The sequence below is a fragment of the Perissodus microlepis genome, chromosome 10 (assembly GCF_051167445.1).
Source record: "Perissodus microlepis isolate ML-2025 ecotype Zambia chromosome 10, ASM5116744v1, whole genome shotgun sequence".
NCBI lineage: Eukaryota > Metazoa > Chordata > Actinopteri > Cichliformes > Cichlidae > Perissodus > Perissodus microlepis.
This window is the reverse complement of record NC_140470.1, coordinates 18,969,768-19,033,917: the sequence shown is the minus strand read 5'-3', so window position 1 is coordinate 19,033,917 and position 64,150 is coordinate 18,969,768. Positions and strand designations below refer to the sequence as shown.

Below are 64,150 nucleotides of genomic sequence, written 5' to 3'. Positions count from 1 at the left end.
TGTATGCAAGGATGGTCATAAGGCATCAGCCAGCACAGCGCCCTATGATATCTCTGAGTGAAAAAAAGACTGAATGAGAAGTGGAAGCTGTGGACTGCTTTCCACAGACACTAACACCTGCCAATTTGTGCTAGTTAACATACAAATAAAATAGCATGATTTCATTCACCAAAATTAGAAAAAGAAACTATGGATGGGGTGTTACTTAAATTATTTACAGAATCCATATATAAATCACATAAGCCACATTATAGTCCACAGATTGCATTTAAAACGGTCTAAAAAGTGACAACCTGTCAGATTCAATTGAGTGATTAGATCTAACAAAATTGAAGCGCAGCAGACCTCTGTTCTTACAAAGTTGTGTCAGAGGTAAGAGTGGTTTGAGAACAGTTCTGCATTGTTGAATTTTGAGTGCCAACATGGGGTTCTGTGCCATGTAGATAGATGAAGGGGGCAAACATCCAGACCACAAATATTGCCGAACTTTAAGCCCTAATATAGAGCAAATGAAAGAGATTTCACACGATTAGCATGCACTAATTCTGATGAGATGCTTCTACTTGCCTAATAAATGACATTCTTACATTGATTGTTATCAGATAATTAGTGAAACATCTTTGGGGAAAAAACGACAATTCTCTGACACAAGGGATTGTAGTCTGTGTAAAGCAGTCAATAAGAATAAGCATTCATTCATAAGAGCTGAAAATATAAGGTAAACTGGTCTTAATCACAGTCAGATGTTTTCTTTTTTAAGCCTGGATTTTGATACTGAAATTGGAATGTTGATTTATTATCTTGTTTTATCAAAAAAAAAAAAAAAAGATTACCACTTATTAGCAGAATTGTTGCAGATATTTTTTCTCCTCTTTTCTCCTTCTTCTTTTTTCTTCTGAAAAATCCAGTTATTGACCCAGCTCATATCCTTTAAGATTAATGGACCAGTATAAAGAACACGTGTGTGGCTTGTGAGTAAAAACTGGAGAACTGTTAACTGTTAAAGTACGTTTGTTCCTTTTATTTCAGATGTAGAATGTGTAAAAACTATGTAACATGACTTAGTGATTCAAAGATGTGATGCTCAAAAATGACCCTCCAGCATTTACTGACGCTGAACGAAAGAAAAACAATATGTGAAATTAAAATGCAAAGAAACGCTGAAATTGCACTGATTGCACTGAAACTTTATTTTGTGTATTCTTTCAAGCTACACAGAGTGAACAGCCACTGCTAATCACAGTGTTCTACTTTAAATAAAAATACAGTTTAAAAGTTAAAACCAGGCTTACGCCAATATCCTACTGTGTAAAGGTCACAGGCCAGGTGCCTGTGTTTTATTCTCTCTTTCTTTTCCTCTCTGAACCCTGCCACACCCAAGTGTTACAAAGGTCTCCCAATAAACCAAAAGAGTTCCAACACAGCTGCTGGCTAAACAAAGTAACCGAATGGAAGCCAAACCTGATCTTCAGCCATCGTTTGCTTTAGTGACACATGCTTTGTGATATCTATCTATCTATCTATCTATCTATCTATCTATCTATCTATCTATCTATCTATCTATCTATCTATCTATCTACATATGTATATACATATATACACATGTATATACATATATACACATGTATATACATATGTATATATGTATATATATATATACATGTGTATATACACATGTATATATGTGTATATATATACGATATATATACGATGCTTGTTGCCTCCTGGGAACACGAGGCGGGTCTGGGCCCGCGCTGGAGAGACGGCGCAGTGGCAGGATGGCTGCTGTGTTGCCTGGGATTACTCCTCATCCCCTACCCAACCCTGTTGCTGGTCACGTGCTCTATAATGTTGTACTGTGGACATTTATGTGCTTTCTGTGCAGAGGAGTTTTTTTTTGTTTCCTGTTCTCATGCTGTCCTCCTATAGCCCAGCATGAGTAGAGGTCTCTTTTTTTCCTCTTGTACTTTCCCATTGTAGTGTACATTTCAGTGGTTTTTCTGTAATGCAACCGTTCTCTGACTTGTATCCCCATGTGATGTCTGTGTTGTGTGTGTAAGGTCGGGGGGCGGGTTCATTCCACTGCAGGGCAACCTGCCACTGCATGTGGCAAATAAAATTTGAACTTGAACTTGAACTTGAGCGGGGCACAGAAAGGGATGGGCAAGAATACCAGAGGCGCAAAACACCAGCTACTGGCAGACCAAGCAGTCAGCCGAGACTGCAGGACCAGACTGACCAACCTGTGCACTGCCTGGATTGATTACAAGAAGGCCTATGACTCAATGCCCCACACCTGGATCCTGGAATGCCTAGAACTATATAAGATCAACAGGACCCTGAGAGCCTTCATCAGAAACTCAATGGGGATGTGGCGGACAACACTGGAGGCCAACCTCAAGCCCATAGCACAAGTCACCATAAAGTGCGGGATCTACCAAGGAGATGCTCTGTCCCCACTGCTGTTCTGCATAGGCCTTAACCCCCTCAGTGAGATAGTTGACAAGACTGGCTACGGATACCGACTACGGAATGGAGCAGTTGTCAGCCACATCCTGTACATGGATGACATCAAGCTGTATGCCAAGAGTGAACGAGACATCGATTCACTGATCCACACCACCAGGATATACAGCAATGACATCGGAATGTCATTCAGGCTGGAGAAGTGTAGTCGGATGGTAACAAAGAGAGGGAAGGTAGTCAGAACGGAGGGGATCAAACTACCAGAAGGCAACATTGCAGACATAGAGGACAGTTACAAGTACCTGGGGATCCCACAGGCGAATGGGAACCATGAAGTGGCCGCTAGGAAAGCTGCAACCACCAAGTACCTGCAGAGGGTCAGGCAAGTCCTGAGGAGTCAGCTGAACGGTAAGAACAAGATCCGGGCTATCAACACCTACGCCCTGCCCGTGATCAAGTACCCTGCTGGGGTAATAGGCTGGCCAAAGGAGGAGATAGAAGCCACTGACATCAAGACAAGAAAGCTCCTTACCATGCATGGAGGGTTTCACCCCAAGTCCAGCACCCTGAGGCTGTATGCTAAGCGGAAAGAAGGGGGCCAGGGACTGGTGAGTGTCAGCACCACAGTCCAGGATGAGACAAGGAACATCCATGAATACATCACGAAGATGGCCCCAACTGACAGCGTGCTCAGTGAATACCTCAGGCAGCAGAAACCCAAGAAAGTGGGGGAAGGCGAGGAACCATCATGGAAGGACAGGGCCCTGCACGGTATGTACCACTGGCAGATAGAGAAGGTGGCTGATATTCAGAAATCCTACCAGTGGCTGGACAAAGCTGGACTGAAAGACAGCACAGAGGCACTAATCATGGCAACACAGGAACAAGTACTAAGCACAAGATCCATTGAGGCTGGGGTCTATCACACCAGGCAAGACCCCAGGTGCAGGCTGTGTAAAGATGCTCCAGAGACAATGCAGCACATAACAGCAGGGTGTAAGATGCTAGCAGGCAAGGCATACATGGAACGCCATAACCAAGTGGCCGGCATAGTGTACAGAAACATCTGTGCCGAGTATAACCTGGAAGTCCCGGGGTCAAAATGGGAGATGCCCCCAAGGGTGATGGAGAATGACCGAGCTAAGACAGACAGACAAAATGGTGGTGGCTAACCAACCGGACATAGTGGTGCTAGACAAACATGAGAAGACGGCCGTAGTGATCGATGTAGCGGTTCCGAATGACAGCAACATCAGGAAGAAGGAACACGAGAAGCTCGAGAAATACCAAGGACTCAGAGAAGAGCTCGAGAAGATGTGGAGGGTGAAGGTGATGGTGGTCCCAGTGGTAATCAGAGCACTAGGTGCAGTGACTCCCAAGCTAGGCGAGTGGCTCCAGCAGATCCCGGGAACAACATCGGAGATCTCTGTCCAGAAGAGCGCAGTCCTAGGAACAGCTAAGATACTGCGCAGGACCCTCAAGCTCCCAGGCCTCTGGTAGAGGACCCGAGCTTGAAGGATTGACCGCCCACAGGGGCGAGTGGGGAATTTTTTTTTTTATATATATATACACATATGTATATATATATATTTTTTTTTAAATAAAGGAGTCAAGGTTGTTGCTTTAGCTAAGAAGAATTTTATTAAAACTATTATTATTAGCAGTAGTATTACTATTATTTTGTTAATTTTCAACACATTTGAATTTACAATGGCAATATAGAGCAGCAAATTAAGCATAGACACATATTTGAACAATTTCACTCACTTAAGAAATGAAGAAATGATAAACTTATTTTTAAAACACACACACACACACAGACACACACACACACACGCACACACACACACACACGCACACACACACACACACACACACACACACACACACACACACACACACACACACACACGAACTGCACAAACCAACCAAGCAAATACACAAAGAAAACCAACCAGTATCTGTGAAATACAAACACATATGTACTTTGCAAACTGCTGTGGTGTTACAAACATAAATATACTTTAAAGAGGATCTTGGTTACATACTTTTTAAAAGGGTCTAGACATGGGATCTTTGGAGCATCACGCACACATAAATATACACTAAAGAGGTCCTTGGTTATTTGCTTAACAAAAAATGGACCAAACATGGGTTATAATCTATTCAAAAACTTTAAAAAATCATTGAGAAAAATTTGTGACTAACGCTCATTGTCAACTTCCAGAAAATAAAAAAATAAAAGAAAGGAGCATAGTGTAGAACATATTTGAATATTTGAACATTTTGAAATAAATTTTAAACACATGAATATACAGACATTTGAAATAAAGTTATCCTCACATGAAAAACTCTTTTCTATGTGCACACACAGTGAAACTGTGAAAAGGAAGACAAAGTTTCACCTGGGGCAGTATTGGATCTATCTGTAGTTTCAGTCTCAGCAGAAACTCTCTTAAGCAAATATTACAGGTCATGCAAAACACACGCACACACGAACACACTGAACAATCACACCAACCAAATGCATGTAAAATGAGAGCTGACTCTTCCTGGTCATTGTCAGTGAAATGACAGATCACATTTTAACAGCAGGTTTCAGTGAAACACAACACCATGCAACCAGCCAAGAGCTAATAAGAGGACGACACACAGGTGTTTTCAAATTCACATAATGCCAAGAATTTAGTAGAAATATTTTCCCAGTTAAAAATCTTAAAAGAATAAAGTTATTTGTTTAAGCTCCCAGGTTCAAGCACTGAAAAATCTAAGTCTATTTTTTTAAGCAAAACAAAAGGATGTGAATAAACATATCAGCTAAAAGCAAAGCAAAAGATTAATATTTCTACAGCATCTTCATCTCGGAGTCTTTCAGTCGGATTCACGCTGTGGTTTCCGGTAAAAAAAAGTAACACGCATACAGACAAAAACTCACGCACAAAAATCATTTTTCTTTCATCCTTCAGCATTAATTCAGACGTAGTCTTTCTTGTCATATCCTCCACCTGCACTAATGCTGCGTGGGGCCGAGTACCCCATCCTGGGTGGCAGATATTTCTTTTCTTTCGGTGGGCAGCTAGTGCACAACATTGCCCCTCCGATCAGGAACACTCCGGCTGCAGCCCAGCCTATGTAGAGCGACGCCCCTATCTCCCTCCTTTGAGCGCTGATCACAAGAGGGTTGTAAAAATCAGTGATGATAACTTGGGCAGTCCAAGAAACAGGGATGAGAACCAAGAGGCCACTGAGGATGAAGAAGACTCCAGCAATGATCATCACTTTGGCTTTGCTTCCTTCCTCTTCAATGCAGTTGGTGCACTTGGCGCCGACTATGGAGATCATGATACCCAGAACTCCGAGTATAATGGCAATAACCATCATTGCTCTGGACGCCTGCAGTTCCGGAGACAAGGCCAGCAGCGAGTCGTAGACCTTGCACTGCATTTGACCTGTGCTCTGGACAACACAGCTCATCCACAAACCCTCCTGGATGATCTGAGCAGTGACAATGTTAGCTCCGACAAATGCACTCACCTTCCACATTGGTAGGGCACATGTTAATATGGCTATAAGAAAACCAATGACTCCAAAGGCAATGCCCACGATCTCCATACCCATCGACATGTTCGCTCTCGTGTGTGGTGACAGAACAAAATACAAAAAGCGAGTCCACAGTGTCCAACAAACTGAGTCCCTCAGGTGAGTCTTTGGTGAAAAGGATTCTGCTTTACTGTCAGGTGCTTGTTGAAGTGTGAGCAGCTGTATGAGGGTGTGGCGTAGCTTTAGGATGCTGCTACAGAAACAAGATATCTTTATACCTCGAGAGAACAAGGAGGAGTCCTCTGGTGTTGATGTCAGCGAGAGGCTGTCTTCACATACACACAGAACAAATACACACATGTGAACATACAGTGGAGGAGGGGAGCTTGAGGCAGAGCAAGAGAGCAGTGATGCGATGGAGGCAAGGTGTGGCTGTGGTTTGTGGGGGATGGGCAAAGGTAGTTCTCTCTTAAATTCCAAGAACTATGTAAAACATTTCACCTGTTTTCTCCCAGGAACTGATTTCACCATCACGTGGGTGGACTGTGGAGAGCAGGGAAATTATTTTACTGCTATTGTTAATAATCATCAACATTACCATTGCATTAATAATATAATCTACAGTATTGATATTGCATTCAGATGTTTAAACAGTGTGTGTCTTTCAGAAAGACTAAGTGGCAGGCTGACAGGAAGTTGCAGGTTTGCAGAGTGTACCTTTTGCAGAACTGAAACCGAAAACAGAGTCTAAGTGCAGGTTGACAGGAGACATCTGCTATGAAGATAGAAGACAATGTTCTTTTAAAACTGTGTTAAAAGTCATTGTGGTTTTGATGTGACCTATGTATGAAGTGTATCTGTAACGCATGAGGGGGCGTCAGTATAAAAAATCGGTTTATGCTTTGATTAAGTCGGAGATCAGCCCTGTCTGCGAACGGAGCTGGTCTTCCCACGCGTGTATTTCATTAAAATCAATTGTTTGACCAAGTTCTGGACCAATGGTTGTTTGTACTCTCCTTCCTCAATATTTGAACCTTAACAGGACTCACACATCCCTTCATACACATCTTATACACAAACACATCACACTTCATACATCAAGTTACTTTTGCAAAATGCTCAGTCTTTTGTACAAACCACTGTCGTTGTTGCACTTTTCTATAGCACTGTCTTATGTCTGTATCGTTCTGTTCTGTCTGGTGTTACACTGCCTTTGTTTTTGTTTTTTTATGTGTTGTTGCAGTTTTTGCACACTTGTATTTAATCTACTCCTGTGTTGATTGTCTTTTATATGTTATATGTAGCACCATGGTCGTGGAGGAACATTGTCTCGTTTCACTGTGTATTGTACGGCTGCACATGGTTGGAATGACAATAAAGCCACTTGACTTGACTTGATGTGGGTGATTAAACTGTGACTGTACAAAGTAAAAATGAAGAAGACACCAAAATGAGGCACTTGACCTTCTAATTCACTGCATATGAATGAATGAAAAAAAAAGAGCATAAAAAAGTTACTGGCTAACTGTAAATGCTACTTTGCATTAAGTGGTTAACATTACGGGGCAAAAAAAAAAAAAAATCCTTTGACCTCAGGCTACTTCAAAAGCTTTGTTGTGAATCAGAAACGTAACCATGGTGAAAAATAACCCTCAGGTAATTATTTTGTTACTCCCTGGTTTCATTCATTCAGACTTTTAACGACAGTCAGGATTTAGTGTCTGGAAAACAATCCCAGAGCTCTTCTGAGAACCGGAATAACTGCATCAAGAACAAATATGAAGAGAGAGAAAACATAACAGTGCTGTTGTCTGACACCCTAAGCATACAGAGAGAGCGTGACCTTCTCAGTATCGGTTAGACTCTGACCAATCATTTCCCTGAAACACACACGTCCACCCAAGAAAAAGCGAGCTACAAAAGCTCCCTATCACTTTGTAATTCAGCAAACAATTTATAGAATGAATTCTGAAAAAGTATTATTTAAAAAACAAAAAAAAGATAATGAAATGAACCCCCCTATGATTGAAATTTTAGCTGACCCCAAACTTTTGAGTGGAACTGTGTTCTGTAATGTGATCTATATGGGTTTTAATGCATGTTAGGAAAGTAGACTCATTATATTTTTTTAAGAATTTTAAAATTTTTGGTAATGATTTTCTAATAACCTGTAAAAAAGAGAGATTTTATTACATATGTAAAAACACAGTTCACATAATAATTTATCCTGGTTATGGAAACTAAAACTTTTCTTTCAAATGCACAGCTCACGATAATAAACTCAGTGACTTAACGTTTCTGCTGTACACACAACTGCATGTCAACAATATGCTGTCATAAACCAAAATAGGGCTCAAACATATAAAAACAAGACTGAAAAAAATAAGGGAGCCTGTTTGCAGTTTCATCATGAACATTGGGATCAGATGTTTATGTATTACATCATCTTTTCATGAATGACAACTGCTATTATAACAGCTAACACCTGTGTTACCAAAAACAAACACATGAGCATAAGCAGAACTGCAGCTGTTTTTTCCCCAGTAATTTAAGATAAAGATCTCCACCAAACAAATAGAAGAATACATGCTGATGGTGTTTCTATTACTGCATTACACCTTAGATGAACCACATTTACTCTCCTCACAAGTTTGCAGATTCAGATTAACGTCTGTATTTTCTTTAATACTTATTTAATGGGAATAGATTTCTTTATCTATGGCCTTTATGTCTCATTACCAAGGAGTTTCAGTAGTTCCAATAAAAGCCTTTCCTGGTTGTTGAAAGTTTACTCAATGCGCTGAGCGGAGTCAGTCATGTGCTGTAATGGCGCAGCACAGGGTGGCTGCTCACATGCTAAAGGTCAGGATAATTTGACTATTCAAACCAGGAAAAAGTTGGTATCTGTGAAGGCACTGAATCAGACAATAAACAGAAGGGACATTTTCCCAAATGACATCAGATTTCATGCGTGAGTTTCAGAAGAGACTCTGATGAATGTGTAATGAACTTGGTACATTTATTTATGTGACCTGTTGTGCTTTACTTAAAAAATGTTGTTAAAATGTTGTCCAGTGGATATTACTCTTAGTTTCTTCTTCTTTCTACAGAATTTAGAAACCTGTTTACATGCACTCTTGTAGAACATTAAACAGTCAATCAATGTTAAACCAGTAGTTACTTGTAATTACTTTATTAACCTAAAGTATTTTAATCAAGTCAGATTCCAAAATAAAATATTTGTATTTATGGAGTCAAATGCATTATAAAAGTTGTATCAAAAATCAAATAACATTAAGATTTTTTGTCAAACACACAAAGGTGAATACATAGAAATGAAGGACATTAAGTAAAGTACAATACATGAAAGTTTGTCAGATTTAAAAACGGTAGGAATACAGAAACATCAAATGATAAAATACGGAAGAATGAACAAATAAAATTACTTACGTATCATTCTAATAAATCATACATTTGCCACCCTTTTGACCTTCGTTTGAAGCCGAGGGTGAGCTCCACTTTGCTCAGCTGCATGCTGTTTCACATCTGTGACTCAGCGTGTCTGTTTTGTAAGAACGTCCAAAAAATCATCACATGAAACTTATTCCGGTTACGGTGTCTGTCTGCTTTGAATCTATGACAGTTTGTATATACAAAGTCATCAGTACATTGATCATTAGAATAACGACCGTCCACAACAGACACTAATGCTATGAATGTTATATTATGAATAAATATATATAATATGTTTTTCTCTGCAAATGTTTCTTCACTGTGCTGTGACAAAGAATCACATCGTTTGCCATAACTGATCATGATCATGATCACAATTTCAATCTGCTCAGTTAGACTAAATATAGAGAATATGTAAACATTGTCCTAAAGAAACTGCAAATTCAGTGTCAAGACTATATAGACATTCTTGTCATCCTAAATATCGATAGATTTCCGTACACCATAACATTTGTATCTGTTTAACTACATTTTTACAAAAAATAGCATGCAATCCCCTCCAATCCTCTTTAGTTTTTGTCCTTTTCCACTCACACATAGTCCCTTCTAGTATAGGAGCTTTGAGCTGCCGACATCGGAGCGGCTGAGTATGCTGCACGACTCTGGGGCTGTATGTTATACTTCAGTGGTTTGTCTTCCTTTGGAGGGCAACTGCAGCAGAGGATAGCTCCCCCAGTCACCAGCAGGGCTGAGGCAGCCCATCCCACATACAGTGATGCCCCGATCTCCATCTTCTGCCCAGCAGGGACGATTGGACTGTAGAACTCGACGACAATGGTGTTTGCTGACCAGGAAACAGGCACTAGTTGAGCCAGACCTGCTATGATGAACGCCACTCCAGAAGAGATCATCACCTTGGCTTTAACCCCATCCTCCTCGATGCAGTTGGTGCACTTGGCTCCCACCATGGCAATGAGGAGAGCAATCAACCCCACTAGGATGGCAACAACTGTGAGTGCCCTGGCAGCCTGGAGGTCCTGAGGTAAAGCCAGCATCGAGTCGTAGATTTTACATTGCATCTGGCCCGTGCTCTGGACCACACAACTCATCCACAGACCCTCCCAGTACACCTGAGCAGTGACGATGTTGGCGCCAATAAAGGCCGAGACCCTCCACATTGGAAGGGCACAGCTGGTCACAGTGAGAGCCCACCCCAACACTGCCAGGGTGATGCCAGCCAGCTCAAGTCCAAAAGATACCATGGTGCAACCACGCAGTCCTTTTTTATATTTTCTCTCCCTTTGTTTCAAGACAAGATAAAGTTTTTTCTCCCTTCTTATTTTCTCAAGTTCCTTTTCCTTGTGTTTGCTTCAGTGACTATCTCAAGCCTTTGTTATTTGGTCCTTTAATTTCCTCTTTTCTGCACCTCTCTCCAAAAGGTACGCCCTTTTCTGAAGCTGTAGCCACTGTAGCTCCTGCTGAATCCGCTCAGTGTACTTAGTCCAGGGACTTTCTGCACCATGTATTTGTCCTTCTTGAGCAGCCGTTGACCCTTATCTGTGTACCTTTTTATTATAAACTGGTGTGACCCACCTAGGGGATGACATCACTCGCCAAACTAAGCCAATCAGGTGAGTCCTGTGCATCGGCCTCATTTATCGCCTGGGTGTGTTGGCACTCGTTTGTGTGCTTTTTCAAATGAAGAGTGTTTTCATGGTTTAACCTTTTGCCCCTGGTAGCTCTAGGTGTGCCTGTTTTATTGCTGTTAATAGATAATGAGTGGCCAGGACAGACCTTGTTATGCAGTTGATAAGTGACCACACAGGACCGCATGCTTTCTAAAAGATTTGTATGTAAGCGTTAGCATACATAAAGCGTGTGTGTACACAGAGTGGGAGAGACAGAGGAATAAAAAGAATCTGCACAGATTATTATATTTGACTTGATGTTATTTTTTTTTCCATTTCCAGTTTTCTGTGTCACATTTTTATAGCCGCAGCTGACACACATTATTACAGTTTTAACACCAGTAACGCATACCACAGTAGTTCCCGCAGGGTTAGAAATTCATAACTAGTTTCGCAGTAAAACTGAGTTAATGTCAAACTAGAAGCAGAAAGAATGCACTACATAGCTGTGTTACTATGCCTTGTGTAAACCTAATAGGTTGCTGTAAATTCAACTACTGAATGCTAGTCAGTTTCTACCAACAACTTAATACTAGTACTATACATAGAAAAAAATTGTCCGGCTGTAATTATATTCACAGTAATTAAAGTTACAGAAACATTTTTTTAAAGGACACTATTTATACAGTGCCAAATCACAACAGTTGCCTCAAGGCACTTTATTGTGTATGGGAGCCAATGAAGGGAAGCCAATATAGGAGAAATATGCTCTCTCTTCTAGTCCCTGTCAGTACTCTTGCTGCAGCATTTTGGATTAACTGAAGGCTTACAGTAGTTATTGTAAATTTAATTGATGGTTATTTACTGTAATCTAATTTGCAGTAATTTTTTTTACTGCATTTGTATGTACAGTATTTGCAGCATGTATTCATCTATAGTATTTTATTTTTCTATTTTATTTTACTGTATTTTAAATTATTGCACTGTTAATGTGGTTATTTTGTAATGTTGCAGGATTAACATAGTTTGTCAAAACTGTCAAGACAGTTGAGCACTGTCAATCACATCTAACCCCCATCCCCTCAAAAAATTAGTCGTGAATGCCTAAAATGAATTTTAATTGTTGAAAGCACAAATTACAAGTGTGTATATACTTTAACCATTATGGTTAAAATTAAAAGGCAACAAAAATGCCAAACCAGAAGCGGCAAAAACGCAATGTGTTAAATTCATGAGGTGCACTTGAATTGATGTTGTATTTGAAGAGAGGAAAAAAAGCAGTGGTACAAAATAAGCTAAAAATCCATCTGGCCCATCTGACATGCAACTGGTATGTTTGATGCTGCAGTGTTTGGTCTGATTTTAATCGGGTGGTTGCTAGATAACATGACGTGTAATCCAAGTTTTGTGGCTATAGGTTTGAATATTGTGCATAAGGTGTGGTTGGGGCTGAAAATATATCTGTGTGCCAGTTTTGCTTGCTGACCTGATTTTGTAAAAAGAGGTCATGAGCAAACATAGGCTTATATCTATAGGTTATCTGTCTACAGTTATCTCATCATTAACTAAGCTAAAGTGAAAAATTGATGATGTATAAAAAAAGTTTGCTGTAGTTTTACAAATCATTCTGAGGGGAACATGAGTATCTGGACCACATTCATCATAATCCATCCAATAACTAGCAAATCAAAGTCACCATACAGCAGATAAAGTTCTAACATAAACCATCTTTACTGTATTTCAGGTACAGTTAATTTACTGAGTCCTAAGTAAACTTGTTATTCACTGGGCTTGGACACACAAGTCATCTTCAGATAGAAGTGATTTGTTAAAGCAGATAGACACTGCAGCACAGAAAAATCTTTAACTTACATCAGCTCTGATCAGAGAGCTAATAATTAGCAGAATTATGAGGAACTCTTTTTCTTAATGTGTTACCTTCAACAAGTTTTTCACAGTAACATCACACGTAACACAAGTAACAGTGGCTTCATGCAGAAAAATAATTTTAGGTATACAGTTCACATGTAAGCACAGTGTCTCTCTTTTTATTCAGGTTAGCATACTACACTGTGCTGTGCTTTTAAGCGGACTGAGGCAGACAGACTGAGGTAAATGACTTCTGAGTCGTGCTTAACGTGAAATAAGGATTTCTCTAATCTTTGATGACCCAGAAAAACTACATAATGAGGAAGAAGACTTCTTTACAACAAGACCTAATGGACTCTTAATAAAAGTCACTGACCTGTGTCTCGATACCTTTGTCAAACTCATTGCTGATATCCCCATTGCAACTATAATAATCTGCGGCGGAGTGGCGCAGTCAAAGTCCGGGCTTAAATCAGATTGAGGTGCTTTGACATGACCTTTAACGTCATTCATGCTTGAAAACCCTTCACTGCGGCTAAATTAAAACAATTACGCACAGAAGAGTGAGAAAAAATTCCTGCACGGCGATGCAAAAAATTCCCTTTCAGTCAGCACAGATGCTCAATTGTAGTTCTTACTCCCAAGGGTGGCACAGCTAATTATTTATTTTAGAAGGAAAATTCTGTTTTCACACAGGGAAACGAAGGTTTAGATAGCTTTCACCCCTTAATAAATGACATCACCATTTAAAAACTGTATTTTGTATGTACACAGGCTATCTTTGCCTAATGTTAAAATGTGTTTGACGATTCGAAACATTTAAGTGTGACAAAAATGTACTTGTTTCAAAACATGAAAATAAGGAATTATACAAAAGTACAGAGCAGTAAAGTATTGTGAAGAGACCTACTGTGTTCTTAGTATCAGTCACTGAGTCTGTATTTCTATGAAAGTGTCTCAATACTTTTGTCTACCTGATCACACTTTGTCTTGCATACGTGTACACTTTATCAAACTGTAATATTTGTCAAACACTCCCGGTCAAAAAAAAAGGTAACCCAGAAACCACGATAAGATAAAGCCTAATAAAAGGCAATTATTAAGATAATGTTGTATTTGGGAAGGAAACAATACAGTGAACCAACAACTCAAATCTGATTGTCAATTGTATGTCTTTATTTGCGTGTTTAAACAAGAAATATATGATAGTGCAGTTATTATTCTTGCTTCCTTCCTTTCTTTGCTTTTGCTCCAAATCTATCCTTTGTGTACACAAGCCACTAGGCAAATTTTTGGCATCACTGTAGCTGCTAATAATGCATGATAGTAGTCGGACCTGACATTAAGCAAACTTGCCTGAACAATCCACCAAACTAGAGACCATCTGCAGCTTCTGGAGCATCAGCTGGCTTTAAAATTAATTTGTGCAGGTTAATGAATGCATCTTACTCACTTTTGCTGCTTTCTCACTGATACCATTATAATCAATATACTCAAACATTTGTGGTGGCTACTGCTATAGTCTCTACAACTTGCACTTGCCGTGGCAATTTTGGACAGATAACAGCTGAAGGATAAAAGAGAAATTGATATATTTCAATAATATATTTCATGTTATCATTTTTATACTTAGCTTCATTATCTGGTAATGTTTTAGCGTTAGCTAAAATACACAACCATCAACAGTGAAGAGCCAAAAGAAGCAAATGATTAGGAACACTTGACAATGATTGCTGGCATTCGATAAAGGAAGGAGTGAAAAAAAAGGTTCATTATTGATCATAGGACCAGTGTCTCATTTGCTTTATGGTGAGACCTTGTTTTATTTTGAGTATCATATCTGACCTTGAACTGTAAGATAATATCAGCTTTATTATTAGTACGATATTATTAGTAACTTGCAAGAAACTGAGTAAAACACTCAGTTTTCAAGAAACTTAAAGAATTCCAGGCGCTTTTCTTTCCAAGTTTCTTAGACACACGGTACGCCGATTCATCCAAAATTTTGGGGTGATCTGGTGACTTTGCCATAATTATGTTGTTTCATCAGTCAGTGAAAATGCTAGCTCAGTAAACCTTGATTGATCACTAGAGATGTGTTAGTTGGAAAGATACAAAATTTCTACCCCACTAAATGTGATCCATGATAGTCACTTATGTGATATGTCAGGTGGTATTGATTTCAGGCAACAGTAATGCAATGGTATAAAGCAAAACTGTTTAACTAGGAATGTTCTTCCTCAGGGGTGGTTTGCCATTTAGGTATAAGCAGCTTATGTCATGGTCCTGCAGCCCTGGGCAGTATGTGACTTACTCTGAATATTCTTGCATCACAAGTTTTCTTTGGGTTCGGCAGACACAAAGTAAGTTGCATAAAAGGAGAGTTGATGTTGTCATGATCCTCGGTCGGTGATCCAATGTTTTGTGTTTTATTAATTAATGCTTTCATTATTATTTCTAGTCTCTTGGTTTCTGTGCATTCCCTGTGGTTCCGCGTTTAGTTACTCTTGTCTCCATTTCTCAGAGTCTAGTCTCGTCTCTCTTTTCATGCCCCCAGTCTCGGTGTTAAACTCACGTGTCTTGTCTTCATCTACTTCCTGTTGAATTTTGATAGTCCTTGTCCCGTGTTCGGTATACTGAGTTTTGCTTCCCCTTTGTCTCATTATGTGTGCTTATTCCCAGCTGTGCTCTCCTCCAGTGTCTCATTCCCTTGTCATCATTCTGTGTACTTAAGCCTTGTATCTTCCCCTGTTTGTTGCTGGTTCGTCTGTTTCATCCTCTACATTTTCTGTCTTCCAGGTTCCATTGTCCTTGTCTCTAATTTTTATGTTTCATGTTCAGGCTCTTGTCTCAGGTTCTTCGTTTGTTCATCTTTGTTTCTAGTTTTTTCGAATTTAAGTTTTTGTTCTTTTTTCTCCCGTTGCCTTTTGCTTTTTTGCAGCCCAAAAGAAAGGCTTGATTTTTGTTAAACATTCACCAGCATCTCTGTGTCTGCATGTGGGTCTACCTTATCTCCTCTTAACGCCGTCTGCCTCGACAGACATTACAGCATACTTCTAATTTAATCACACATTCAAACCATTTGGTGAATAATGATCAGTCAGTGACCATCTGGTAACCCCTTGTGGCTACTAAAATAATAATAATAATACTAGTAGAGTATATATTTTTTGGTGTAAAAGGAGGTGTACATACATTTTTTCTTTGACATTTAGCTTCATTTACTCTAATTCATTGAGAACTATCTTGCGAGTGCACTAAGCAGTATCGCTAAAGCCGGTTACTGCACATTAGAATTAGTTATAAAAATGAATTTGTTTTTTGAACAGAAGTATTTAGAAGCATCTAAATGTCTTCCTGGAGGTTGGTAAAGATATTAGTTAATATATGAAGCTTTAAATACACATGGAGTAGTTTTAGATAATAAATCCATGGTTATGCCTTACAAAGGATTACACGACCTACCGCGGCCTCAAATACCTTGTTCCTTGTAAGTATAATTAATGAAAGTTTCTCATCCAGAGTCAGTTGTATCTGTGATTCAGTTATGAGGATGGCCTTTTTCTTAAAAAAAAAAACTAAGCAAAAGAAAAATCACATATAAAACCAAACAGCAGATTTATCACCTTAAAATTATAAATCTAATTTTGGTGTGACAGTAATGTTTTTACATCCTTCTCTGCTAACTTGTTTCTGTTGAATGAATTGTACCCCAGCTTGTGCCTTTGTGGGAAATAGAGAGATCATATCAATACTGTACCTGCGTTGTGTTACTAATTAAACTCAGTACACTACAACTTCAAGTGCTATGTACTCAACAGGATAAGAGATGCAAAACAAAAACTAGAAGCATGAATGCTGACTCAAGTGTTTTGATTGGCCAGTTATGCAACCCAGTTCCTGGAACTGCCTGTTGAGAATTATTCACCAAGAAGCAACAGGAAGACTATGACTACTGGAAAGTTTAGATATTATTTTGCCATAAAATGGTCTCAGAGAGCTGGTCCTCATAGGAAAATAATTTGAATATGTTATTGAGAATGGTCTATGATTATTAATAGTGATATTTTTTAATATCATTTTCACTGAAGCAGATTTACATTGTGTGGATAATTTCAATGGATTGTTTTGTCAGTTGATGAATTAGTTTCAGTTTACAGAGGGATTACCCATTTTGTGTTTTCCACCTCTGTGTGTGTGTTTGAGATCCTTCATCATATCTAAAGGGGGTGTAAACAGGGATTTCAAGCTTAAACAGCAACCGTATCATTTGGTTAACTACCAGAGGAAATCCAGATAGTATATCTGTATGAGTATCAAACCACTGCCAACACAAGGAGCATAGTAACCCGAATACAGAAAACATGAGAGGCACTTTTTCCTCTTTCACCTACAGTAACACTTAAACTGTTAGTCAGTTTTCAAATAATAGATAAAAACTTTATATTTAACATATTTAACTGAGTATTTATCTCTTTCCAGATTACAGATTGAACTGTCTGCAGCGCTACTTCATATAAGACATTAAAAAGCTTTTTTCATATTAAGATATTAATCACAAGCTCTCACTGAGATACAGTACTCTGCAAAAGTCTAATGCCATTTCTTCATCCACTTGTTTTGCTTCCAGATTTCTTCAAATGCTTTAAAATGGTCTTGATCAAAAGTTCTCTGGACTTTCCCAAGGTCTTTCTCAAGTTTTTCTTTGGACAGTGTTTGCTTTTTCACTCATTTTCAACAACAAAAACATTTCAGTAATGTTTTTTTGTTTTTGTTTGTAAAGCCACTTTATATCTACAAATGAATCATTCAGGGATAAAAACAGGCCCCTAACTCAAATAAGAACCAAATTTACATCTAAAAGATTGAAAATTTGGCTTATGTTAGCATGTGGAAATTAGAAAATTGGACAAGTGGTTAACAAAAAAAAAGTTACAGTATCTGAAAGTCATTTCTTCAATCATGAAAGCAGAAAAGTGTCAGATTGTGATCCATCAAGCAGTACTACTTGGAAAGCGTCTGATTGATAGCAGCTTCATTTTTAAGCACAACAGCGATTCCAAACACACTATTAGCCATTTTGGCCTCTCCAGAGCTTGAATGGGAAGAAAAGTTTGCCAACATTGAGAGCTTTGAATGTCCTTCATGAAGCCTGGGAAATTATTCTTGAAGACTAAAGAAATTAAAAGGAACTTTTCCCAAGAGAGTTCAGGCTGTGCTGAAGAATGAAGGTGGACATACTAAATATTGACTTTTAAGCTAGTTAGAACTGTACAAACATGGTTTTTGCTTCATTTACTTTATTTTTACAGTTTGTATGTTTAGGAGATTTAAAACATTTCTTTTTTCAAATATACTGATTTTTCAAGTTTCCAGCAAACTGGCAATCCCATTTCATTTCAAGCAGTTCAGTGCATAGAGAGATGGTGATTTCCACAGGCAGCCTTTGTTGTCTGTTCTTCTGTTCTAGAAGCAGAACGTTGGTTACAAAGCCATAAATGCTTTAAAGGAGGGTGGAGCCTTGCATTTAATGGGTGCTTAGAGAGTTATGGTCACATAAGAAATGGAAATAAAGGATGTTTGAGCACAGGTGATAGCACACTTTCACAATTTTCCAGACACATATCTCTTAATACATGTACTGCATCGAAAAAAAGGTTAAAGTTGATATTATTTTCTGTAAATGCAAAGTTTAAAATTAATAGGCTGCTTCTACTAACTGCAACCTCAGATTCTGGTTATGCAGAAAAAGAGTTCACATCACCAACTGCATACATGCATGCGCACATGCCATACATGCACAAGCACAAAAATAGACACTGCTGTCACCTATTGGGCACAACGAGGAATGACAGATAAAAGGGGAGACATAGCAGACAAAACAGAGTTTATCATTCTCCTTTGATTTCGATCCTTTGATTTGCTGCAATAGCTGCAAAATCCAGACATGCCAAATATGTTGTACATCACCTCACTGACTACTCTTTGATGCCTTCAACCACTCACCCTAAATGAGCTTCATACACAACACAAGCTCTTTTCTTGTAACCTTCAGCAAACAAAAAGCTCTTGTATGTTCACATTTACAATTGGCCTTCAGTCTGAGCTTCAGAACACTCACAGAGCTTCTCTCACCTCCAACCTCAGCCTGCAGTTTGCACGCCTTCTTAATATTTTTCCCACTTCATAAATCACATATTTATTTGAAAAATAAAGTTTGGACGCTGTGTAAAATTTAAATAAAAACAGACTGAAATGATTTGTAAATCTCATAAACCCCCAATAGAACATAAAAAACACATCAGTTGTTTAAGGAAATGCACTATTTTAGGAAAAATATTTGCTGATTTTGAAGCAACATATCTCACTTTGTAGCATTGCCTCTTCTTTTAACAGCAGTGTGTAAACATCTGGAAATAAGGTAAGCACCTGCTGAACTTTTTGGGAGAGCACAGTGTTCCCATCTCTGTCTGATGTAGGACTAACAGTTCATTCTTCATTCTGGGTCTTCTTTTCATTTCGTAATGCTCCACATATTTTTAACTGGTAAAAAGTCTGGACTGTAGGCAGGTCAGTTCAAAACTCTTCTACTATGAAGCCATTTTGCTGTAATAGATGCAATATGTGTTTTAGAATTGTCTTTGTTAAATATGCAAGGCCTTTTCTGAAAAAGATGCCACCTGAAAGCTACTATATCCAAAGCACTGCCATACCTTCAGAGATGCTGGCTTTTACACTGAGAGCTGTTGACAAGCTGGATGACCCTCTTTTCCTTTTGACAAGTTTTCCATGTTCTATAGAGAATAAAATAGGAGTTTGGGAGATTTTGTCTGTCCAAACATGTTCAGAAATAAGATTGTATATTATTTTTTCTTTCTCCAGGAACAGTTTGAGAAAACAGAAGTGACAGGACAACAGGTGTGTCTTGTGAAGTGTTTATGGAAGCATAGGTTGATTAGATATCACACATCACACACAAGAATGTTATAGGATAATATAAGTTCGTCAGTATTGAGCTACTGGGAGAGGCAACAATCTCACAATCTGTAAAGCAAACAGAGTGGAAGAGTGACATCCGGAGCTGGTTCATCTCCTGTTTTCCTTCATGCTGACTGTAAGTGACACCCTACACTACGTGCACTTCTTTGAAAAAAACCCACACACCAGTAATTCATGAATTTGGTGAAGAGTAAGTGCTTGAAAGATTTACACTACACTGAAAAAAAGGGATTGGCCAGCTCTTGGATTTACGTAAGCATCTTGCGTGTATTTAACACAATTGCCTCATGCTTTAAAGTTAAGTGTAACTACATAGTGTAGAAACTACATGATATGCAGAGAGGCTAGATTAAATTGTTCATATCATGTTCAAGTGAAGTAAGTCAATAATATATCAATGTTAAATCCCGCGACACTGCACGGGTTTCAGACTCGCGCTCTTTAGATCGTGGTTTCAGGAAGGCATCCATCTCAGTCAAGTCGAGCAGCCACCTCTACTTTTTTTAGTATACCAAAAAAAGTAAATTGGGTGGTTGTTACATTAAAAAAGTCTAACTTGTAATTTGAACACAATAATTTCATGTTTCTATGAATGTAATTAAATCATGAAGAATCTGTACGAAATTCAACAACTTAATTTGTTCTTGTTGAGACGACATGATACAATCTAGTAAGAGTGGTTAGTTGCTGAACTCATGAAATTCACAAGATCGCACAAGATTTCAAACTGCAGGAAAATCACTGGAGTTATAAGACGCAGACAACTACACACGCACCACGTGCATGCTATTGCTATTTATTGTGTATTATTACAAAAACAAAAAAATTCTGCATAAAATACAGGAAATCATAGCTTTCCTACATTTCCTAGATTGTTGGCATGGTGGTTAGTGCTGTTGCTTCACAGTAAGAAGGTCCTGTGTTCAAATCCACATTCTGGCTAGTTTGCAGGTTTCTCTCTGGGTATTCTGGTTTCCTCCCGCAGTTAAAAGTCATGCAGTTATTAGAGTTAGGGTTAACTGGTGATTCTAAATTACCTGTGAATGTAAGTGTAAATGGTTGTTTGTTTCTATGTGATAGACTGGTCAGCTGTCCAGGGTGTACCCTGCCTTGTAACCTATCACTTCAGGGTTATTTCCCAGCCCTCCTGCAACCAGGATAAAGATAGAAGGATGGTAGTTGTTGAAGACCCATTCAATTTTTATGGTAACCAGGATCTAGACTTTGTTGAAGATTATGTAATATGAAGACAGCATGTAGTATTTAAGTGACCAAGTAGTACTGGGGTAAAAGTTATTGAATAGTGTTGAAATAAAATGACAAAATTGTGAAGGATTAAAATATTCCAAGAGCTCAATTTACTTCATCTGAACATGTTTCAATCGCGTTTTATGAACACAAAATGCACAGGTTTACTGAATATGAAAAAGTTGTGTTGATTTAACTCAGTTGTTTAAGTTTCTGCCAAAGCAAAACATTTGTGTGCAACCAGTGTCCACTTTTGAATCAAGTAAATCCAACATGGCCTTTTTTTCAGTGTACGCTTACATGTTATTTCTGCTACTTTTTCATTCGACGTCAAACACAAATGTAGAGCAAACAGTTAGGTGTACTTTGTTCTTTTCATTTCAATTTATGATTTAATTATTTTACTGTTCTTAATTTACTTAAATCTGAACTTTTGTATTTTACACTGGATGCAGTTATCTAATAAAATAGGTCAGGGATTCCCGAAGCGTGGGCTGGGGCCCCCTGGTGGGCTGCGAAGGTACTGCAGGTGGTCCATAGTAGTAAGAGAAATTCTGTTTAAATTTACTCTCAAGTATGTACAAGTAGATATTTATATAAATATATTCTTTTATATAAAAAGCAAATTAAAACTGGTAATAGGAGGAGGGCAGTTTGTGATATTACTTGTTACTCTGACTTGCATATGACTGGATAGTATTGGCATTTTATAAAAAACTGTTTGTGTTATTTATGATTTCTTAAAAAACTAATTATAAGGAAATATATCACTCTCTCTTTGGGACTTTGGGAAAAGCAGATGAAGATAATTTCCTGTCAAAGATTATTAATACTCATATCAGATTAAAACTGATCATTATTGTTTTTAGGGACATAGTCAAAGCCTAATCAAACAAATGATTGTACTCTTAACTTCACTTTTAATATTAAAATCAATTAGAGTATTAAAATTAACTTTAAGTGAAAGAATAATATTCCCCTCAGTCCTGAGCTGTGTCCATCCCCCTCAACCTCTTGACATGCTGTAAAGTGAAAGATACAGTTCCTCCAGAGAGTCTTTTGCAAGGCCATTTATGTGCATTTACTTGAGAGAGAACTCCAGCGGGATGCCATCCATTATCAGCGCAGGTGTAACACAACAAAAACACTGAGCACATGACCATTTTTGGTTAGTCGGAAGTTTTGGTCAGAGGTGTTGTCATTTCAGACTGACTGAGTCACCAGACATTCAGGACATCACTCCACCCACCTACTCACCGGCTCACCTGTTCAGGTGAAACTTTATATTTAGGGAGTGGACCTGAAGAGCAGGTGCTGATGACGGTTCGCTGTTTCTCCATTGCCCCTCCTCCATCAGGCATTTGTACCTGCTCCACTCCTCACCCATTCAGCAGACTCGTCTGACCGGCAGAAAACTCGACTTCATCGCAAGGAAGCAACAAATATTCAACAGCCTGTATCACTCCACAGTGAGAACGTCAATACGCACTCAGAGCTTTATCAACAACCTCTGAAAAGAGAAAGGACTTTAATTTGAAGCAGCTTGAAGAACAAATCTGACCAAAATGGTGTCTGCTGGCTTCCAAATGCTGGGTGCAGCCTTGGGGATCATTGGCTGGATTGGAGTCATCGTTGTGTGCGCTGTTCCCATGTGGAGGGTCACTGCTTTTATTGGCAGCAACATTGTCACCTCACAGGTCATCTGGGAAGGTATCTGGATGAGCTGTGTGGTCCAGAGCACAGGCCAGATGCAATGCAAGGTCTACGACTCCATGCTCGCCCTCACTGGAGACCTCCAGGGTGCTCGGGCCCTGACTATCATTTCCATTGTGGTAGGCGTCATGGCTATTCTGCTTGCTGTAGCTGGAGGAAGATGCACCAACTGTGTGGACGATCAACAGCAAAAAGATAAAGTGGCTGTCGCAGCTGGGGTTATGTTCATCATCGCTGCGGTCCTCTGCCTTGTCCCTGTCTGCTGGACAGCCAACACTATTATCCAGGAGTTCTACAGCCCTCTTCTGAACGCGGCCCAGAAGAGAGAGATGGGTGCCTCGCTGTATATCGGATGGGGTGCTTCTGCTTTGATGCTTATCGGAGGGGGATTACTCTGTGCCAGCTGCCCCAAAAAAGAAAAAGTACCCTACAATGCAAGGTACACAGCTGCCACTAAGTCTGATGCCTCAGCACCAATATCTGGGAAAGGCTACGTCTGAAATATTTACTGGGACAGATGCAGCAGAGTTTATGGGTTATGTGTGTTGGTAATTCAGGTTACTTGATGAAACGTGACTCCTCATGAGAGTGTTGGAGTGTTTTGAGATGATGTTAACTCCAAGATAGGAACCACACCCAAGTCTACATAGTCTACAGCTGTGTGTGTGTGTTTGTGTCAAAAGTACTATGTTGTGTAAGTACTAACAAGTCTAGTATATCCATATGCTTATGTATCTTTTTAAAATGTTCACTTTTGCTCCTGTGCTTGTAGATTGTTTTTCAGAACTATGTATACAAAATTCTCAATGCACCACTTCTACTGTAAATAAATATTTTTACTGTTTACAAATCTGAGAATACGTGTTACTGTTTTTTTGTTTCCACTCAATGTTTGTGTTCAACAGGATTCATTCAGTGGTCACCCATAATCACATTTAAAGGAAATTCTACATTAAAAACAGTGTATTTACAGTATCCATACTCTTTTTATTGTGCGTTTGACACATTTTTAATGTACATTAATTGTAACATACATGTTCATTATGTACCACGGCATAATCAAAACAAGGATGCTTAAAAAACAAACGTCACAGTATCTGAGAAGCAACCATTCTCCGACTTTCTGGTTGAACAGGTTTGGGTGTGGCAAGAATAATACTTGCTGGAAACCGGCCTGTCTGGTTAAACTGTGAACCTACAACAAAGGTATTTGGACTTTGAATGTAGTCACAGGACCAAGTTTTATTTGTTAGGGGAGTAAATATTTAAAAAGAAACAAAGTCTTGTAGTAAGCAAACATTTCTGGTGTGTAAAACAATCCACGGTTCTTATATAGCGCTTTTCTTCTCTATCTGAGCACTCAAAGCACTTTACACAACTAATTCATTCAGCCAATCACATTTTGTAAGTGTTTACTACATAACATTCATAGACATTCACACTCCGATGGATGTATCTTGCCCAAGGATATTTGGCATGCAGACTAGAGGAGCCTGGGACTGAACCACCAGCCATCTGGTTAGTAGCTGACCTGCTCTACCACCTGAGCTACAGTCAGCTCTTAATTTATGTCTGTGAAGGTCTGTGAAGGTTTTCAGTCATCCAGGTCATCGTAGTCTAAGGAGCTTGGAAAGAAAAGCGTCTGGAGTTGCTTGAAGACATAGAAGAGCCACCTCCACAGGACAAGACTCGGCGGTCCATCTGCATCTAAAGGACAAAGGTCACTCCTTAGATGATGCCAATGTTCACATTCTGGACAGAGAAAACAGATGGTTTGAAAGAGGAGTGAAAGAAGCCATCATTGTTCACTGTGAGCGACCATCTTTGAACAGAGGCGGTGGTTTTCGACACCAACTGTCTGCCATCTATAATCCAGTTTTGAGATCCCTTCCCAGAGTTTGTTTTTGCTCAGAGACTGACCTTACCTTTTTGTGCATGCACGTTTGTAGGTGTGTGTGTATGCGTGAGAGAGAGAGTGTGTGTTAGGTTTTGTATTGTTGATTGTCATTTATGCTTAGAAATATCTACTTATATATGCTTAGAGTTTTATAATTAGTTGTAGATTGGTAGAGGTTTGATCCTTGATAGTCTGCAAACTTTGTGTGCATTAGAGAGCACTCTGGGAGCATGGGAGAGGTCGTACCTTCTCATTTTGTTTTATGGTAGGATAAACGTGGCTATATCTGTTTTAGGCTAAGTGCCTTTTGTTTAGATGAACTGTTGGACTTCCAGACCAGCAGGTTTTAGGGAAGTCATTTATGGGGTCACACTCTGACCACACACACACACACACACACACACACACACACACACACACACACACTTACACAACGCACAGGCAAGGTACTCTTTGTTTGTATGTAGACGTCATATGTTAATGAAGCTATGTATATTCATGTAACCTCAATAAAAGAGCAGTGTTACGGGGGAGCGGACGAGAGCAACTGGGGTCAAGCGAAGGAACGGCGTTTGTCTGGTTCTCTCCCGTGCACGAGAAACATGAAGAACTTTGCCTACTTCATGTCTTGCTTGCTGTGTAATTATATTGTCTTCAACGTTCCAGCGAATAGGTTCAAGCTACAAACCTATCAGTGTGCGTGTATGTGTGAGGACACCTGAGGATCTGATAGCACTGTTGTTCCCACTGTTGAAGTCTTGAACGACTGAATAAAGCTTGTTTGTGTGGGGACAATGAAGGAAGCCAGAGAATAAGGTCTGTGGATATCAGGTCTCCAGTTTCCCCCTTTGTCTGAGGACACAGAAACTCCACCCTGAAACACAGCAGCAAGCATCTATCTTCTCACAGCTAGGCACAGGAACATTAGACCACAGCAAATCCATCATCAGGCAGGTGTATCTGCAGCACATACACGACTGGAGTGTGGTTAAATTTTCTGTGGTGCCAACTTTCTCTTTTTCTTATTTCTTGAATTTTGCGTAGAAATCTGTTGCAGCAGCATTTTCATGGCTTCTCAGGGCCTCCAGATCTTGGGTGTTTTACTGGCCTTCTTTGGTTGGCTGGGCGCCATCATCACCTGCGGTTTGCCCATGTGGAGAGTCACTGCTTTCGTGGGGGCGAATATCGTCACCGCCCAGGTGATCTGGGAAGGCTTGTGGATGAGCTGTGTGGTCCAGAGCACCGGGCAAATGCAGTGTAAGATGTACGACTCCATGCTGGCTCTGCCTCAGGACCTGCAGGCTGCCAGGGCCATGGTGATCATCTCTGTGATTGTTGGGATACTCGGCATCCTCATGGCTGTGATCGGAGGAAAATGCACCAACTGCATGGAAGATGACGTGGCCAAAGCTAAAACCTGCATCGTGGCTGGAGTGATATTCATAATAACTGCCTTGCTGATCTTGATTCCTGTATCGTGGTCAGCTCATGCAGTAATCAGCGACTTTTATAACCCCCTATTGGTTGAGGCTCAACGAAGGGAGCTTGGATCTTCACTTTACATAGGCTGGTGCTCTGCTGCAGTGCTGCTGATGGGAGGTGGTCTTCTCTGCAGCAGCTGTCCCCCAAAAGTTGGTGGCAGACCCTACATACCTGCCAAATTCACACCTGTAAGAAGCATATCTTCAAATGTTGACTATGTGTGAGTGTCTCAGCTACAATGCTAATAAAAAGGCACAACAGTGTACTCGAACAATTCTGAAGGCAGTAAAAAAAAAAACAGATCACATTTTACTACATTTAATAGGTTTCATACATGTCTTGATCATATCTTGATTCTTTTTTTTAAAGTATATTTTAGGTTACTGAATGAATGTCAATGCTATTTTTAGATGAAATGTGTATTTTTCACAAATAAATGTTTTGCATGAATACCACCAAGTTTGTCATATATATCTTGTAAGTTGCATGTGAAGAAAAACGGACTTGATTGTATGCTCCCACTAATAATGGATAATGAGCCTTCAATTGCCAGGAAATTTGAACCTTTTGAAGTGGGAGTGTTTATTTGCACCTTATTGAACCTTGTGACAAATGAAAAAAGAAACCCAACTTGCATATAATGTCTAAGTTGTATTGTTCACAGTTTAGCTCAAAAACATGAGTGACTTAGGGTTTGAAAAAAAATCCCACTGATGACGTCGAGGTCTGAAAAACTTGTGCATCAAATGTGACACACTTGGTGTTACAGGGTTTAAGTACCAAAAAGACAAAGCTTTGTTCATGCAGCTCCTCCGCCTTTCCTGGAACTCAGAGTACAGACACATTGTAACCCAAACTGGAACTATAAGCTACTTCTTAGTAACCTCTAATGACAAAGCGTTCAAGAATTCAAGGGAGTAGACTCCTAGGAAGTTGGCCGTGTAGTAAAGACAGGAATTTACAGTTTCTGTCTTCAGTAAAATGGACAGTCTGTTGTTCAGATTCGTGTTACTAAGGGAACCCCTTTTCACCTCTAAAGAATGGATATTTACACTTTGCCCAGTAAGAGGACATCTGCCAAGTCTTGGAAAGACGATATATCCTAAACCACCTGAATGGGTTTTCTTTTTCTTGTTCCCTAATTTTCAGTTGAAACCAGTGAGGACAACACAAACACAACATCACTGTGATTTATAAACACTGTTCCTGGACCAGTTTTGGCCTCTTGGGAGATAGCAAGAGGATAAAGTAAAAGTAGCAACACCATCAAATTTAAAAACAGCCCCCCCCCCAAAAAAATAAAAAAATAAAAAAATAAAAATTGGCAAAGTGGTGTATACATTCAAAAGCAAAAGCAATGCAGAATTTATCTTAACTTTTATATTTTTGGGAAATTAAGTATTATCACGAGTTGTGTTTGAAAACCAAGTCTGAATTGTAAAAACAACTACCAGAGTGGTTGATCTGCTGATGGTGGTGGAGGTGGGGAATCAGATCCCAAAACATCTTAGTGAATTAAGCAGAATAACTACAATTAAAAAATTACATGTGGCAATAAACAGTTTATTGGTTAAAAATCACTTAAAGAACTTTAATATAGGAGTTAGAAAAAAAACCCAGCACACCAATCCTGCAGTAATCTAACATCACACACACTTTGACAGACAAAAGGCCATAGTGTTAGTCACACCTGCACTATGCATACACTGTGATAAGAAACAGGTTTGCACTCTTTGTGAAAGAGGTCATGCTCATCCACTTCTCATGTAATGCAAATCTTAGACAAATTCCTTGCCGGGTGTTGTTGATTTAGGTGCTGAGTACTTCGCACCACTGTAGCGGTTGTCTCCTGATGGGCACTGACAACAGAGAAGTGAACCACCTATCAGTAGTAACCCTGCTGCGCCCCAGCCCACGTACAAACAGGCACCCAGCTCTCTCCTCTGAGCATCTGGAACCATGGGGTTGTAAAAGTCCTTTATGATGGTATTAGCAGGCAGCGATACAGTCACAAGACACAGAGCCCCACTCAGGATGAAGAAAAAGCCTGCAGAGATGGCAACTCTGGCTTTTGCCATTTTGTCCCCAACACAGGTGGTGCATTTACCTCCAACCACAGAAAGCAGCAGGCCAAACAAAGAAAACAGGATGGAGATGACGATCATGGCTCGAGCTGCCTGGAGGTCTGGAGGCAGGGCCAACAGGGAATCGTAGACCTTGCACTGCATCTGGCCGGTGCTTTGCACCACACAGCTCATCCAGAGTCCTTCCCAGATGGTTTGAGCCACCACAATGTTATTTCCAATGAAAGCAGATACCTTCCACAAGGGCAGCATGCAGATCAGTATGTTTCCAATCCATCCAAGCACAGCCAGCCCAACACCCAGAATCTGCAACCCTAAAGAAGCCATAACAGCTTTTTTCGACGAGTCAGTTCTTTGCAGGGTTTCCAAATAAAAGTCCACTCTCAGCAGAAGTTTTATATGACCTACAAATCCCCCCAGAATACAGCCCTCCTCTGGGTGGGCTCTGGCTCCATTGCATCAATCACGCTCCCTTTGAGTTCAGAGGTTTTCTTGACAACAAAGAGGCCCACTTGTCCCCAAACAGAGCCCAGAGAAAGAAAAGAAGCTTTAACAGTGCAAATCAAGGGGGAATTTTTTTAAATTAATTTTTAAATATATGGAATGATGCACAAACCCAACCACATCATGTTAGGTTTAATAAAAACAATTCAAATGTCTGAGCAGCGACTCTAAAGCAGGGTAAACATTTTTATTGCTTCTGGAGAAAGAAAGTAAGAAATCCCACAAGCATGAAAAAGTAGTAAGTTTGATTTGGTTAAAAATATCAAAATCAAACCAAATCAAACTTACTGAACACAGAAACTATTAAAACCCATTACCTGATAAGATAGGCTCATTAAAACAGAAACCAACCATACCAAGGAGGATCACAGGTTGAGAAACAACCAACGTGGTGCATGTCTAATTTAATACTGTTTGTTTCTTTTGTTTTTTTCCCCAAGCCAATGCCTCACACCTAATTACCACAGGTGGACTCACTCAGCTTGATTGCTGCACTGGTAAAAGAAAATGAAATCAGATGTAAAACCAAAAGCAATCATTATGATCTCATATTGTTACACAAGATACTAAAGTCAATATTAAAATGCAATCTTTAAAATCACTCTTCTTCTCATTGTTATGTTCTTGGCAGAACTGCTACTTTTGTCTGAGTGAAATCATAGCCTCACAAAAAACACCCACAAAAAATAATGAAAAAGACATTAATTTAGGTGGAAGATTTTTATTCTAAACATTCTTTTCATTTCAGTTTTCACAGCACTTTTGCAAACATTCATCCATTTTCTTATTGGTTTATCATAAGAAAATGGGTTGGAGGGGATCTGGAACATATGCCAGCTATCACTGGGCAGGAGGTCAGTCCTAATGACCACAGGTGTTTTCACTTTGAACACTTCTGAATAACCAATCAGGAGAAACCACGAGCCTCCCATGTGGATATAAAAGCTGCAGTTGAGGCCTACAGTCATGTTGTCTTGTTGTGTTTCCAGTTGATTCTTCCTCACAGCTCTCTGGTGCATCAGAAGAGACATTATGGCATCTGCAGGACTTCAGATCTTGGGCATCATTTTGGCAGTGATTGGCTTTTTTGGAGACATAATTACCTGTGCTTTGCCATTGTGGAAGGTGTCTGCTTTCATTGGAAACAACATCGTGACAGCACAGGTTTTCTGGGAGGGCCTCTGGATGAACTGTGTGATGCAGAGCACTGGCCAGATGCAGTGCAAGGTCTACGATTCCATGCTCGCTCTTCCTCAAGACCTGCAGGCAGCCCGTGCTCTGGTTGTGATCTCCATCTTGGTCACCCTAATGGGACTCCTGCTTGCCATCGCAGGCGGAAAGTGCACCAACTGCATTGAAGAGGAGACTGCCAAGAGTAAGGTGGCCATTGCTGCGGGGGTGGTGTTCATTGTTGGTGGCATCCTGTGCCTCATCCCTGTATCCTGGTCTGCTAATGAGGTCATCAGGAACTTCTACAACCCAATCATGTCTGACGGACAGAGGAGAGAGCTTGGAGCATCGCTGTTCATTGGCTGGGCTTCATCTGGACTCCTGATCATTGGAGGTGCACTCCTTTGTTGTCAGTGCAAGCAGCCTAAAGATGGTGGATACTCTGTCAAATACTCTGCTCCACGCTCTGCAACAGGTGGTGGAGCATATGTTTAAATGTCTGCAAGAGGTTGGAACGGCTGTAGACTGTCACCCTCAAGAGAAATGGACAAGGCTGTTTTTATGGACTAAGTATTTAGGTGTTTTTACTTTACTTTTGATTTAATAAAACTCTTTTCACTAACTTGACTATGGTTGCGCCTTTTTTTTTTTTTTTTTTTTTTTTTTTTTTTTTTTTTAAAAAGACAAATGTTCTCAGATGGTTTGGTCCAGAATGGCTAATTGTGTTACACCCCCCTCTAGTTCTGTACTCCCTATAGGCTTTTGGCTATTTTTATATAGATAGAGTATAGACTTTACACTCCAGCTCACAACTAAAACGCAAACTCTGGGGAATTAAGATAAGGCAGCTAACTGCGTGCAAATTGTCTTGCAGAGTTTAAACTAAAAGGCAACAAATGCCAAACCAGAATCAGCAAAAATGCGCTATAAATTCATGAGGTGCACTTGAATTGATATCATATTCGAAGGGGGGGCAGTAGTACAAAATAAGCTAAACATCTATCTGGCCCGTCTGACATACAACTGGCGTTTGATGCTGGAGTGTTTGGTCTGCTTTTAATTGCTGGTTGCTAGGTAACATGTCATGTAATGAAGGCTTTGTGGCTATAGGTTCGAATATTGTGCTTTGGGACTTTATGTGATTGGTGCATAAAGTCCCAAATGGACAATTTTACCTTGTTGGTATGTGGTTACTAGGCGACATCCTATCTGATATAGATTTAAAAAAAAAAAAAAAAAAAAAATCTTCAGGGGCCTGTGATGTATCTGTGTGCCAGTTTTGCTTGCTGACTTGATTTTGTAAAAAGAGGTCATGAGCTAACATAGGCTTTGTTTATTTAGTAAGATTAAAACATTTAAGTGCCAAGAAATATTCATAAAAATGCATCAGTAATTTGATACTGGTCTAGTTTTTCATGCATTCTGGTAATATGTGAAAGTACTTTAAAATACAAGAAGTATACCTCATGAAATCTGCAGTCTCTATATTGCTGGTTTAAATGAGCAATCTGTTTATTCTTTGTAATGACAAAGCAAGTTTTTATACACTATTGCTTCTGTTAATGGCCTACTAGTTTTTCAGGTCAAGCAGGAATCAAGACAAACAGGAAACTTGCCACAGAACACAGTCCCCTCCCTGTTGCCTTTCTCATACCTGAGGAGCAAAACAACAAAGCAAAACCCAACCAGCAGCATTTACAGACAACTGAAAGCTGGAAGTAAAAATGATCTTAAACTCAACTGGAGGTTGATTTTGATGGTGTTTTTTTTTTTTTTTTTTTACTTTAAATATAGACTTTATTTTCTGAAAACATGAAGACTCAGATCGTTGGTATGTGTTTGGCAATCCTTGGTTTTCTTGGCACCATCCTCATCTGTGCACTGCCCATGTGGAAGGTGACGGCATTTATACAGTCAAACATCATCACTGCTCAGGTGTTTTGGGAAGGCTTATGGATGAACTGTGTGTTCCAGAGCACGGGTCAGTCACAATGCAAAAACTATAACTCAGTTTTGGCTTTACCACAAGAGCTGCAAGCCTCCAGGGCTCTAATCTGCGTGTCTATTGCTGTGAGCGTGGTGGCCATCGGGCTCACAGTGGTTGGAGCTCGATGCACTTCTTTCTTTGATTATGACCAACCGACCAAATCCAATGCCGGCATTGCAGGAGGTGTGGTGTTTATTATAGCAGGGATCGTGTGTATTATTCCTGTCACCTGGTCAGCTTACAGCATCATCACAGGGTTTTTTAATCCTGTGGCCACAACAGGAAGTCAAGGAGAGCTGGGAGCTTCTATATATTTGGGATGGGTATCTGGAGCACTCCTCGTCATTGGAGGAATTACTTTGTGCACCACCTACAGATGCTGTAGAGGATGAGAGAACATGCTGTAGAACATCCAATACATGCTGCAGTTAACAGTTCACAAGACAATGTGTGCACTCTCAAAGACTTTTTTGTTTTGGGCTTTGAACTTCTATTTTCATCATTTTTGTCAACCTGTAATTGCACTATATTGAAATTTTACAACAAATCATAATGAAATGTGACACATTAAAATAGTAAATAGCATGTATAATTATGTATTTTAATATTTTTAAAGAGCTACAAGGAAAATTAAGTCTGTTTGAGCTACTCTTGGATTGTATGTATGTTGCATATGATAATACAAAATGTTTACTGAAAAAATGTCCGATATGCTGTGTAGAGCACGTTTTAAAAATTTTAATGAATAGTATTTGTTTAAGGCTCATAATCTTATGCAATATTTGTATTACTGCATTTGTGAAAAAGTCTTTTTATACTTTTATACTTTCAGTGAATTTCAGTGATTGTTTTAGTGGAAGTTAGACAAAATGAAGTAAACCAGTCAGCTACAGAAAAATAAGCTATTACCGTTTATTAAAAAATTAGGTAAAAATAGGTATGAATTCAGTGGTAGACTTTGTAACATTTTTAAACTATGTGTTCTCCATTGTTTGTGCATGTTGTACTCTGTAAATGGAAAAAAACAACCCTTTGTGTATTTGTATCTTAACAAAAATAAAAAATTCACTGTATATTTGTACTTTGGGTGACAATTTATTTATTTTTTGTCTTTTTATTTCTATTTTGTAAAACTGCTAATTGCACTTAGGACTGTTTGATATGACGATATATATCGGATAACGATATGAAAACATCTATAGTTTAATATTATATGCTATCATTTGTTTCGTGGTGTCGCAAAATAAACTGTTTACGGCAATATTTTTTCATCGTTTTGATGGTCCCTGTAGTGGCTACATTAACTTCTTAAAGCTCTCTTTTTTTCTTATATTTAAAATAACCACACTACAGACGGATAAGCGACTGTTTTTATACATTGGTTTGTTAGCAACAACAATGGTAAACCCAGCATGTAGCTCCGCCGTCCGCTTATTTATTTTCCACATGAACCTTTCACAATAAAGCTGAAGATCCTGTTGAGATTTTTCAAAATAAACTGAAATGATGACAAAATGCATTATTCTCAAACATCAAATTTCAGAATATGAAGATGAAACATTCACCGTACCAATTCTTCTTTTATGTTGCTCTATGTAATAGATATACTGGTGCGGTTTTGTTGTTGAAACTAGAATGTATCCCATGATGTTCATGCTTAAAGCTAGTTGGCCTGAAACTTGGAAAATATTGACGATATGAATATGAATAAAACGTTTTTGCTTTGGCTTCAGTTAAACATACTGTAATAAGTTGTCTGATCTGATTTTTATTTCCAAAGACCCCCTGTTTGATGGTTAGCCAGTTAATTTGCAATAGTAAAAGGTCTCATTTTGTGTAACACCTTAAAAAAAAAAATTGGGAGTGAGTTGGGCTTCTGTTTCTTGTCTGTGGACTCTGCGGCACATAAAGGGGCTGGGAAGCCAACCTAACAATGAGCGGTCAACCTAACCAGACCAAATACTACACAACATCAAATCCACATTTTAAGATCTGGTATGTTTTCTGTTCATTGCGTGGAGAGCAGATATTCACTGAATACATATCGAGAAATTCTATATGTAAGAGGTTGACTTTGCATTGCATCTCGCTCATACAAATTGTACCCTACAACCCTACTCAACCCCTCCTACCTGTCACCATCACAAAGCATTACTGATGTTTCAAAGAGGAGGGGTGGCAGGAAGTGGTCAGTGTGAGATTTTTTTAATTTAGGAAAGAAGAAATCAAGCGCTTACTCAAAGAGAATCACTGGTTTTCTGTCAATTGGCTTGGTGCTCTGAGGGCAGTCCATACCCTCCACCAATGGAACCTCTCCTAGCTCTTCTATTCCAAAAGGTGGAGTATATTACAGGGAGTGCAGAATTATTAGGCAAGTTGTATTTTTGAGGAATAATTTTATTATTGAACAACAACCATGTTCTCAATGAACCCAAAAAACTCATTAATATCAAAGCTGAATGTTTTTGGAAGTAGTTTTTAGTTTGTTTTTAGTTTTAGCTATTTTAGGGGGATATCTGTGTGTGCAGGTGACTATTACTGTGCATAATTATTAGGCAACTTAACAAAAAACAAATATATACCCATTTCAATTATTTATTTTTACCAGTGAAACCAATATAACATCTCCACATTCACAAATATACATTTCTGACATTCAAAAACAAAACAAAAACAAATCAGCGACCAATATAGCCACCTTTCTTTGCAAGGACACTCAAAAGCCTGCCATCCATGGATTCTGTCAGTGTTTTGATCTGTTCACCATCAACATTGCGTGCAGCAGCAACCACAGCCTCCCAGACACTGTTCAGAGAGGTGTACTGTTTTCCCTCCTTGTAAATCTCACATTTGATGATGGACCACAGGTTCTCAATGGGGTTCAGATCAGGTGAACAAGGTGGCCATGTCATTAGTTTTTCTTCTTTTATACCCTTTCTTGCCAGCCAAGCTGTGGAGTACTTGGACGCGTGTGATGGAGCATTGTCCTGCATGAAAATCATGTTTTTCTTGAAGGATGCAGACTTCTTCCTGTACCACTGCTTGAAGAAGGTGTCTTCCAGAAACTGGCAGTAGGACTGGGAGTTGAGCTTGACTCCATCCTCAACCCGAAAAGGCCCCACAAGCTCATCTTTGATGATACCAGCCCAAACCAGTACTCCACCTCCACCTTGCTGGCGTCTGAGTCGGACTGGAGCTCTCTGCCCTTTACCAATCCAGCCACGGGCCCATCCATCTGGCCCATCAAGACTCACTCTCATTTCATCAGTCCATAAAACCTTAGAAAAATCAGTCTTGAGATATTTCTTGGCCCAGTCTTGACGTTTCAGCTTGTGTGTCTTGTTCAGTGGTGGTCGTCTTTCAGCCTTTCTTACCTTGGCCATGTCTCTGAGTATTGCACACCTTGTGCTTTTGGGCACTCCAGTGATGTTGCAGCTCTGAAATATGGCCAAACTGGTGGCAAGTGGCATCTTGGCAGCTGCACGCTTGACTTTTCTCAGTTCATGGGCAGTTATTTTGCGCCTTGGTTTTTCCACATGCTTCTTGCGACCCTGTTGACTATTTTGAATGAAACGCTTGATTGTTCGATGATCATGCTTCAGAAGCTTTGCAATTTTGAGACTGCTGCATCCCTCTGCAAGATATCTCACTATTTTTGACTTTTCTGAGCCTGTCAAGTCCTTCTTTTGACCCATTTTGCCAAAGGAAAGGACGTTGCCTAATAATTATGCACACCTGATATAGGGTGTTGATGTCATTAGACCACACCCCTTCTCATTACAGAGATGCACATCACCTAATATGCTTAATTGGTAGTAGGCTTTCGAGCCTATACAGCTTGGAGTAAGACAACATGCATGAAGAGGATGATGTGGACAAAATACTCATTTGCCTAATAATTCTGCACTCCCTGTATGTGACATGCATGAACTTGACAACTTTGCAGTCACAACGCTTGATCCCACAAAAGATTTCTCACATATTTTGCATGTGGCAGTTCACATGCAAAACACTCTGAAAACATCCAAAAGCCACAGCACCAGCCCCCCACTTCAGCCTGCCGCCAGTCCTGCTGACCCATTTAATAAATATAGCTCTGAAGCAATGAACCACATGAAGCAAGTCTTAATCATCCACTGCAACTCCAAAAAAAGAAAAAGAAATTCAACAGACTGTCATCTCCTTTAATTTCAAGTAGAGAGAAAAGATGTTTTCTTAAACTGTTAAACAACAGACAATGAGCTCAATAATGATATGAATACATCCTTTGAAAAGAGGCAGCTTCTGAGCTGTTTGTGAATGTACGCATAAAACAAATATTCAAACACCTCTGGGCTACACAGTCAGGTTTTCAGGCTTTTACACTCACAGAAAGGGTTGATATTGAGCACTGAGCCTCTGAGATACTTTCATGAAGAAAGTGCAATTAGGGATGTGCGATATGATCAAAATCTCATCTCATATGAGACATTTATCGTCCTGACATTTTCTGTAAATTGTGTGAATCTTGGGCAACTCGACTTGAGTGAAGTGTTTTCAGCTGGGCGTCATTTACCTGGAGTGTTTTGAGCAATGCGGCCGCCATTTTCTTTGTGAGTATAACACGGTTTGCCTTCTGTTTGGAGCTACCTGGTTCTGCCTCATCTTCACTGGCCATGCCGGTATTCTCTGTGCCTGCATCCATGTGGTAACTGTAAGCACCATTTATAGTTACTTCATGTTTTTATTTGAAGAATTGGTACGGTGAATGTTTCATCTTTGATTTTTTTAATAATTAACTGAAGAAAACATTAAAAAGTGCACATTGGGTAATCTTTCAAGATGTAGAATATGAAAAGTCTCATTTTTTGCCTACATTTTGATGCAAGCTTCTCCTTCTAGCCACGATTCCTTTTATTTGAAAAGAATTTTAATATAGTCATTTGTTAACACTTGCCATTGTATCTCATGGGTGTGAAATATGGAAAAACTAATGGTGTTTACATGTTGTCATATTAATGAAGCAAATTTAGTTTCTTTAGTTTTCCAAAATCTTGTGGTATGGATTGAAAAATTGAATAAATTCTTTCATAATGTAAACTAGGACAGCGGTCCCCAACCCCCAGGCCACGGACCGGTACCGGTCCGTGAGTCATTTGGTACCAGGCCGCGAGAGTTGAGACTCGGGTGTGAAACTTATGGTTTTCAGGGTTTTTATCGGTTTTTAGTGTTATTTTGTTATCGTTTTTTTCCGTTAACTCGGTTTTTCTGTGTGTTATGAATAAATCTTCTTTTTTTCGGTACCGGTACTAGTTTTATTTTGTTGTATTTATCCGCGACACCTTAAAGGCCGGTCCGTGAAAATATTGTCAGGTGCAAAAAAGGTAGGGGACCGCTGAACTAGGACATGTAGAAAACTTTCATATTTTGGAAAAGATATTTATTAACATTATCCAGTGATCATCATATTGTTCTGAGTGTTACTGAATAACTGTAGACAGCGGGATCTTGGTGGACGCCTAGGGGACAGAATGTCATCTATGTTTATTTTTAAATCTAATTTCATTGCTGAAACTATGAAACAACAGGCTGTAGAGGGAGACTTTAATACAGGTTGACTAATTCGTACTATCATAGCCGATGTAGAAAAATCTGTATAGATTTAGCATAATATATTAAAAGTTTATTTGAATAATCCAAGTATGCAAACTAAATATCACAGGAGAGGTTATGAGACCCCAAACACTGACAAGGTCCAGTTCAGAGATGCAGGATTAGCAGAGGTGAAGCCTAGAAGACAGCTGGCAGCTGCAGCCATGCATGTCAGTACCCACCTGTCACAAAGAGCAGCCTTTCCATTCCTAATTCTGCATAACTGTAAGCACTGAAGGAAACTGCCAATTGGATACTTCTTTACACTCTCACTGTGTCCTGTGGGTGAAAAAAAAACCCAAAACTCAGCCAACAAGATTTTGACTGGTCTCTTAATGCAATTGACACACTCTCTTCGACAAGAAGCCTGGGTTCGGAAGAGCCCAACCGTCCTACAGGGACGTTTCCTGTCGGATACACAATGGATGTGAAGGAATTGGTGCGTTGTGTGCCTGGGAGGACTGTCGATTGAGGACATAGAAGATTTATACCTATTAAGAGCTATGATAACAGGGTTCCTGCTGATTGGAAGTGGCTGGGCCCTGGCTTATCGAAGATTGAAGAAAGCGGTTACAGCTGTTCAAAACCCCACAAGGCTGGCTGCGTCGATCGAAGCGATGGGAAGGGCCATGAGTACTCAGACTGTGCTCATTGAACGCAATATGGATAAAATCTTGGAGAAGCTCACAGCTCTTCAACGAGAAATTGATAGACCAGGTGACCAGTGACAGACATTAGACCAACTGTGAAAAATGCAGTTTCCCCAAAAGTTGATTCTGTTCATCTGGATGTAGAAACTTTCACCACATACCCACCCGTTGCTTGTCACGTGAGTTTATGGTGTTGAGGTGTGAATGCATGTTATTGTTGTGCCGAGAAGTTAGTTTTCCGTTCTCATACTCCTCTACCAGCCCCCCCCCCCATTGTACATTTCATTGTTTGGCTTCAAAGCTACCTGTTCTGCCCAATCTCCAATGGGACTTTTGTGTAATGTTTGGAAGGGGTCCAACTTCACTGCAGGCAACTGAGAAATAAAGGCTCAATCATAATGAAAGGTAATCAGGCCTGAGGAGAATCCACTGCCAGAAGGTGACGCTGTAGACATTGAGAATAGCTGCAAGCACCTGGAAGTCTCACAGGCCAAAAAAAAACAAAAAAAAAAAAACAACATGAAGTGGCTGCAAGGATAGCTGCAACCTGGAGGGTTTTCACCATACAACCACATTAGTTTAGATGAGTGGAGTGGGATTAAACCTGAAGCACTAGTGTGCTAATGGTACAAAAATTAGAGACTTCTTTGGAAAGGGATCAAGTAGGGTATTTCTTGAGTGTCCCTTAGAGAAGGCTACATAGACCATTCTGTTAAGATTTGCTCATGCAGTAGCTTAAAGCCATTTTCCTCTTAGTTTTGTAGGTATTGAGACTAGACATTCATAGACCGTTGTGTTCTTTGTCAGAGCTGCAACCATAATCTTAAGACATGAGCTTTAAGACATTGAAGCCTAAAGTTTGTTAAAGTTGGCCTAAAGTCTATAAATCCAGCAGTGACAGAAGCATGTCAAGTCTACAGATGCACAAACTTGTCACCCAATGTTAGGGTTCATATTTCTAGTTCAAGTCAAGCCTGAAATGAATCCACTCTTAAAGGGCCTCAGGATTTGAGTACTATGCAAACACATCCGCTCAACTTGAGTCAGATTAAACCTCAGACAGTTGTGTGGCAAGAAAAGTTACCATGTGAAGACAAGCACTTTCTCAATTTGACTTCTTCATTAAGCATATGGAGCACAAAGCCATGTTAAGGTCATACATCCTTTGACACTAAACATTTACAGCACCTCAAAAATTACCAGATTACACAGCAAATAATCTAGTCAGAGATTTAAGGAATGTGGCTCAAGTAAAAAGATGAAATCTACCAGAAGCCAATCACTAAACATTTCTGGCCAAGGTAAATATGGTGAAGAGCATAAATGTAGGTATAAGTCTTACACTGATAACATTAACACTTCACTGTAGCAATTTCAAGACTTGAGGTAGTAGAGTGAATCTGATCTTGTCTTGGCTCTGGTGTGAGGCACAAGTTTAAAGTACATGGTGTGCATTAAGGACAGGCGGTTGTCAAAAGCTTTAGCTAATAGACTTCAGCTTGGTCCATGGGTTTGTTCCGCGCACCTCAAAAGGCGGCTCATTGTAGAAGATGTGGTTGCACAGTTCTTCCAGTGGGGGCTCTGGGTCTGTGGTAGCAAACTGAGCTGCAGCCTCAATCTCCTTCCTCACTTCCACATCAATTCCCTACAGAAATGACAGTTAAACAAGGCATCTTCCAGTATATGAGGCAATTCTGCAAGACATGTGATGAAACCTGGAGGATCTCATTTTAAATGTAGTTGCAGCCCTTTCGTTATCCTCACATGTAAAGCATGCCATTAATACTAGTTCAAGTGAGATCACAAATGTTAGTATGCTTAGCTAGTCAGACTTCAATTACTCGCTGCAAAGAAAAGGTCTAAACTGTCAGAAGTGTTGCTCATAAGTTTGATTTCTGCATCTCCTACCTTGAGTTCCTCCACACTAGCCATGTTGTGGCTGAGCATGTGGTCCTTTAGCATTGAGATGGGGTCACTCTTACTGCGCACTTCCCGGATCTCCTCACGTGTGCGGTAGCTAGAGGGGGAGATGGTGCAGGAGTTGTAGGGATGCACAATGGTTGCCAACAAATGTTCTTTGAGCATTTAAAAGTGATTTAGATGCTCAAAGTGAAAAATTAGTGCCTTGAAATTTTCAGTAAGCCATTTCTATGCAGATTAAGTGTTAAGTCTATCAATTTCTAAAGTTATTTTGAAGCATCAAGTCTGTCAAATTGAGAAATCTAGCAGAAGATACAGATACTGAAATTCTGTAGGCAGAACTAGCCACTACAGAGGGCATACATGAGACCAAGGAGCAGAGGTAAGAGCCACAGACACGGCAAAGGACATTTGTAAGATTAAAGAACTTAAGTTGCTGCAACTTAAGCTGGCTCAATTAGACGTTTACCTAAGTCCAGGATCGCTCATGCTGTGTCCATGATAGAGGTATGTCTGGAGTTCCATGAGAATAGGACCCTGAGCAAAGGACAAAGAATTTCAGAGAGACAAGTTTCATATCCTGCACATGACAATTAAGCATTTTAAAACATACCTTCCCAGAGCGACAGTGATCAGCAGCAAATCTGGTTGCTTCCCGGACACAGAGAACATCCATTCCATCCACCTGTGCACAGTTACTGAGTTTTAATCTCATCTTACAAAAAACTGACAGGGTCCATATGCAAGTCAATGGTTGCACCAGACACATTTTAAATTAGTCAAACCTACAATGAGTCAGAATTGGTATACTTGTCTGTATTGCAGTCTGATAGTGAACTTCAGAATTCTGCAAGAATTCAACATTAGACCAGTGTGTGAGAATGGGTGGATGACTGGATGTGTAAAGTGCTTTGGGGTCCTTAGGGACTAGTAAAGCGCTATACAAATACAGGCCATTTACCTGACCATTTGAGGCTGCCATTTCTCCAAATGGTATTTCTCTCACTTCCAGCTAGTGTGCATTGTGTTTGAAACAAAGTTCAAGCATGCATTTGTAACTAAACAAACCCAGATTGAATAATTGGCATTTTGATTAAAGAGTGCAAGACATCAGGCTTTGCAAAATGAGAGCAACTGTCATTTTGACCTGCACTATTCTACAAGTAATGAGAGATGTGCCGAAGCATGCCAGACCCCCTACCCTCAGACCAGAAATGAACTCTCCTCTCTTGTAGTAATCTCTGCTGGCTGCAGCTCGCTCCACTGAGGTGCCCATGGCATACCGGTTGTTCTCACAGACAAAGATAACAGGCAGCTTCCAGAGAGCAGCCATGTTGTATGTTTCAAAGATCTGGCCCTGTTGAATATACGCAAGGCTTTTAAAGGTTGTCCTGCAAAGTTGTGAAGTTACAGCTTCAAGACTTCCTAGAGTTTGATCATGTTGTGCATTTAGCACATATTTGACAGATACTGGCCGTGCAGAGCCAAGTGTTGCTCTTCAACCCATTTACGTACAAAATAAAAACTACATACCTGGTTGGCAGCACCATCACCATAGAGACAGACACACAGCTCATTGTTGCCCAGGTAATTGCAGGCAAGTGCTACACCAGCACCCAAAGGAACCTAGAGAAATCCCACGTTGTGTGGACATTAGTGTTAAAGGCTAAATGTACAACAAGTGTCAGTTCCAAACCAATGACATCTGACATACTTAAACCATAGAAGGCAAAAAGACCAGTAACAAGACACTTAGATGACATTTACCTGAGCACCAATAATTCCATTTCCACCATAGAAGGTTTTGCAGTACATGTGCATAGAGCCGCCCTTGCCCTTTGCAATTCCACCTCTTCTGCCTGTGCATGGAAAACATTAGTTGACATAACGAAAGTATTTCCATCTCAGAGCCTTAATCTCAGGGAATAAACCACCAAGGGCAAGCCACAATTGTGCCACCGTCATCCAATTAGGGAGACATTTCTATTGTCATCATCTTGTAACTGTAGTACTCCATGTACTGGGCTCTTTAGGATATTCTTTAAGTTTCTGAACCTCAATAGCTTGACTTTTGGGAAATATTAAAAACCTGTCAAGTTACTCTAGCAAAAACTGAACACTTACAACTGCCACGTTCACAGTGGAGTCGTCAAAATGAGTCCCATGTTTACTGATCTTTAGTCTTCAACAACTCACCAGTGAGCTCAGCCATGATCTCCTTGACAGTCCCTCCCCGGGTGTAAGTGTAGCCATGGGCACGATATGCTGTGATCAGGTGGTCTGACAAGTTAATTGAGGCTTCAAGACCAACAGCACAGGCTTCCTATAATGAGAAAACAGCTTCACATGTCTGGACCTAAAGGGAGATTCTGAAGAGTAGCCAAAAAGTATTTTACAGTAATAGTACTGTTACTCCAATCTGATTTCACATCAGATTGCAGTTCAAAGCCAGTTTCATACCTTTAGCAGGTATTCAATGTATACCAGCCCCGAGTTACATTGTAGGTGAAGAAAAAAAAACCCCAACCTGGCCATCATACAAGTGACAGAATCCTCTAATCATCTTCTGCTTGTACAGCTGATCTGCCTTCAGCTCCATACGTCTCATGACCTGCATTGTGCGGTAGTACTGCAGACCCTCATCACGAGTCAGAACCACCTGAGTGGCAGGGCCCTCATCCAGCAGGAAGAGGTCACAGTTCTGGAGAAGCAAATACCCATGAGTCAAAGTGCCAAGTGCCAGTCTGTGTTCAAGACCTCAATGTCAATCTTACCTTTATTTGAAAGGTAGCCCGAGTTGTGAAATCAGTGAATGTGCGTGCTGACATAATCAGTGCAGCACCCTGTTGAAACAAATTTAAGCAGATCATGATGCTTCCAAGACATTTTTTCTCGAGCGCTGTTCCCATTAATCATTAGCCACTCAATGCAACTAAAACACTAGTGGTTCTTTCCCCAACCAGCCAATAGAATTTCTCCTTTGTAGAACCAGGTTTATAGTTAAGCCATGCACTGAACAGTCTTTAAGCAGACTGTCACAGTTTCCAGTAGTCTCAAGCCATCATCTGAAACAAATTAAAAGTTCTTATCCAGCGCAAATAATATTTTAGCGCTAAAGCTTTAATTTTTAAATAAAAACAAGAAGAACAAAAAACAAAGCCTTTAACTCAGGTCACAATAAAATAAAAACTCAGTACTTACATTCTTCTTGGCAGTCATTCGAAACACACTTGCGATACTGGCCAACATTTTGCCTACACTAACCCAAGACACAACTGTCCTTCTGGCTCAGGGCCTCTTCCCTGTCTTCAATATTGGCAGCTAAAAAACACATCTGACGGCGATCCCTCTGATGTGCATAGCACAGAGTGAAGTGAAAGCACCAGAGGTAATCAGGGTAAAGTGACTGCACCTGCAGGAAGGAGTGGAGTTTGTTAACAGTTTACTGATTAAAGGATTGGATGCTGTTGATTTTAAAAGAAAATGTAGACATACTATTGATGATCACGAAGAGCCTGATACTCTCAGGTGATCTGTGTGCCAGGATAAATGGGTTGTGTTTTATTGAGTAAAGGGTGTTAAATTATTGTGTAGAAGGTGTAAAATTGGTGTGATAAAACTTGGCCATAGCCGTGTTTGGCCCACTGTGGTTGCCACATTTCATACTGTGTTGTATACTTTTTAAACAAGGAAAATTGCTGCATGAGCTTGTTAGGATCCTTGAAATCAATTTTTAAAATAAAATAAAACAAAATAAAGGATCTGTCTAACTTGGGAGCTGCTGTCATACTGACGTAACCACAGTCTCAGGCCTTGATCTGTTTCTGTTACATCCTACATGTCTTTGAAGAAATATTCTCAGTCCAGCTGAGGATGTGGTCCCTGCCAGTCATAATGGTAGTTTAAATGCCCTTTTAGGTATGACCTATACGTTTCTGCAGTATGTTTATCCACTTTGTAAAGGCATTTGTATAAATTTGTGTTACAGAATCAATCACAACCATTAGTTTCATATCTGCAATAAAACCTTTCACCTATATAGCATAACAGTGCAATTCTTTAATGCTTCTTTAAGCTGTTTCAGCTATTAAACTTTGATGATGGCTATAACTTCACCTCGGTGTGTCCTTGGTCCTCCAGGTAGATGCCCGAGGTTTTTGAAATCTGGTGAGTGAGATCAGACTGCAGAGATCCTGATCCTGTAAAAAAAAATTAGGAGAAAAAACATCACTGCACACTTTCATGAAATGAATTAAAGTTGATGAAAGGAAGAAAAACAGGTTAAATTAGAGCAGAGCTCTGGGAAGCAAAACAATACAACATCATCAGTTTTTATTAAATGTGATCTTCAGCCATTAAATTGTGATGGAGATGGCAAATGGTAAATGGTAAATGGCCTGTATTTGTATAGCGCTTTTCCAATCCCTAAGGACCCCAAAGCGCTTTACACAACCAGTCATCCACCCATTCACACACACATTCACACACTGGTGATGGCAAGCTACATTGTAGCCACAGCCACCCTGGGGCGCACTGACAGAGACGCCCCAGGGTGCAATACCAAGCCAAGTGTGTGACCCGGGAATCTACTGAGCAGGCGATCGGTTTATAGCTTGAAACTTACACACACGATCACTGAATGCACTTCCTGCTGTGAGACAACAGTGCCAACCACCACTGTCCACATTGTCCACATTCATTTAATTTTTTTTTTAAAATGTCTTTGCAGAGTTTAATAAGTTCTCTCTACTATACAGCATATGCACTTTGCACAGGCTATAAGTATTCATCTGCACAGTAAAATGGTTACATCTATGTCACTCATTTATTTTTATTTTGTTTTGATTTCCTGCCCTGTATCAAATCCATCATACACTCTCAGCTACAAGTACCGATACACTAATAAAATATTGAAACTGATTAGGTACAGTCTACAATCTTTCCACGCATAACATGAATAATCCAGATTGAGGTTGTCATAATGAAAGGGTTAAATAGCTGTTAGTGTGCCTCGGTTTGTTTTGCAGCATGTTTCACAATATAAAAAAACATAATCTGATTTAAAAACATGAGGACTTACACGTAAGCTTAAAATAAGCCGTCCTTATCTTTAAATCTAACCTCTCTTCTTCCTCCCCTGTGCGCTTTCTTATCTTTCTCCATCTCTGAGTGAAGTTAGCTCTCTTTTTTTTCTCTTCCTGTGAAATATAGCAGCTGGACCTTTAGCTAGCAACACACGGTGACAAACTGCACACAAACAATTTGTGTGCAGTTTGCTAATGTTTGTTGGTTTGTTAAGGCTCAAATAGGTTTGACGTGATGATAAAATAATTACCCCCAAATGTGTTAAAGCAAAAGTAACAAGACTGTTTTGAAAAGGAATAGAAAGTACAGATATTTATTTAAAAATGCATGGAGTAAAAATAAAAAGTAAAAACTACTCACGGAAAGTACAGTACCTGGAAATTGTAATTTAGTACACCAACAAAATATTTGTACTTTGTTACTTCCCACCTCATGTGACAACGAGGCGGGGAGAGGTGCTTCAGCCAAGATTTTCAAAACATGATGTGTCCTACAAAAACCATCAGAGTTCAGAACAGGCTTAACCTATAAGTAAAGCTATCACCTGGGGATTTAACTATAACTGCAAATTAAACCATAACATATGGGCTCCATGGAGCGCCAGCCTGCTGCCTCAACATGCAGAAGCTGCCAGTGGCAGTTTGGTAGGATGTAGAAGGTAGGAGAATCCAAACAAAATATCACTGCAAACTTTAAATATGCAAGTACAAATCTAGCAGCACTTTCTGGATGAAAGCATGAGAGAAACTCTCTCTGGGTCCCTCCCATGTAGCTTTGACCAAAGGCCACAAAAGTACAGACACTGTACTTAAGTAAAAGTACAGCTACTCTGGTAAAAGTTTTAATACTTATTCAACTTATTTAGACAAGTAAAAGTGAAAAAGTGCATGCTCGGAAATGTACTCAAAGAAAGTAAAAGTTTTTTTTTTTTCTTAGGACATTTCTACCAGTTATTTTTGTGCAACACAAACTGATCCTCGCACTGTATGAATATAATAAAATTTTAGCACATGGAATTGCAAACTTTATTTCAGTGTAAATTATATGTCTAAAAAAAGCACTCGGTTTGCCCCATGATTGGAAGGTTGGGGGTTCAAATCCACCAAACGGCTACCCTGAGGTACCCCTGAGCAAACTACCATCTCTACACACTGCTCCTAGAGTACTAGATTGGTGGCTGTCCAACTGCAGAGGACTAATTCCCTACGGGATTAATAAAATATACATTATTATTATTTATCTCCAGAAGACTTTTTTAGTGTACAAGCCGTGATCAGCTGAAGTTAGCTCTCATTCTTTTCTCACCTTAGGACGTACAGCAGCAGGACCTTTAGTAGACATAATGTGCAACTCACTGCATACAAGTTGTTTGTTGGCTGATATTTGTTAAGCTGATTCTTGCAGTGTGCTATTAAAACTAAGAAGGCATGTACACATTCACACATGTGGCACAGAAACATAGTAACTACAATGGCTCGTGGTCTGATGGAAAATAGTGTTTGTGTTTTTTTGATCAGCTGTTCCACACAAATTTCAGGTTTATATGGTGGATAGTTTATAATGATGCAGCTCACCTTGGAATAACTCTTAATCAAAGTCGAAGATAAAGTCTTAATCCTGAAGACCCTTTGCACATTGCTCGGCAATTTACATTAGAAGAGCTATTTCTTAAATCATAAGCGCGTTGATTTTCAGTCATCCTCCTGTCTTTTATCTGAGTTGGCAGCTGTTTGCAAAGAGAACAAAACTTGCGTGGAACCTGAGCTCACACTGGATTTTTGAGTCACTAATTTGTGCTGCTCTTGGCAGAATACTGTAAAGTTCCCTCCATCCATCACTTATCCCAGCTGAACTGTACTGATGCAAAGAACTTTACTAATGAACACTGGTTATAATCAACCTTAAGCACACTTTATCAGTTCATGTTAATAATTATGTAATATATATCTGTGGCAAATGTAGATATGTTTTATGATCTACTGTTGTTAGAAATATTGCTAGGAAAATTAGTGGAAATATGTAGTTTTGCATCCCCGATTAATGGATATTATAACAATTTTATTTATTTAAAATGATATATTTTGCTATAATTAACAATTGCTCTCTGATCTGCTCCCTGAATGGCATGCCACCATATAGCTCCATCTTTTGTTTTATTTTCTCCCTCTCTCCTCCACCTTTCCTTTGATCGTCCAGTGCACTGTGCAGCTCGTCTAAATGTCCTATATGTAGAGACGTGGGCCTTGCAGTGTGAGAAGAGGAGGCTGCATGTGTAAATACATGCAGTTTGAGATACCAGATATAAACAGTGCAGCGAGAGCATGAAGTGTAAATGACAGTTCTACATGATGTGCAAATTCTGAGAACTCTATCAACCTATTTCAACTCTCATGCAAAAGAAAAGTTACTGCACAAAGGTCTTGTTTTTACCTGCATTCTCATACTAGGCTCATCTTTTATCCATAATTCCGAGAAGTCAAAACATTTTTCTAAGACAGTCATATTTTATTGCTTAAAAATGCATCTTATGGCTGTCAACAACATTGGTGTTCACATGTTCTAAGATATATATGTTTATTTATTTTGTGGCTTGGAGATTGAAACATCAGTACAATTTAATGTGTGCTTTCTCACGCAATGTGAACAAGTGAGTGAGGAAGCCACTCGAGTAGTTCCAAGTGTGAAAACCACATAAAAACTAGTTCCTGCTCAGCTGTCGCTCACTGTTAAATAACTGGAGCACTCAGACCACATCACCCCTCCCCTTTGAAGTGGTGGAAAACAGTTTCTTGGTTTGGCCTCAGCCATCATCACTTTACCTATATACAAATAAATCTATCAATCAACAAATGGAACTGTAAAGATACACTGTATACAAAACTAACAAATAAATAAAAACTTTTAAAATAGCCTGGTTCTGCCGGAGGTTTCTTCCTGTTAAAATGGAGTTTTTCCTTCCCACTGTCGCCAAAGTGCTTGCTCATAGGGGGTCATATGATTGTTGGGTTTTTCTCTGTATCTATTATTATAGGATATACTGTACAATATAAAGCACCTTTTGTTTTGATTTGGCGTTGTAGAAATAAAATTGAATTGAATTAAAATAGACAAATGAAGGTGTAGAAAAGCATGCTTTGCAAAGAGAGAGATATTGAGAGAAAAGGAAAAACTGCATGTGCATCCCCGTGTTATAAATACTGTAAGGTGAACATGAGAAACAAATGACAGGTTGACAGAATCACAGCTTGTCAGCTGATTTTAAGAGGCCCATAAACTTATTTAAACTCACAGCTGGCCACCAGGAAATCTGGTAAAAGTCTGATTCAATAATTCAGAGGTAACAAATGAAAATATAATTAATAGGAATAAAAACTAAAAAAAACATATAAAACATTGCACGGCCACGATGTGCTAATTATATATTTTAAAAAATAAATGTAGAGGTAGGAATTGCAATTAATATAAATATCAAAGTATTCACAACATTCCTGAACAGAAATAGGCCTCTGCACCTGGGGTGAGGGTGTGGCCATGAAAACAATGTGACATGCCATTGGATGTTGGGAGACATAATAACATGACGCTAAGCATCGGCCAATGAATGTGAACTAACAACCACAAGGTCGCGGGTATGGCTGCACTGTAGGAAAAAATCCTAATATAAAAGTATTTTACTGTGCATTTTACAGTTTTGTTCTGTTCTTCTAGAATATCATTAAAGTTACGTAAATAGACTGATTTCACATTTCAAATGTAAATTAATGTAAATCACTGTAATGTAATAAAACATAATTTTCATGATTATTAAATGTATCTGTCTGTACATATGCTTATTTAGATTGTTAAAATACATTCACAAATGTATCATGATTTCACAAATATCTATCCGTTATTTGAAAGATTGAACTGTTGAATTCAAATGTAATGCTATGGGAAAGTATATAACATGATTCCTATAAGCTTGTGTTACATCACATAAGTATTATTATCATTGCTATTTAGGGCAATCGTGGCTCAAGAGTTGGCAGTTCGCCTTGTGATCCGAAGGTTGCCGGTTCGAGCCCCGGCTCGGACATCCTCGGTATTGTGTCCGTGGTCAAGACTCTTCGCCTACTGGTGATGGCCAGAGGGGCCGATGGTGCGATAAGGCAGCCTCGCCTCTGTCAGTCTGGCCCAGGGCATGCAATCCATTATTATTTAAACCAACTGTTAACTGTATACTTCTGTACATTTACGTATTATGATTGATATTGCCACATTCATTGAACTTGTTTATAGGTAATTTCATTGTTTGATCACGTTAAAATGTTCCTAATTTAATGTCTAAAAGCACTTGGAAAAGGCAGAATCCCATGTAAAATTAGCGCAACAAACTCTATTTTCATTACTGGAAATAACCGTATTTTTATGAGGAAGTTATTTTCTGTTATTTTACGGTAGTATTTTGGCGCCCCAGCTGCCGGAATATTACCGTTTTTTTAAGATGTTTTTTTTTTAACAGTGTACAAGTATCTACTAGTAATGAAGATACTCTGTAGTCACGTGTTCTTCCTTGGAACTCTACATTAGCATCTGCTATGAGTAAATCTCACATTTCAGTTATAATGAAGGATTGTATATATTCCATGATGAAACAATAATTTTTGATTTTGTTTGTATTTAGTCAAAAATGCTTAATAATTAAAGAGATTAATTAAATTAAAATAAACTAAGATTGCCACATATAATCCAATTGTAAAATTTTTTAGATTCCATTTACAAATATATGCAATTTCCTTTGCGACCTTTTTCTAATTATACTTTTTACATTTTATGCCTCTCTGAGAGCCTGGGTTTCCTGATTGCCAAATATTCTTCCAAACCAACTTTCTTCCAAGCTAAATATTACAAAATATGGTGAAGCATATCTTGCCTTTCGCTTCACCTGCACAAGTGCCAAGGTACACAGTAAATTTCCCAGTGTTAAATCAGCAGTGTTAAAGTGTATTTACTCTAACAGAGTCATTATAAAAACAGCTGCAGCAACCCCCTCCCCCCAGTGTGGGTGATAATTCGCAGAGTTAAAGGACGCAGTGTGAATATTACTCTAGAAAGCTCCTCCCACCAGAGACTCGTTTTCAAACTGAGAGAGGATTTTTCACTACGCCATTTTCTTCACCTCAGTTACATGGTAAGTTGTTCATATTCACTTATTAAACCAACAATTTAACATTTTAAACACAGGTTGCATGTTAAAATAAGGTTACATTCCTTTTGTCCATGTTTATTATATATTTCATTTTGTACCAGAAGCAAATGTGACACTGGCCCTGTCTCAATATGCGTACTTGTGCGTACTTGCGTTCTCGTGTACTCGTGATACGTCATCAGTCGGAGACCAAGTACTGTTCCAATTCAAAGTAGGCATCAAGCCGAGAACACGAAAAAGTCCTCGCTGTGTTCTCGCTCCGCCTGTTTTATCGAGCATGCATCGGTAGTGACTTGTGTGGACTTGGTACAGCTAAATATCCCAGAATGCATTTCGTCCAAAACTCAAACGCGGCAATGGCGGATGAGCAGGGCTAAAAACTTTTAAATATTACTCTTTCTTGGTCACAAAATAAACTTTTAAGTTATTTTCAAGCGAGAATGTAGCTGTGTAAACTTCAAATATCTGCTCGGTTTATCAAGATATCATATATTTCCAAACGTGCTCCGATGTTTTCGGAGACGTCTGTGACCCGCCAGCTCCATAGCAGACAGCGAGGTCGAGGATCACTAGAGCCGGCAAGAACAGCGGACTTCTGGCACATCGTTTTCAACCCCACCCCCCCACCCCCGCGGTCTTTTCACTACTCAGGTTAAACAAACCCCAAACCCCAGCAGCTGTCTATTGTATTGAGTGTCCACTAAAATAAAAATAAAAGCGTTCTAACATCTCACCTGCTTGTTTTTATTAAGATATACATGTACACTATTTTTATTAATAGAGATTTCGCTACTGAGGTTAAATATGATATATAAGTAACTTAGATCACTTCTAAATGTTAATGTTTGGTTTATTTCAGTGTTTTATTTGTTCCTGAGTAAATCGGTTTGGCTGTGATTAAAGTTAAGCTTCATAACATATTACTCACAGTTAAATGAATGCTACAGAGCTGAAAGCTCTAAGACCCTGATCCCAGACAACTCAAAGAAAACAGTGTCCCCTTGACGCCTTTTATTCGGTGACAAACAGTTACACAAACACCCATGGTAAAAAAGTCACTGTGTGTGTGTGCATTTATGTGCGAGCATGTGTGTGTGTGTGTGTGTGTGTTTGTGTTTGTATACGAGACTTCCTGCTGGTCATAAAAGGGTCATCTCCCCTCACCCCTGTATATGGCTCAACTCTTTTAACAGTCCACCATATACGAGCATAGGTGAGCCCATAAATGGCAGGAAGTAAACATTCCTTACCAAATAACAAAACCAGGACCTTACATGAAATGTGCCTGCAGTTAAACACTATAGCTATAACCTCCTCCACCAACCTACAAGTAAGAAAGGGACAGAAAAATATCTAAACATGCAGTTCAGGACAAGGTTTACAAATTTAAGCACAACAATGTCAACTTTTACCAAAATCACCCTAACACTAGGCTGCACTATTTGGTTATGAAACAACATCAGCATCTTGGCAGGGAACTTTTGGCCACTCTGCATGAAACAGACTTTTTGTTAAAATGTTTTTTCATCAAGTTGAGAAGAACATTGGGTCAAAAGAGCCAGGACCATGACATTCACATTCGTATCATTAATTTTCTGTAGGGGAAATCGGGAGAGAAAGGAAAGAAGAAAACTGTTAGTAAAACATAAACATAAAGATTAAAATATACAAGAATTAATATTTAACAGCACAAACAAAGTGAAAGAAAATCAAAGGAATTAAAAAACATTAACAATTGTTGCCAGTAAACAGGCGTGATATTACACCAGAAATGAAATTGTTTTGAGCCCAACTAAAAGGTTTGGTTTGGTGCCTAATGTGTTGCCGGCTTTGTGTGGTTGTATTTCTCACACTATATCCTGCAGTGAAACTGCTTTTCACACAGGGTATTGTTTCTCATCTTTCTCCCACTGTTTCAGAAATATATTCTGTATGCAATTATTACTTCCATGCATTAAACACACACACACACACACACACACACACACACACACACAGACTACTGATCTCACGTATATGAAGTTCTCAATCATAGTTTCCACTTTAATTTAAACACAGCATTTCTTCAGAAGGATTGAGATTAACAATATAACAACACAAGGCTCAATCTGCTGTGAATAAATCTCACTAATTTTAGTGATCCTGAACAAATTTTGATTTCTTTATTTGCACTGAAATAATTTACTTAGTGACTTTGTTTCTACTTTGTGATAAACTTCTAAATGAATAAAAAGTTAACACTGAGATTAAAATTGTAACAGAGATGTGGCATTTTTCAGCAATGATGATGCACATTTAGTAGGTTCCAATCAAATACTACTTGCATTTTTCAAATTCAAATTATTATTAGTTCTTCTGTGTGCAATTTTTTGCCGTTATGTGTCACTTTATTTAGAAACCAGTTTCAACTCAGAGGCAACACTAAAAGCTGTCATCTCCTGTAGAAGTGTGAACAGGAACCGAGGAGGCCACAGTCAAATTCTGAGTATTAAAACCAAATGATAACCACTTCCTTCTCAGCTCTTCAGATAAATTCCTGAATCTCCTGTTAACACATCACCTTTACTCTTTGAAGAGTAAAGGTGCTTCAGCTTCATCATGGTGGCTTGTGAAAGACAGCTTCTGGGCCTGGCCTTGGCCATCATTGGCTTTGTGGGGACCATTAGCATCTGTGCTCTTCCCACATGGACAGTGCATAAAGTCGACCATCAATCATCGAACAACGTGCAATCTGAAGGTTTGTGGAAAGCCTGTGATACCGTCAGTGCAGAGCTTGTGGAGTGCAAACAATATGGAAAACGACTCTATATAAGTCTAGACCTTGAGGTTGCCAGAGTGCTCATCATCATTGCCATTATTATTGGTGTCTTTGGGATCCTGCTCGGTGTTGTTGGGAGCAAATTCATCAACTTTGTGCCAGATGAAATGAAAAAGAGCAAAATAGCTATGGTTTCTGGAGTTGCTATTCTCATTGCTGGCCTCTTTGTGCTAATACCAGTCTGCTGGACCACCATCACCATCACCTATGTTCTGCAGGGTAACTGTGTAAAGAGTGAACCGGGAGCCTTGCTTTACATTGGCTGGATCACCACAGCACTTCTGTTCCTGGGAGGAGGCCTCCTCTGCAGCTCCTTTATCTGCAGAGATGGAATTGACCAAGATGTTGAGTACGTCAACCCTCACTCTTTGTAAATAGTCTTTTTTACAAAGAGCAGTTACTTAGTTACTCATATTAACCTAAGCTTTGAAATCCAGCAGTCTGTTAAAAAGAAAAAAACAAAAGGTTGAATGAGTAGTACAAGAAAGTTTAAAATGTAATTAAAATAGGAAAAACTTTTGGCAATTTGTGGATGTAACTTAATTCTTGATATATTTTGTTGTATTTTATACCAGACTGTTTTTCTTATTATGTTTACTGTTTATGCTATTTACTATAAGAATTTGGACACAGTTTTCCTTTTTTTCTGTTATCTTTGTAAAGATCAAAAGCATGTGCATTCAAAACCTCTATAAAACATGATTGTGTATCTTAAATCCAGATCTGATCTGTGACTTTTTCTTTATTAAACTGTTCAATATTGATTATGTTATTCATTTGCAGTTGCATTGAGAATACCTTTCTGCAGTATTGGTTTGCAGTTTTTTGATTAGGTATGATTGTATTGTAACAGTAAAATTGTCACATTAAGATGTCGGTTAATAAGAGAATGAGATCATGTTTTGGGCATTTTGAGTTTTGCTTAGTGTTTTTAAAGATGTCTTTTTGGTGGCTGTTTTTCTGAAAGAAGCCAATTAAAAAATGTTTGTTTTCTTTTGTTTGAATTTTTAAATTTATTGCATCCAGTGTTGGGCAAGTTACTTTGAAAAAGTAATTAATTTAAATATAAATATATAAATATAAATCATAACAGACTTCAAAGATACCACAATGTACTCCTGCTGTGGAGAGGGTTTGTGGAAGAAATGTGAATTCGCAGAAAACTCAGCCTTTGGTGTGTGTATGGATTACGAGCACATACCATTACCTAAAGAGCTGAGGGCTGCCAGAGTACTTATGATCATTGCCATTATCATTGAGCTCCTTGCGATCCTGCTTGGTGCGGCTGGGAGCAAGTTTATTAACTTTGTGCCAATTAAAAGGCAAAGGAGCAAAATGGCTCTGACTTCTGGAATTGCCTACCTCATTGCAGGCCTCTTTGTTCTCATACCAGTCAGCTGGACAGCCAACACCATCAGTGATCATTTTCATCCTACCCAGTCTCCTTATGATCCTCATCATGGGATGCTTAGGAAGATGGAGTGGAGAACCTCGCTCTACATTGGCTGGTTCACCGCCGTCCTTCTGTTCCTGGGAGGAGGCCTCGTCTGCAGCTCCTTTTTCTGCAGGGGAGAAACTGACTAAAACATTAAGTACTCCAACTCTTACCATGTAAGCAAGGCCTTATCCATATGTAATAAGGCTTATTTTTATACATCGAGCAGTCTATTGGAAGTAAGAAAAAGGTTTTCTGAAAGTTTTCATCTTTAGTTTGTCCTTTGAAGGAGTAGATTAACAAAGTATAAAATCAGATTAAAAAAGAAAACTTTTGCAGTTTGGTTATGTAACTTGCTGTATTTTGTTTTCGGCCATTTTGTTGTATCCTACACCATTATAACCACCTTTGCATTTTTTTTAAATTTATTATTATTTGTGTTGTTCACTTTGTTGTATGAAAAGAGACGTTCCTTTTTTGTGTAAAATCATACAAAGCATGTGCATTTAAAAATGCTATAAAATCTGACTATGTATCCACTGGTTTAAGTCTATGTTTTATCTTTTAGTATCATCTCTTTATGTGATTGTATACAAGTAAGACTAATCTCAAATGAGAATATATATTTCTGAGCATGTAAAATGATGTGTATTTTTTAATTTCTCTTTTTGGTTCCTTTTTTGTTAAAGTGGCTCAGTAAACGCAAAGCTCATTAACCGCAAAGCCGTTTCAGCAGGCTTTTTGCTTTTGTTTTCTTCGAGACTGTTGCTTACTCCAGTTACACACAACAAGAAAGAAAATATAAGGATTTATATATATTTGATACATTTCAATATATTTACCAGTACATTTCAGAATAAATGTAAATATATGTGTGAAAATACAAACAAAATAAACAATCACGTGTACTTGTAATGCTGTGAAGATGTATTCACATTTATCTGATTTCAGATAAAATATATTTCCCTATATTCTTTATATTGTGAAATAAAAACACTAGTAACTGACACAAGCACAAGACTGCAACACCAGATTTTTATGCTAACAACAACTTTTTGAAGGAATTCTCCTGAATTTCACCAGCGCAAACCGTGCTCGTCCTAAAGATTCAGAAAGTAAAACTGTGACAGGAAAAAAAAAAGGAATACAAACGCTTTTATCTTTTCCTTCATTTTTCTTCGGGTCTCTGATTTAAAAAACAAATTAATGTGAAAAGCACAGCGAAACCCTGGTTAAAATTAGCAAGTTGATATCCAACTTTGTGTGACTGCTTATCCCGTTTGCCAGCGTTAGGGAAAGTGAACCCAGATAATTGAAAGTTACCCTGGTTACGCTGAGCTCACTTTGTAGTTTGTTTAAATTTACAGTAAAACTTGCTCTGTTCCATTGGTCTGCCCACAGCAGGAGTCTTCCTGCTTGAGAAGAACTTTCTGCACCTTTTCTGAATGGAGTCATTAAATATATACACTTTGAGATCCTATAAACAGTGCAACGAGAGCATAAAGTGTAAATGACATTTCCACACGATGTGCAAATACTGAGAGCTAAGTGAACTCTTTCCAACTCTCATGCAAAAGAAAAGTTACTGCACAAAGGTCTTATTTTTACCTGCATTCTCATACTCGGCTCATCTTTTATCCATAATTCCAGCGAAGTCAAAACTATGACAGTCATATGTTATAATGTGTCGTATGGCTGTCAACAACATTGGTATTCACATGTTCTAAGTAATATATCTATATTTAATTTGTGGCTTGGAGATTGCAGCATCAGTAGAATCTAATGTGTGCTTTCTCACGCAATGTGAGCGAGCGAGTAAGGAAGCCACTCGAGTGGTTTCAAGTGTGAAAACCACATAAAAACTAATTCCTGCTCAGCTGTCGCTCACTGTTAAATAACTGGAGCACTCAGACCACTTCACCCCTCCTCTTTGAAGCGGTGGAAGACAGTTTCTTGGTTTGGCCTCGGCCATCGTCAGTTTTCCTATATACAAATAAACCTATCAATCACTAAATTAACTGAAACTGAAAAGAGAGTTAAATACAAAATGAGAGTGAAGAAAGACAGACAGTCAGAGACACTGTATACTGGCAGCTCCTTTACTTTTGGTTGTTCTGTGTGGGTGAGACAACTAATCTCGCCATGTACATCTTGAATAGGTTGAGTATAGATGATATAGTTTCAATAAAAACAATTTTATGACAGAAATTTGTTGGACATATCACATTAACCAACTTTAGTTCCTGAAGAAGATTTTGAAAACGTATCCAATGTGAGCACACAGAAGAACATGGATTACAGAAGATCATTAGATGATCTCATCTGAGTACGAGCCAACAGATGAGTAAACTGCACTGAATAAAAGTTTCAGACCATGTGGATGTTCCCCTCTAAATTTAAGTAAACTGAGCATAAAGGACATGCCGCTTCGTTTAAAACACATGATCACAAGTTGAACCAGGCACAAAGCAACAAATTGCAACAAGAACATCCGGTGATGAAGATGAGTCTGTTATCATCGTTGCAGCTACATATCAGTGACTGAACTACAAGTATCTACTGGTAATGAAGATACTCTGTAGTCACATCTTCTTCCTCGGAACTCTACATTAGCATCTGCTATGAGTAAATCTCACATTTCAGTGAGAATGAAGGAATTTATATTCCTCTATTTATGAGGAAACAATAATGTTTGATTTTGTTTGTATTTAGTCACAAAATGCTGAATCATTAAAGACTTTAATTTAATTAACTTAAACCAGGATTGCCACAGACAATTTAAAAAAAAATATATAATCCAATTGTAATTTTCTTTAGATTTAAATAACAAATATATGTGATTTCCTTTGCAACCTTTTTCTAATTATACTTTTTACATTTTATGCCTCTCTGAGAGTCTGGGTTTCCTTCAGAGAACATTTTCAGCTTAAAGGCAACAATCTGTCTTTTCTTTTAACAGCATGATTAGTGAGTTGGAAACTAGTCAGCTCCTCTGATCATGAAAAACACCTAAAAACCACTTCCTGCCCAGCTCTTTTCTAAATTACTGCAACTCTCAAGAACACACTGTCTTTCCTCTTTGAAGAGCTCAAGAAAACTTCATCATGAAACCTGGCGGGAGACAGCTTCTAGGTTTGGTCTTGGCCATTTTCGGAGTCCTGGGGAGCATCATCAGCTGTGCTCTCCCCACATGGAGATCCCCTGAGTGGAGGAAATCAGAGGGTTTGTGGAAGTCCTGTAACTTTGATTATAGTTACTATCCACGACCAACAACAGAGTGCAAATCTTATGATTCTCTGCTGGCCTTACCTCAAGACCTGCAGGCTGCCAGAGTGCTCATCGTCTTCGCCATCATTGTCGGGATCTTTGGAGTCATAGTTGGTGTTGTCGGGGGCAACTGCACCACCTTGGTGTCAAATAAGAGGAAAAATAGCAAAGTGGCTATAGCTTCTGGAATTATCTTCATCATATCAGGTGTCCTGGTGATCATTCCAATCTGCTGGAGCACCATCACAACTCTCACCATGGCGAGAACGTCTTACTACGGACCTCCATTGATGGGAGCCTCACTCTACATCGACAGGGGTTTTTCTAGGTAGTCTTCTTCATTTCAAATTTCAAAAAAGTCTGACAGGGAAACCAATGTTTTAAGTGTAGGCCAGGTCTGTGATTACTCTTTCATCACTGAACTGTTTAGTGCTGTCACTGATTTGTATCCACGGTGTGAATAGTGTCCTCATTTTTCTTTTCTTTTCCTTCTTTATGTAAGATTGCATGCCAGTAAAATTTTATAATAAGTGATGGTGTATATTTACTTTTTTTTATCTAATCATGATGGATCTTTTTCTGTGAAGGTTTAATAAACATAATCAGAATGTGTTTGTGTTTATCTCTCATGATTTAAAAGACTAATGAGAATTAAGGTTTTTTTTCATTGAAGATCAAGAGGAGAGGAAAATATTTTTAATAAAGACAACACTGTTGAGCTTCATTTTTTGCATTTCTAATTTACAGTGTAAAATATTTGTTGTAAAAACCAAGCAATTAGTGTCTGTATTCGTGTGTGTCGGTCTGTGGTTACACTTTATCATTCAAGCAACAGGCTACATGTACTGCAGGAAACACACATGTTCATCATAGTTAATAAATGTAGTTGCATATGCAGTCTAGTTCAACATTAAAGAAAGTTATTTTGTAAAACATTAAACCACAAATTAAAAATCATATAAAAGAAGAGTCAGTTTTGATTTGCTTTATTACTTTGAAAGTGCTCCTAGGCAAAGCTAAACTAAACTGACATTAAATAGCAAACCACTGCCACAGAACATTGAGCTGCTATCTCCAAGTTGTCCTATAAATAGTTCAACCTACTTTCTGCACACATTTTCTGTGCTAAATGTTTCACAATGAAATAACATGTTAGTATCAAACCCAGCATTCACATGTGAAGACTGATAACATTTGTTTAATGCTAATGTTTTGTTCTAGTTGTGAGGGGAAACACAAAAATTCTTGTGTAGATATTTTTTTTCACTTTAAAAACATGTAGTAGTTTGCCTTTGCATGCCAAATTATAACCTCAGTGTGTGAGATGCTGGTGTTTTTTCACCTCTGAATGCAAACATAGAAAAAAAGACACTGGATGGTCTGTTTGTTTTTTTCTAAATAAATGTGTTGTGAAATGTTTAATTCATATTTAACAATTAAATTACAGCATTTTCTTAACCTATAATATATTCAATTACATCAACACTGTTATTATTAGTTTACCCATAGGGAAATGTGGCATTTCCAGTTTTAAAGCAGGATTGGAGAAGCTTGGGAAAACTTGTACAAAAATAAAGAAATTACTGTAGATCGCACATTGGTGGAAATCATACCTATAGTAGCATATATTACCACATTAGATTGGTTACTTTTTATAAATACTTAGAAGTCTACAATGTCTATAATGTGAGTGTGTTTACCTGTCAAACACGAGGAAAGTGTTTGTGTGAGAATCCATTAGTGTTTTAATTTTCTCTTTAAAGAAGACTGATATTCACACTGTCATGGTTCTAGGTCATTCGACCCAGCCTTTTGAGTTTATGATTTCTTTCTGTTGTATTGTTATGTTTTAGTTTTCTGTTACTTAGTTTAGTCGTGGTTTTTCCTGCTGAGTTATTTCTACTCCTGGCACGTTTTCACTTTTCATTAAGTTCCTGTCTTCCTGTGTCGCCTGCTCCTGGGTCCTTAACTCGCCACACATGATTTGCTTCCAGATCGTCACACACACACACACACACACACACACACACACACACACACACACACACACACACACACACACACACCCTACATGCCAGTCCAAAGAGACATGTATAGATTGGCAGTGAAGTCACTCTGAAAATCACCTGTTCTTCCCTGAAACTCTACTTTAGCATCTGCTGTGAATAAATTTCACACTTTTCAGTGAAAAATATTTGATTTCGGTTGTGTTTTATCACCTCAATTCTGAATAAATGAAAAGTAGACATTGAAAATAAAGTACCCCTGAAGTAGTGTTATTTTTTCCACTATTATCTGTTGGGGACATATAGCAGTTCATTTAGAATAGTTAGTATCATTCAACTAAAAAAAGAGCTTTTTCAAAATATTTCAAATGATAAAATAAGCAATTATATCGTTGTGCCTCTTTTGGTACATGTATCTCTGTAACTCTGTGTTTCATTTAGAAACAGTTTTTTAGCTAAAGGGTAGTACTAAATAATCAGCCAACTTTAAATATGTGAATACTCATTGAGGAAGCTACAGACATCTCTGATTATAAAAACCACCTACAAACCACTCAGCTCTTTGCTCACAGATAAGCTACTGCAGCTCTCAAGAATATGCCAAGAAATCATTATAATGAAGGCTAGTGGAAGGCAGCTTCTGGGTTTGGTCTTTGCCATCTTCGGCTCTCTTGGATGCATGGCCATCTGCATCGGCTCCACTTGGAAATTTGCTCAGAATAATGGGCTGGGTTTGTGGAAGTACTGTGAGAGTCGGGACTATTACTACAGGACAGCATGTGAAGCTTATATTTCTCTGGATGTACCTCAAGAACTGAAGGCTGCCAGAGTGCTCATCATCATGGCCATCATCATCAGTGTTTTTGGTATCATGCTTGGTGTGGTAGGGGGCAACTGCACCACCAATGTTCAGGATGAAAGGCAAAAGACTAAAGAGGCCTTTGTTTCTGGAATTGCCTTCATCGTTGCAGGTGTCTTGGTGCTCATACCAGTCTGCTGGACCACAATCACCATAGCTCATGAATCCTACAATGAAGAATACAGAATGGGAGCTGCGCTCCACATCGGGTGGGTGTCTGTAGGGCTGCTGATACTGGGTGGAAGTCTCCTCTGCAGCTCCCGTCCACTCAAAAAGGAGACTAGCTATGATGTTAAGTACTCCCAACCTCCCTCTGTGTAAATCAGGGTCTTGTAAAAAGAAAAAGCAGTTAATTAGAAAGAGTAAAAGCTCTTTGAAACTTAAATGTGTGATTTGGATGAGTAGTAAAATCCAAAGTTTGTGTATTTAAACTTTCTGTAAAATCTGACTGAGCAGCCACAAGTTTAAATCTGTGATTTATTAAACTGGTTCAATATTGATAGTGATTTGGATTATTGTCTTACTTGCGGTTTTTAAATACTTCTTTTTATATTCGGTTTTTGCTTGTCTGTTTAATGTGTGAGCATGTACCATTAAAATGTACATTACATTTACTCACAAGCATGTGAGAGCAGACATTTCTTTGTTGCATCTGATGGCAGTGGCTCTTTATTTTCAAACATCTAAATAAAGAGTCTGATTACAATTTGTGTTTGTGTTTATGTCTTCATTTATAAGATACTAAGGAGTTGTGTATATTATTGCATAAAGAGTGGGTCAAGGGAGAGAGAAATATTCAATTCAGTTCAGTTGTATTTATTTATGCAGGTACCTCAAGGTACTTTGTGCTACAATAATAGTATAGCCAACAGTAGTGTGTGCCCTCATAAAGACGTATTTCATGTTTTTTGTTTACAAATAGTCTGATAATGGAATACAGTATAATACAGGGACCTCAAACATGTGGCCCGGGGGCCACTTGTGGCACACGTCACCCGTACTTGCAGCCCATATATTGACGTGACGAAATATAATGCAGTTTGGTACTTGAAGTTACTTTTTTTGTTACGAGAGTTTGTTTGTTGTTGAGTGCAATGTTAAAATAAGTTCTTAAAAAGAAAAAAAAATTAATATGAATGCAATATGAGCAGAGAGCACAAACCTGTTGAGGGATTCGCAGTGTTAGTTCAGTAGTGAGAGACTTATTTCTAAAGAAAAAATTTTCACTATAGTCAAAAACTAACGTGTACACTTATGTCTGCATTTGTATTTTGTTAAAAACAAAATTATAGCAGAAGTGTTGCCACGTGTCCGACCAGAATGAGAGCGCCAATGTGTTTATTTGGTAGTTCAATGAAAGGCTTCGGTTAGTTAAGTGAGAAAAAGAAATTGTGTTCATGTTTGCAGTTTTGTTTTGTTATACAATAATCGAAATTTAAAAGAACAAACAAAACACTACTTTTTCAGAAATATTTGTCGGCGTTTGTTTGTTTTTATACTTCTTGAACACTAAAGTGGCCCTCCAATGAGATGACGGTACCAGTGGTGGCCCACGGCTCATTTCAGTTTGAAACCCTTGGTGTAGTGGGTGATTTAAAAAGCAAAACTTTCACCGTCCTCATAATGACACCGGGAAGGGCTTGATTAAACACTTAAACTGCTAAAATTAGCTTTGGACTTTTAATCATATGTTAGTTTGTAGTGATTTAATCACCAAAAATGTTTTTAGGAATTCACATTATGTACAAATGAAATGAAAAGCCAAAAAGTAATAATAATAATAATAATAATAATAATAATAATAATAATAATATTGTTGACACAGAATATCTACGAGGCAAAGCCTCACAAGTGGGGGAAAATACAGGAAACTCCACGAGGCCACTTCTTTTTCAGTTTAGAATATAATTTAGTGCCAAACAGGTCTGATTATTAGTCTATTAAAGACACAATCGTCCTTTAATGAGAAAACCTCAAATCAAAAATCAAATAAAAGTTGAAGTAAGATGTTTTTCTTTGCTTTATTATTTTTTCATTACTCTTCTAGGCATAGCTTGAAATAAAAAAAGTAAAGTGAGGATCAAACCATTGCTACAAACGTTTGTGGCTTTTGCTGTTTGGACTGCGGTAGTGATGTGTTGGTCGCGAACGAAATGGCTCTTAGAGCCGGATCTTTGACGTGGACGACGCGAGCCGGCTCCTTATCGCGAGCCGTGTTTTTTTTTTTTTCTTTCTCTCACCCTTTCTCTCGCACTTTTTTCCCGCTTCACTCAGCACGCAAGCCTTGTGCTTTGCGCTGGGAAGAGGGGGGAGGGGCGGTAGTTACACTCGCAGTAGCACAGGAACAGAGCGGGAGGGAGAGACAGAGAAAGAGAGCCAGGGTCACATTAGAAAGGTATAGTAATCATCCACAACTATTTTCAGTTGCAGATGATAAAGGATTCAGAAAGTTTATTCATGCAGGCCCATGTGACAGAGAATGTGCATCTTCTTTTTGTTTTCATATTTTAATTTATATTTAATTGTGTTGTGGTTTGCAGTGTTTTGTTTTGTGTTGTTTTACTTTAAATTTGTTTAAAAGGAAAAAGCTGAAAATTTAATTAGTTAAAAGTTGAACTGTGAATAGTTGGTTTTTGTATTATATGATTTATTTATTTTTATGTGGAGTGAATAAATAAAAGTATAGTTACGGTGGCCCATAGAGACAAAACATGTACAAACTTCAAAACACGTACGAACTCTGACGCACGTACAAACCCTGAAGCATGTAAAAACTCCAAAACACGTACAAAACACAACAGAAGTGCTCCAGGATGCTAGGGGCAGTGTTGAGCTTTTGTTACCTAGTGGTTACACAAGCCAGGAAGTACCAACGACCCGATTTGGTGTGTGGTAGTAACAGGTAAATGAACTTTTTTTTTTAAATTATTTGAATATATATGAGTGCTTGTGTATAAATACACAAAGAATACACATATGCTTTCAATTGTGTAATTTAAGTGATCTAGGTAGCTCTGTTTTGGAAGTTCAGTTAATGCTAGAAATGTGTTTTGGAGTTTGTACGTGCTTTGTCTCAAGGGGCCACCATAAATATTTATATATAAACATATATAAATAAAACCACTTTTTTTTTTTTACATTAGTAATTCCTATTGTGCATAATTTTATATTATTGTTAATAAGAAATTAATTAAAGCATTAATTAAATTAAAAACCCGAAGAGCCGGTTCGGAGCCGAAAGAGCCGGCTCT

General features: G+C 38.8%; 12 protein-coding genes across 12 annotated transcripts; 8 read left to right on the top strand and 4 right to left on the bottom strand.

Annotated features, from left to right (window-relative positions):
* Positions 1 to 4,088: 4,088 nt before the first annotated feature.
* LOC146379298 (claudin-4-like) lies at positions 4,089 to 6,429 on the bottom strand. The gene has a single exon (XM_084940485.1). It carries the CDS (start codon positions 6,364 to 6,366, stop codon positions 5,440 to 5,442), a length of 927 nt encoding a protein of 308 aa, XP_084796611.1. The 5' UTR covers positions 6,367 to 6,429; the 3' UTR covers positions 4,089 to 5,439.
* A 2,913-nt stretch (positions 6,430 to 9,342) lies between these two features.
* On the bottom strand, positions 9,343 to 10,998 carry LOC146379297 (claudin-4-like). Its single transcript, XM_084940488.1, has one exon. It carries the CDS (start codon positions 10,719 to 10,721, stop codon positions 10,050 to 10,052), a length of 672 nt encoding a protein of 223 aa, XP_084796614.1. The 5' UTR covers positions 10,722 to 10,998; the 3' UTR covers positions 9,343 to 10,049.
* An 11,507-nt stretch (positions 10,999 to 22,505) lies between these two features.
* On the top strand, positions 22,506 to 25,517 carry LOC146379296 (claudin-4-like). Its single transcript, XM_084940489.1, has one exon. The coding sequence runs from the start codon at positions 22,769 to 22,771 to the stop codon at positions 23,414 to 23,416; it is 648 nt and encodes a 215-aa protein (XP_084796615.1). The 5' UTR covers positions 22,506 to 22,768; the 3' UTR covers positions 23,417 to 25,517.
* A 17-nt stretch (positions 25,518 to 25,534) lies between these two features.
* LOC146379295 (claudin-4-like) lies at positions 25,535 to 26,519 on the top strand. The gene has a single exon (XM_084940490.1). The coding sequence runs from the start codon at positions 25,881 to 25,883 to the stop codon at positions 26,517 to 26,519; it is 639 nt and encodes a 212-aa protein (XP_084796616.1). The 5' UTR covers positions 25,535 to 25,880.
* A 1,323-nt stretch (positions 26,520 to 27,842) lies between these two features.
* Positions 27,843 to 29,272, bottom strand: cldn29 (claudin 29). Its single transcript, XM_084940491.1, has 2 exons — positions 29,201 to 29,272; positions 27,843 to 28,890 (listed from the first exon to the last, which is right to left on the bottom strand). The coding sequence occupies exon 2, from the start codon at positions 28,704 to 28,706 to the stop codon at positions 28,074 to 28,076; it is 633 nt and encodes a 210-aa protein (XP_084796617.1). The 5' UTR covers positions 28,707 to 28,890; positions 29,201 to 29,272; the 3' UTR covers positions 27,843 to 28,073.
* A 594-nt stretch (positions 29,273 to 29,866) lies between these two features.
* Positions 29,867 to 30,687, top strand: LOC146379293 (claudin-like protein ZF-A89). Its single transcript, XM_084940492.1, has one exon. The coding sequence runs from the start codon at positions 29,916 to 29,918 to the stop codon at positions 30,546 to 30,548; it is 633 nt and encodes a 210-aa protein (XP_084796618.1). The 5' UTR covers positions 29,867 to 29,915; the 3' UTR covers positions 30,549 to 30,687.
* A 1,134-nt stretch (positions 30,688 to 31,821) lies between these two features.
* On the top strand, positions 31,822 to 33,097 carry LOC146379292 (claudin-like protein ZF-A89). The gene has a single exon (XM_084940498.1). The coding sequence runs from the start codon at positions 31,866 to 31,868 to the stop codon at positions 32,430 to 32,432; it is 567 nt and encodes a 188-aa protein (XP_084796624.1). The 5' UTR covers positions 31,822 to 31,865; the 3' UTR covers positions 32,433 to 33,097.
* Positions 33,098 to 39,378: 6,281 nt separating this feature from the next.
* LOC146379291 (pyruvate dehydrogenase E1 component subunit alpha, mitochondrial-like) lies at positions 39,379 to 43,632 on the bottom strand. Its single transcript, XM_084940483.1, has 11 exons — positions 43,443 to 43,632; positions 43,016 to 43,084; positions 42,769 to 42,942; positions 42,438 to 42,564; positions 42,009 to 42,100; positions 41,775 to 41,867; positions 41,443 to 41,598; positions 40,855 to 40,926; positions 40,711 to 40,778; positions 40,230 to 40,338; positions 39,379 to 39,966 (listed from the first exon to the last, which is right to left on the bottom strand). The coding sequence occupies exons 1-11, from the start codon at positions 43,488 to 43,490 to the stop codon at positions 39,802 to 39,804; spliced, it is 1,173 nt and encodes a 390-aa protein (XP_084796609.1). The 5' UTR covers positions 43,491 to 43,632; the 3' UTR covers positions 39,379 to 39,801.
* Positions 43,633 to 53,112: 9,480 nt separating this feature from the next.
* On the top strand, positions 53,113 to 53,830 carry LOC146379290 (claudin-4-like). The gene has a single exon (XM_084940495.1). It carries the CDS (start codon positions 53,113 to 53,115, stop codon positions 53,704 to 53,706), a length of 594 nt encoding a protein of 197 aa, XP_084796621.1. The 3' UTR covers positions 53,707 to 53,830.
* A 612-nt stretch (positions 53,831 to 54,442) lies between these two features.
* LOC146379289 (claudin-4-like) lies at positions 54,443 to 54,916 on the top strand. The gene has a single exon (XM_084941100.1). The coding sequence runs from the start codon at positions 54,443 to 54,445 to the stop codon at positions 54,914 to 54,916; it is 474 nt and encodes a 157-aa protein (XP_084797226.1).
* A 2,955-nt stretch (positions 54,917 to 57,871) lies between these two features.
* Positions 57,872 to 58,366, top strand: LOC146379288 (claudin-4-like). Its single transcript, XM_084941099.1, has one exon. It carries the CDS (start codon positions 57,872 to 57,874, stop codon positions 58,364 to 58,366), a length of 495 nt encoding a protein of 164 aa, XP_084797225.1.
* A 2,290-nt stretch (positions 58,367 to 60,656) lies between these two features.
* LOC146379287 (claudin-4-like) lies at positions 60,657 to 61,220 on the top strand. Its single transcript, XM_084940499.1, has one exon. The coding sequence runs from the start codon at positions 60,657 to 60,659 to the stop codon at positions 61,218 to 61,220; it is 564 nt and encodes a 187-aa protein (XP_084796625.1).
* The last annotated feature ends 2,930 nt before the right edge of the window (positions 61,221 to 64,150 follow it).

What these genes read in the sequence shown, in the direction of transcription:
- LOC146379289 (XM_084941100.1), top strand. Translation starts at nt 54,443, where the DNA reads ATGTACTCCTGCTGTGGAGAGGGTTTGTGGAAGAAATGTGAATTCGCA.
- LOC146379298 (XM_084940485.1), bottom strand. Translation starts at nt 6,366, where the DNA reads ATGTGTGTATTTGTTCTGTGTGTATGTGAAGACAGCCTCTCGCTGACA.
- LOC146379290 (XM_084940495.1), top strand. Translation starts at nt 53,113, where the DNA reads ATGGTGGCTTGTGAAAGACAGCTTCTGGGCCTGGCCTTGGCCATCATT.
- LOC146379291 (XM_084940483.1), bottom strand. Translation starts at nt 43,490, where the DNA reads ATGTTGGCCAGTATCGCAAGTGTGTTTCGAATGACTGCCAAGAAGAAT. An exon ending in GTGATGGTGCTGCCAACCAG is followed by an intron (nt 41,599 to 41,774) that starts GTATGTAGTTTT and finishes TATATTCAACAG; the next exon opens with GGCCAGATCTTTGAAACATA. An exon ending in CTAGTGTGGAGGAACTCAAG is followed by an intron (nt 39,967 to 40,229) that starts GTAGGAGATGCA and finishes TCATTTCTGTAG; the next exon opens with GGAATTGATGTGGAAGTGAG.
- cldn29 (XM_084940491.1), bottom strand. Translation starts at nt 28,706, where the DNA reads ATGGCTTCTTTAGGGTTGCAGATTCTGGGTGTTGGGCTGGCTGTGCTT.
- LOC146379288 (XM_084941099.1), top strand. Translation starts at nt 57,872, where the DNA reads ATGAAACCTGGCGGGAGACAGCTTCTAGGTTTGGTCTTGGCCATTTTC.
- LOC146379287 (XM_084940499.1), top strand. Translation starts at nt 60,657, where the DNA reads ATGAAGGCTAGTGGAAGGCAGCTTCTGGGTTTGGTCTTTGCCATCTTC.
- LOC146379297 (XM_084940488.1), bottom strand. Translation starts at nt 10,721, where the DNA reads ATGGTATCTTTTGGACTTGAGCTGGCTGGCATCACCCTGGCAGTGTTG.
- LOC146379292 (XM_084940498.1), top strand. Translation starts at nt 31,866, where the DNA reads ATGAAGACTCAGATCGTTGGTATGTGTTTGGCAATCCTTGGTTTTCTT.
- LOC146379293 (XM_084940492.1), top strand. Translation starts at nt 29,916, where the DNA reads ATGGCATCTGCAGGACTTCAGATCTTGGGCATCATTTTGGCAGTGATT.
- LOC146379295 (XM_084940490.1), top strand. Translation starts at nt 25,881, where the DNA reads ATGGCTTCTCAGGGCCTCCAGATCTTGGGTGTTTTACTGGCCTTCTTT.
- LOC146379296 (XM_084940489.1), top strand. Translation starts at nt 22,769, where the DNA reads ATGGTGTCTGCTGGCTTCCAAATGCTGGGTGCAGCCTTGGGGATCATT.